Here is a 69,981-nt window from a genome sequence, read left to right on the forward strand (position 1 = left end):
TTACTTGTCAGATTTTAAGGTTGATACTTTGGAGGAGGGGCGGGGGTAGGGGGGCCTATCTGCTGGTGCTATTGCCGGTACTGTAGTAGCCGCATTTGTGTGTGTTGTATCATTGCTGGTAAGTAGCTCTCAGCCAAATCAAAGAAAGAGAACCGTGAATTTGTTGACGAGATAGGCATATGATACCAGCTTTGCAGCACCCAAACCTCGTGAGGCTTTTCGGTTGCTGTATTGAAGGAAACCAGTTGCTGCTTATATATGAATACATGAAAAAACACTCTTCTCTTTAGAAGGCCAAATTTTTTAATTAGTGAACATTACAAGCAAATATAAAAATAAAAAAAATAAGAAAACTAAAAGGTAAAAGAAAATAAGCAGTGAAACAGGTAACATTGGTATAATTAGCAGTAGAACATGATTCACATATTCACATGTGGTATTGTTTTCAGAGCTTGAGACTGAATATATACACTTGCATTTTGCACACTCCATGGGGCCTAAGCAATCAAAATTCGAGAACATTATTTAACTGAATCGAGAAGTAAGGTCGACCAACATTGGAAAGAGGAGTATCCACTCTTAATACGATCCCCGAGTCCCCGACATTTCCATTCCACTTGGATCTGCCAACCTGAATACACAAGACCATACAATAAAGAAGAAGATATTAAGAAACAAATGAGTACGAGAAAGTACGTGTTTGTATATTGTAAATTAACAACTTGTTGCAAGTACAACTTATAGTAAGAAAATAGGAGTAGGATTCTATTTTCTCCTAATCTTTCTTCCCTTCGCTCCCTCCTCTTTGAATGGTTACGATTGTAAATAAATAAAGCTGAAAGGCTTACACCTCGCCTAGCGAGGCATAAACGCCTCAACTTACGCCTTCACCACTGGAAACATTGCTTTATACAACAATGAAGCAAACAGCTTTCCAATGAATATGGTCTTTAGTAACTCTTGTATTTTACTTGGAAATCATGAAAAAACCAGAGTAATAAAATTTTCTTGAGATGTTTACATGAAATTAAAGGCTTAAGAATTTAAAAGGTGACAAAGCTTGCTCTACGTTGTGAGAATAAGTGAGATCCCAGAGAACTAAAGGATAAAAATGATAAAATATGCACTGGTGTCAGCAATAACATACCGATACTGAAGCAAAAGCAGAAGGATGTGCTGTGAATGCACAACCACATATCAGATTCAGCTGCTCCTTCACTGAGTGAATGAGCTCTGCCCGCAAACCAGGATTGCTTCCGCCAAAAGTGGGACATAAACTGACCATTTTAAAATTCCGTGGAACATCTCAATACCAACTATCATGAATGTTAAAATTGCACATGAAAATGAAAGATGACTATGCATGTGTTACTTGACCCGGTTAAAAAAATGTCAATATTAATGATATACACACGCTTCACAGGGATGTAAGAAAGTAGTTTAAAACATGCTCAGTACCAATTTTCCCTCGGCAAAAGAAATCTGATGTGAGTTAACCCTCTAATGATCAATATCACATCTTAGGTCACATAAACATTGCAAGTCAAAGATAACAAAGTTTCCAACCATTTTGTAAAGCTACATGCAGACACGCATCATATGCATGTATCACCTCGTGTAACTCTATGAAATATCACAACAAAATTACTCTTATTAAGCTCCAATTCAACTTGAGAACACACCTTTCGCCCAACCCAACCAACAGAATCATAAATAGCAGGGAAAGAATTAAGATTGCAATGGGAAAGTCCTGCTGGAACCATCAGTGACCTCAAAGACGTCTTTCGGACCTAGCCCTTTTAGGGTAAAAATATTATAATGTTATTCTTCGTATTTTGGTGCAATTTTTTGTCCACAAGAAAACATGTGCAGAGGCCAGAAGGGAACGGTAATAGCACTTAAACATCATATTATCATGTGATCCAGAACAGCATAAGTAACATTCATTTGAGTATTTGACTGGGTTATTAATTATTAACTTATCATAGAAACCAGTATCAACAACCAATATACCTCTTTTCCTGTAAACCCTCAACATAGCACACGAATGCAAGAGAAGAACTTTTATTATGGAAAGACAATAATGCACAGCTAAAATATACAGAGACGTCATAACCTAACCTGAACTGTATTGTAGGCCTCACCATGAGACCAGATCGCTGCCAAGCCAAGGCTTGTGAAAGACCTAGTGTAAGAGACTTGTCTGGCCATTGTATCACAGGTGTGATGCGTGTTCCCCACTTATTCTGAAACAAAATAGATTTAAATAAACTTAACTCAAATAAAACAACAGGACTAAGTGTAAAATAGTCTTTATAGGTACAAATTGAGAACAAAACTACTACGCTTATTTGTTAAAAGCATTTTCCTAGTTTGCAATCTAACCTTGCGAGAGAAACTGAATCTCATTTCTCCAGGATATTGACCTTGAGCTTGTAGAAGGCCACCACAAAGAGGTAAGAAAGCACTTGTACTAAGTCCTTCACCAGATATATATGTAAATTGCCCGTTTGGAAACTGTAAATCAACAAATGACTGGGCACAGAGAGAACATGAGATCAGTGAATCAACCCCAGAAACCTAATAATAGTGTTGACACTGAAAAACAAATATATGAAGGCACAAAAATATGTATGCTAAAGTAAGTAGTCAACTTACACAGGCTAAAGGTTTCAGGCAGACCATTGACATTAAGAGCCACCTTCTGTGTTTTGACCACACGGCCGGACAAAGAGAATGCATCCCATTCTGATAATTGAAACAAAAGGGTATATGAGAACATGGCAAGGAAACTGGAAGATGTGAAGAAGCATCAAGCTGCTATACATGATATAGTCCCTCAATAGTTCACCCAATTCGTTTTACTTTCTTGCACACCTATTGGTGCATTTGATACTCTCCTCTGGTGACTTCTAACGAGACTTTCACTTATTATAAAACAGTCACACACAAGGTTTTTCCTTTCTTATGCTACTAGTGATGCACTGACAAGATTTTCAAACAATTAAGAATAATGCTAGGTAGAAAAGCTATTTCAAATAGTCAATTTTGGATGTCGAGGGAAAAGAGATAAGTAGAGCACAACTCGAACAGAAATCAAACTTGAGTTCCAATTATCCTTACATCTCTAGATAGATAGTACCCCTATTCAAATTTATGGTTAGCTTTGATGAATAATTAGTTTTACACTTGCACATAACAAATTGGTCAAAAGAATTTGATCATACCTTCTTATCATAGCCATACCAAAGTAGGTGTTGCTTTGACAAATGCACAGGAAGAAGAAGAGTTGCATCACGAACAAAGAGTACCGGCCCAAGCTGGACAAGGAAAAGTGATGAATTGTCATTTCTAGATGTGGAACTGCCACTAGAAGCCTCTACTCTCCATAAGTCTCCCCTTGCAAGGAAAGAACTTTCCAGCTTACGGGTTCTAGTATCATAACTTGTGGTGGTATTTACAGTCCCCTGCGATCCAGCACCCCACCAAAAAAAAAAAAAAAAAAAAAAAAAATCAAAATGCAGTCGGTAATTGCAGTACCAAGACCAAACATATAAAATTCCACACGATTGCAACTAATGGTTTGGGCGATAATTAATAACAATAAAGTAATGACAATGATAGCAACAAATTGATAGTGCTGACAGGATATCGGTAATGATCACCACTAGTTCAACTGACCAGTAAAATATAGATGTCAGTCCAAATACATTTCATGAGTAAATTTCCCATATCAATCAAACTTCTATATATCATAAACACAAACATATATTAGAAATTCCATTTCATGAGATTATTAGACACCCTGTAGATTATAGGCAATTGGTTATAGTTTACTATACCACTTATCATAACACTACAAAACTACCCATAAGAAAATAAAAATAGCATCCATTCAACAATTCTCCTCATCAGGATTTCTGGTTTGGCATACAACCTATCCTCAGAACAAAAAAATCATACAACCTATCCTAAACTTACTGCACTGTGCATAAGAAAAAAGACTATAGCATCCTCTCACGAATTCTACCATCACATGAATTATTAAGCACCTTGCTAATTACATCAAATTGGTAAACTTTAATCTAGGACCTATCACATGACATATTTCCCATACCAAAAACATATAGAGCAAACTTTCACTGCTATCAGCACTAAGTGATTACCTATGAAACACAATCATGCTCTACCATAATTCATAAGTAATTGTAATTCCTTGACTAGTGGTTCTGGTTCCTTAACAAGTTACAAATGTAGTTTGGCATCTCCAATTAGAAATGAAAGGTGCAACTAGTTCATACAAAAAAAACATAAGTTACATACTATACTAGTTGGTTGAAAAAACTTACCAGCGGTCTACCCAGAACACCAGCGGACCTTAGATTCAAGCCACCAAGTTCTTCATCCACCACACCATCAGAGCCACCATCACTCTCCACAGCCCTGAAATCCTTCGACCGTTCCTTCAGTGGCCCCAAATCTTCCGTACCACTCAAAATCATATCGGCTCTCTGCTTAACCTTATCCGAATCCATCCGAATTACTGCCAAATCAACATTCTCATCATGCCTGAACGGTACAGGTAAGGTCCTAAAGAACTGCTGAACCATCCCATTCAAGCACGCACCAAAATCCGCCCCTGCTTGCCCAATCCTGTTACCGATATCCAGAATCGCCGAAACCCCATTAATGCCCGGGTTCTCAGCCACCAACCCAACAAAATCCCTCTTACCAAAACTCTGGTTCGGGAATTCAAGGTCGAAGAGTTTCGATGTGTTAGGGCTTGGCCAATGAAACGACGGCGGAGTGATATGAGACTGAATCAAACCCGTGAATCCCTGCGTGAGGCGATCCGCCAAGTCCTGCCCATGGCGCTGCACCTCCTCCCAAGCTTCGAAGGACCTCTCGACCGACATTTCGACGAAATTTGAAAGCTTTTCCTGCTATTCCTCTGAAACAATCACAGCTTCTTCATAGCACAAACCAACGGGACGAATTCTCGAAACAAAAACAGTGAAATTTGGGATATTTAGCCACTGATTAGGTCAAACAAATCTAAAACAGTGAAATTACAATCCCAAGCTTGAAATTTTGAGCTCTCGGGATCAGGGTGTTCAGTTCAAATTTGAAAAGGAAAAAACCCAGATAAGTGAAAAGAAAACTCGGAGCTTGGAAATGGAAGCTGTCGAGCTTCTAGGGTTTTTCAGTCAAAATTCGCAAACAAAAAATCCCAAGCTTGAAAGGAGAAAGCGAAAATTGAGAAGGAGAAGTTAAAACTTGAATCTTCTGTGAGCTCCAAAGAAGCAACTGAAGACGAAAAGAAAGGGCATGGCCATTAATTAGCGTTTTTTATTTGGGAATTGCAATGGAGAGGAGGGGATTGGCTGGACGGAAATTGCGTAGGGTGCGTAGTGCGCACATAGTTTCCGTTACCGCTACGCTGGAGGGGAAAGGATAGTGTCATTTGTGGGGATGTGTGTCGAGTTAAGGATAGGGGTGAATGTTAGGCTCCACAATTTGGTGGATGTAGAGCCCGTCACAGACCAATTACAAATTTTATTTAGATTTTTAACAAATTTAAAATATTTTTTTTGGGCTGATTTTAGTTACGCCCCTTGTACTTCAAATTATTATTTTTTGTTGGTTCAACTGCGCAAAATAGACATGCGTAAATAATTAGGATTTAGGAATTTTCTAAAAAAAGAAAATTACTTAAACAAATTAAATGTCGTCGACCAACAAAAAATACATTAGTTTGTATCTAGATTTTATGAACTGGAAGAGAATTTTAAAATTTCCAATTGTTGATACGACCACGCTGATCAAATATTGATGCCATAATCTACAAGAGCCTGGCATGGGATCTTCATTAATACTAATTGGTGGTGTCACAGTTGCTTTATATAGAAGGTAAATCTGGCCGGAGTTTTGTACAAGAAGTTATTTCACTCTAGTAGAGTGCCGAATTTGCTTACGTCACCACCATTTTAAGAACTAAATTACAATTGTCACTTATATTACAGTTCAATGACATTCCTCTTTAGTTGTAAGTAAGAAGCTGAGGTTTGAATCTTAGAAATGATGAGTTCACAACTGTTCCTCTTTACTTGTAAGTGAAAAATCTTGTGTTTTCCGGCTTTTCTTTTAGTCAAAGATAGTAAAAATATGAAGATTCAGAGCGACGAGGTTTGCTAACCTGCACACATTACTCTGCATCAAGTGCGCATACCCCAAAGGAAATTAAATCCCAGACTTTCATTTTTATAGCTTAAAAATTGAGCGTCTGTGAGGAGTTGATATGGACAATGCGCATCCCATGCGCAGAGAAGAAAAGCTGTCAAAGCAACATACCGTCTGTGAGCGTTTGTGGTCCACACCAGATGAAAGGAATACCTCTTTTCTTTGTATAACAACAAACTCTACAAGAACATAAATTTGTCGGGCAAATATCAATCACCGCAAAAGTCCTTAGCCTTCGTACATGTAAGGAGTTATTCGTCCTTTCAGCTGGCAATGAGATATTTTGTACGTGTTGTAATGAGAAAATGTTTGTTACATGTCAGGAGCCAAGCAATGTTTTTGAAATAATATAGACACGGCCAAGAAACTGGATAATTATGCCAAACACACAAGTATATTGTCAAAGAATATACAAAAGCCAATGGAAGAGAACACTATAAATCTATTCACTCTTGGAGAAGGTTTGACAATTGAGCTATAGCCTAAATCCCCTTTGGTCATTGAACAGTAATTTCAATGGCATAACACACAACACAGGCGGCAGCAGCAGCCAATTCATACATGTACATGGATTCCTTCCAATCAAACTTAGGTTCTAATAAACAATGACCCAAAGGATTGTATAACCACCCCCCGTACCTCGAAATAACTAACTAAATATGACTCGGGAGAAAATAAAAACTAGGAAAGAAGAACTGATAAAATAAATGGAAAAGAGAGATCGATTGTGCTCACCCTGATTCCTTTTTCTCTTCCCTTTTATCTGGAAAAGGACGGGCAAGGAATCAAAGTTTTTCCTCTAACAAGTGATCTTTCAGTTTGTGCAATCTTTTTTCTGTGACGTAACATGATTCAAGTTCACTTCTTTGTGCAGTCTTTTACCTGTAAATAACATGGTTTAAGTGAGCAAACGAACAATTCAGAACAAATCACTTGATGTTGCAAATCAAATGTTTATGGTAGCACACCTTGTTCTTGAGCTCCCAAGAGTGAGCTCCAGATCATCTGATCCAGAGTCTTCGTGAATCTTCTCTCCTTCCCATGCCTTAACCAGTCCTGCTGTATTGCATCCAAATGCAAACTCATCAGAAATCACCTCAGACATTGGGATGTCTGCAGCATGATCGGAGCCAGCTGCAATGGCAGGAGAACAAGTCCCACTTTGCCCTGGAGTCCACATGCGGGATCCACCACCGGTTGAAACCTCGTCCTTAAACCCAAATGGGTTTGAAGAGACAAGGCTGAATGTTGGAGAAGTTGGTCCATGGGGAATCGGAATCCCAGCAAACCATTCTGGATCAGGAACAATCTGCCGTCCAGGGCTTGGTGGAGTAGAAGATGGCAGGAAGGGGTATTTCTGCTCAGCCCAACCTGGGCGAGCAGACTGGTCATCCCAGTCAGTTCTCATTCTCGGCGTCCTGGCAGTTGGGGAGCTTAATGGAGGGGTAACAGGAGCACTGATAGAGCCGCTGTGGATGTAGAGGTTGGGTAGTTTGGAAGAGGAGGCTGAAGAGGATGCAGATGAGAGGTTTCTGAGCCATGGGATAAGGGATCTGCTATCAGCATTTTGATTAGCAGCATAGGAAGATGATGTTGGGCTTGGGAAGGAGGAAGAGCCTGGGCTGGGATTGTACGAAGCACAATTACTTGGGTGGAAAGACGAGCTTGGGCTAGCTACTGTGGATCCACCCATCACGTCCATGCGTTCAACCGGCTTGCAACCCTGCATATAATTGAAGATGATTAGTGGCACATAATAAAAAAGCTAAATAGTTAATAAATTTCAGGTATAACCACAAATCTGAATGGAACTTGAAGTGAGCTATGGTCAAAGTTTCATTAAGAGAAAATTAGGCTGAAAATAAAACAAATTTGGAAGAACCCTCATCTGTTATGACCTTAAATCTAAGTCCATATCTTAAATGCACGTGTGTGTGCGCGCGCGTTATTTTGTTAAATTCTAAGGGCCATATGTATTGAGGTGCCAGGTTGGGTAGTAGCAAGTAAAGTCCTATAATTTAATCATTTATCATGCCCTAAAAGCAGGCAATGGTGTGATATTATGGTGATAGAATGATTGCAAGAGAGCTAGCTAGCATAGCTGTTTGAATCCAAGTAACTCCTCTTTCAGAGGGGGGGAATACTGAGAGCAATGCACACCCATGGAAAATGTTGGCCCGAATTTTCAGGTATAACGGTCAACTATACCATGAGCAGGGAAATGTAGCTTCCAACCATGTTTACCTTACTTTCCAAGCAATGCAAAATTCAACCGTGATCCCTTTCAGAAACACTTAATCAGCTATGGTGCACACAAAAGGCAGGTGTGGAAGCATCAACGTAAACTCAATGAATCATCTCTTTTACTAATCTCGTATAAAAACACCACTACCAGCTGATTTGAAGTCTTGAACCAAAACCATATTGGGGAAGACTTCAACACCACTACATTGTCTCTCAGGGGACATCTTCAGTTAACCATTAACCAATATTCTCGATGCACGGGAAGTAACTTAACTCAATTACACTTGTAAGGCGTGATTCTAAATACTCGGCAAATTACTCTACATAGGCTTTTCAATCCTAAATAATCAGCGAGTTCCATAGCACCAAAGTGGCTAAAAAAGGTACCTTGCATAACAAGCAATTTAATTGAAGGATATTATCATATTATGGTAATAAAAAGTTTTATAATATGTAGAGGAATCAAGCTGGCATACAAAGTAAAAGATCAAAAATTCAGAAAAGGCTCTGCCTTTGTTTCCCATAACAAGGTAAAAGATCAAAAATTCAGAAAATGGCATACAAAGCAAGTGGGCATTTTGGGCAGTAAAGTTTGAAAATAATTTGTAAAGCGCATCTTCATCGCCTCGAGATCTACGTAGCTCCCCTGGGATTTCAGACAGCAGAGTCTCCCTCCACACAAAAGCATGGAGAAAGAGAAAGGGAATCTAGTGCTCCCACGCGAAAAAGCGATCTCGCAGAAAAGAAAAAGTGAAAAAGAACAGGGCTGACTATATCTAACGTACGCCACCCCGCACAGTGAATTCTGTTACCCCGGCTAACGTGCGCCGGTAGCAATTTCCCGGCCAACACGGGCCGGTGAACCCGGCACTAGTTAGCAACTTCTGCTAGAATGCGCCACTAAAACATAGCTCCTTCAGAGCAGAGCGATCGTACTTCCTCACAGATCATCTGCATGATGATCATTGATCAACATTCCGAACCAACCCCCGCTCCGTCGCGCGCACGTTAGTACATCCCGCTAATATGCGCGGTCGGCGGAGTTTAAAAGCTTAACGGCAACTACCGTTCGAGTTAGCAATTTTTCTCGAGCTTAGCGACAACTGCCGTTCAAATTTACCAATTTTTATTGAGTTTTTCTACAGAAATTAGTATTAATCAATCAATCAAGGTAGAAATTTAATGGATACTGGTAATTAACAATTGAACAGCGGTTAAAAAGAAAGGAATTTTGGTTTTTTTTACCTTGCGGTAAGTGGTACCGTCCAATTCGACGGTCCAACCGGCCTCGTCGCAGAGAGCCTTGAGGACCTCATTGTTGTCGCAGTGCTTGGGGAGCTTGTAGTTTCCATACATCCTCAGGCCTGCAAATATCTTCGCCGCTATGGCCCTCCGCCTCCTCTCTCTCCTCTTGTTGTTCTCTCTCTCCTTCGACGTCGGCAATCGCGTCCCCGACGTCATCTCCGATCAAGCACCCCCTCGCTCGCTGGTCCTGAAACGACGCCGGCAGCTGTTAAGATTGAGCTGATAACTGAGGAGTAGTGTCAGAATCGAATCTTCGGAAGCTGAGGGAAGAAGCTCCGGCGAGACGACGGAGTTTGACGGAAGAATTTGGAGTGGGATTGGAGTCGACCGGGGACTTGAACTTGTGGAGGATCGGTGAATTGGATCGGATCTGTGGGGCGGGTGTTAATCGGGTCGGGTTAAGGGGCTGAGGGGAGAGCGCTGTCGAAATTGGACGGGAAAATGCGAAGTGAAAGCAGAGCAGGAATGTCTGGGATTTGTAACGAGAGAGATTGTGGGAGAGGACTTGTATTTGCTTTTATTTTATTTTTAATCCATGCAAATAAAGTTGACCCCAAAACGATGACGTTTGCCCCTAGCGGAGCATCCAGACCAAAAGACAAAAAAGCTGATTGAGCGTTTATGGAGGTGAAACCTAATTTCACAACCGTCTCTGTCGATTTTCGACACGTGTCCCCATCTCTGCGCTTCGTCCGCAACTGTCTCTGTCCAAAACGATTCGTCGTTTTTTCATCAATTATTTTTCGTTTTCGATTGATGAGGAAAATAACCACGCACTTGTGAAAGTCCGGCGCACGTGCCGGAGTGTTGGGGGTGTTTGCTCGATCGCGATGCATGCGTCACGCATGGCAGAACTTTCACGTGACCGCACGCCAACAGCACCACCCTGCGGGTCCGACATTGGTTTCTGTTGGATCCACTGCTCTCGCCAACGCGGAAGAAATTGACTTAGATAAGACTTCGTTGTATTGAAGACATTTTGACGGAAGAAATGAATGACAACTACCTTATTTTGTTCAACAAGTTGAAGTTGAAGGTTACTCATTAAGAAAAATTGTCCTTTTAATCCTACCATTTTTAAAGGAATTAGTACACATATATTTTCTTTATGACTAACCTTCAATTTAGACAAAATAAAGACAAAATAAAGAGTTGTCATCCATTTCTTCCTTCACAATATTTTCAATATAAGGAATAGCTTTATCCAAGTCAATCATTTCTATTAAAACATGCCTTAAATCACACATCTGAACAATAACCATTAGGTTAAATAATCTAACTCTTATCAAATGTGCAATTTTTTTTCTTTAAACTATATTCAGATGTAAAACTTAAACGTGCATGTTTAATATAAACAAGAGAAAAAAATCACTCAGTATTACGGTCTAGTAGTATTCCTCTTTACTTAGAAGTGAGAGGTCTTAGATTTGAATCTCGTGGATAGCGAATTCGATACCAAATTAAGCTGCCCATTGTGTGGCTTAGTCGAACTCCTCCTCTTCTTAGTGTAAAAAATATCGGTGTACTAAAAAATCTCTTCTTAGTGTAAAAAATATCGGTGTACTAAAAAAAAAAACTATATATATATATATAAACAAGAGAAAGTCCGGTCACAACCGCCATCAACCTTGCGCAGTTATGCTTATAAAATCCCTCAAAAAGTACAAATCCATTCAAAAGATTATGCTGCCGACTTCACTAGTTCTCGTAATTAAAAAAAAGCATTTTGACGTACAAAATCACAGATATTCAGACAATCAAATACTTAGTTCTTGATCTTGTGCTCAATTTGTCGGGCAGAATAAATTAAATTAAAATGCACATGTCCGCTATTGCACCAGGTCTCGAGATCGATTCCTTATTTATAATACTGCTGGTATCAAGGGAACTGGGTTTTTTTTTCTATGTTATTCTATGATTCTGTTTACATATATGCAATTTGTTTTGCCTGCCTACAACTCAACTGCTGTTTCTGAACAGGAATAAATGGTCGGTCGGATTCGAGATATCAGCACATGCTGATGACCAAATGAAGCAAGCAAGAAGATGTTTGGATGCCCCGGATAGAAACAAGACAATCATGGTTTCCAGTCCATCACTGATGGAACTTGGATGAACAAAATCAAAAAACCAGCAAAAATGAAAAGAATGTAACTCTTTATACGCGGAATAGGTTAACGGAGTTAAGAATGAATTAAGCATTTACGGTACATCTAAAACAGTTTCAAATTCATACAGGGAAGCTAAATTACGCTTTCAACAGAATGTTGCACCTGAATCCTCGCTACATAAAAAGAAAAGGGTTCAGAACAAAAGTAATCGAAATGGCACCAGAAGGAAGCAATTACCAAAGACAATGAGTCTCAGATTACCTGGAACATGTTCTGCAGATCTGAAATTAGCCTCACAAAGTAGCTTCACTTAGCTTCAAAACCTCCTTTAGCAGTCGACTAACAGAAGACTTTACTTCGTCAGGGACAACTAGCTCTGGAGGCACTGCATCCAGACCATATAATGTGATAGTATTCATTACATCTCTAAGATCCAGATTCTTGGCGCCTCCGTTCCACACATTCTGATTTGCAAACTTGCACGACTGTTTCAAGACACATTTACTGCAAACCTGAATGTGACCAAAACACAAAAGCACAATTAATTGAGCTGAAATACACCAGAAGAGGGAAAGAATAATAGGACAATTGGCTAACCTTGTCTTCTGGAATTTCAAAAAATTTACGCATTCTTTTAGCCCCAAAAACGCTCTTTCTTGCAAGGGAAGGGCAACCGATGAGGGCCACCTTTTTCAAGTCTGAGCCAGACAACCATCTGGAAAACCAAATTTCAAGGGCATAAGCATGGAGACTACTGATTAGAAGACTATCAAACTAACAGAAATTACCAGCAACAAATGGAAATATTACACATTAGAAAGTTGCAGCAACTTGATAACATCATGAAGTCATAAACACAAATTCCTAAAACTCTCACACATATCTTGGTGTATAAAGCCGGAAATCAGACTGCCCTATATTGTTTCCGTACTTCTAAGGGCTGCTGGAATGGTGCATGGATGCAATGAAAATATTGTTATGGAATTTGAAATCATCTCCAATCTTCTTTATTCCTACATCTCCACCGTATGACTTCTCAACTCTTGTCAAGCAGCATGATAAAAGTCTCACTAAAGGTCTGACCCTGTCTGGTGAAAATTAGATATGGTCTGTACACTGTCGTGAAACCACAGAGAATTTATGATTTCTCCCAGCTTGTATTACTAAGACTTTAGCTCCACAGGGATCCCAACATACTTTCAGCATCAAGAACATTTAAAAGCTATAGAAAATTAGAAAATTGAATGCCAAACATGACCTCATCAAGACTACCGATTAGAAGATCAAATTTTAAGAGCATAAGAATGGAGACTACTAATTAGAAGACTATCAAACTAACAGAAATGTCAAAATTACGCATTAAAAAGTTTGAGCAACTAGATGAAATCACCAATTCGTAAACTTGAATCCTAAAACTCTAGTATATAGCTTGGTGTTTAAACCTGGAAATCAAACATCCGTAAATTGTTGCAATACTTCTTAGTCAAGCAAATGCAATTAAAAGATTGTCTTAAGATCATTTTTAATCTTCTTTCTTCCCAAGTCTTTAGCCAAGCAGCATGAAATTAGTCTAACTAAAGAACTGTCTGATATCGTGTGGTGAAAATTAGACATGCTCTGTACACTGTACTGATAATTATGTAGCAAAACCACATAGAATTTATGGTTTCTCCCGGCCAATCTTTTAAAATGACTTTAGCTCCACAATGAATCCAACATACTTTCAGCATGGCACACTTTCATACCTACTAGCCATGCAAAATTTAGAAATTGACTGCCAATCATGAACTGGTGAACTTCTAAACAGTTACCATAGATTGTTTGGGAAAAAAGTAGCTGAATTCATGATAAATTGACAAAAGCCTTGACGCTGGTATGCACATTGAAACAATGAATGGTATTTGTGTCTGGTCAACATTCCATTCACGAAACTATCCCTCAAAGAAAAAAAGCTCCTCTGCTACTGAAGCAGTGCCCACCTCAATAACCCCAGCATTGAACATCCAATAAATGACAGTATATCAGCTACATACCGTGTGGAAAATTAAAAATTCCAGTGCAATGATGAGAATGTTGAAACCCCCCATAGGCCCCGATCCTAGGAAGCTTAAATCTCAACCAAAGGCATTCAACAAAACTTCATCGCATCTTCTCAATTACATCTCTTCTTCCGTGAAAGTTACTTTGAGTTTTAAGAACATAGCCACTCCACTACCCGTAACCAAGAAACATAATTAACCTAAGCCTCTCATCAGCCTCTCTGTGTATATCCTACACTAAGAGCAAAACATAAATAAATACTATGCCGTTCTATACAGATACATCAACACTGACATATCACATACCAATTTCTCAGTCAAATCCAAATGACCATTTCCCGTTTGGGGGTTGTAGCTTACACATTAACAGATTGAGAAACTACAATTAAAGCAGAGACATAGGGCAGGAACTATAAACACAAACTCAAATCATGAACTCATATACAAAATTTTGAAAATTTGAATGACAATCATGACGTCGCGAACTTCTAAAGAATTAGCATATCTTGTTTGGGAAAAGTATCAGAATTCTAATGAATTAACATAAACCTTTGCAAACTTATGAACAATGGGACAGTAAATGATATTTGTGTCAGGTCAACATTTCATTGATGAAACTTTACCCTCAAAGAATAAACAGCTCCTCTGCTAGTCGAGCACTGCCCACCTCATAAGCCCCAGCAATTCTCATCCTACTAATGACATTGTATAAGCTACTTACCATGTGGGAAATTAAAAAAAAATTTCAAGTGTGAAATGAGAATGATGAAAAACCTTACAACCCCAGGGTACCTTGGCAGCTGAAATCTTGATGAACGGCCTTCAACAAAACTTCATCACATTCTATCCCGAATACATCTCTTCTTCTGTGCAAGTTATTTCAAGTTCTAAGAACATAGCCACCCGACCACCAGTAACTTAGAAACATAATCAACCTAATTCTCTCATCAGCCTCTAAATATACATCTCATACTAAGACCAACATGAAATATAAATACTGCATCGTTCTATACTGATACATCAACACTGACATTTCACATATCGGTTTCTCAGTCAAATCCAAATAACCTTTTACCGTTGGCCGGTTATAGTTTACACGCTACAGATTAAGAAACAACTTAGACAACTAAAGCAGAGACTAGAAACCCCAGTTACCAAGAAATCGAAAAACACATTGGACAGGAACTATAAGATGTAAACCTCCAAAATCACTTTTTCTTCCTCAATTTTTTCAGAAACTGATGCGAATCATAAGAAAAAAAATCCATGTAAACAAACATACAGAAGCAAATAGAGCTAACAAAAACAAATATGAAAAAAAAAAAAAAAAAAAAAAAAAAAGAAGGTAAAAATGCTTACTTTGCAATCGGTTGGTTGTCTCTGGCAAAACTTTCGACTGCAAACCTTAGGAAACTACGGCCATAACTATTGTTAAAGCAGCTAAAATCCAACCTATCACCATTTACAAACAAGAAATTGGCATCTTTAAAGTACCCTTCTTTGTACAAATGGCTCACCACCACTTCCATATCCTGCGACAAATCTTTCAACATATTCGACCTCTCTTTTGTCAACTCTTTCCGCTTCCTACCGCTGCCGTCCGCCGCAGCCGCCGTCTTATTCGTGAACACCGAGTATAAACTGGCCTTACCCTCAGAATTGGGTTCTCTCTTCTTTGCTTTAGTTTCACCATTCGAATTGGCTTTCAAGCTCCTGACCTCCTTCTCCAAATCCCTCAAGCTCTTCTTCAATGGGTTGTCTGCGGCTTCGCTGTCAGAGTTTTCGGGTTTTGGGGAGAGTTCGACGGCCTCTTTGAAGAGTAGGTCCAGAGGCTTTCTGGGTTTGGTTTGGTTCTCAGTTTGGTGTGAGGAGGTGAAGAATCTGCGGGCGATGGAGAAGAGTGAGAGGGGTTTGTGGGTTGTTTGGGAAATGAAAAGAGGGTTTTGGGGTTTAAGGAGGAGGGTTCTGAAGGGAGACATTGGGGATGGGTTTAAGGGGTTGAAGAAGTCCTTTGGGGTTTTGTTGGGAATTTAAAGCATCTCGAAACCGGATGTCAAAATTCTAGGTGGAATTATATTGTGCATGTTTGACATTAAAATTCTTTTCAACCAAAGTATTGTTGATTAGATTTGAAGTTTTGTGATTTAGAATCAAATTTGATATTAATGTCAAATTTATTTTTAATTCATTTTAATGGTGGGTTCCTTATTCCACTAACATTTCAATCAATAAAAATTTTGTTTCAACATTTTTTTAATAATTACAACCATTTAAAACTCCAATTAAATAATAAAATAACATTTAACAATTTGATTAGGGAAGTACAAAATTTGACATAAGATTTTAAATTACCACATTAGTCATCATTTGTAATTTGACTCTCATAATTTGACATCTCATTTAAAAAAGGTCTTAGAGCATCTGGTATTGGTAAAGAAAGGTCCTTGTAATCGGGGTCCTGCAATCGATTTGTACCATAAACTTTGGGTTAAAAGAAAATTGAAACATGTGTGATAGGAAGCTAAATGATGACGTGATTATTACTGTAAAAAGGTTGGTAGTTATATTGTGGACGTTTTATTACATTGTCAAGATAGATTTTTGTATTTCAACGTGATTGAATTACAAAATTAACATTTATTATTATACCAATGACATACTATGACACTATAGATAGATGTATCATGGATGTTATCATTATGAAACTTTACGAGCTTACACAATATCGTAACCGTGATTCGTGTCACAACATAACCTCGTTTGAGACTGTAATCGTTCAAATTTACACTCTAAAGTTATATAATTATGTTAATGTTATATTAGTTATACCAAATGACATCTATATTACTATACCAAAGTAACTCTTTACAAAGTGGATAAAAGAAGCTAAACAAAGTGGACAAGAAATGTATACATTCCAAAACAAACATCTGCAAATCAATCCATCTTAAGATTGACAAAGGTGCTTGTGTGATTTACAACTTTGATGACAGAATCCGCCGTAAGAGCTTAAAATTGCATTTTACACAAGTTCAACCAACAAGTCCTAGAACCCCTCTCAAACATTAGTTCTTTGTATAACTCATCGTTATAGACAGTCATCTTAGTCAAAACTTCACCGTTGTTTAACAAATACTTGGCCACTTTCTTCTCATGCGGGTATCCCTCGAATCCCCTTACAGTGATAGTTTTGAGGTGTGATATCAGACAAATAGGTACAGACTCCGGTGTACTCCATCGATGCTCCGAGTACAAGACATCTTTCGAATAACTTTCAGTCTCGTCATAATTCTGAACACATTCCTCGTCCTGAGAAAGAACAAATGATTGAGAACAATAAATAGCTGCAGGTTGGTATGACTTTGCATGAGTGGAAATACATCTTACTTTTTTATGTTCGATGACAAGAGATTCCAAATTAGGTGATTTCTTGAGCAACTCTGTTAGCAGATCCCAGCGATAGCAATCATAAAGAACCAACTTCAATTCGGTCAAATGATCGAAAGCAGGCAGACAATCCTCCTTCACGAAATATAAAGAATTGATCAAACGCCAACTCATCATACATAAACTAGACGCTCTTTCAATTCCCACAAATTATCAAATGCAGGCAGCCAGTTACCCTTTGTGAAAGGTAAAACATTGATCAAACATATGAATTAAACATTTACCGATGCATAACATACTATTTAACATCTTCAATCGCCAAAACATAATACAGGTTTGAAATAAAAACACTACTTTGGTAGGAAGTAAGAACTATAAATAGGATAAAAAAGAATGGAAAAAGATGGCATGCCAGGGATGTGCTTTTGCCTCATCTAGTTTTTGATAGTGTAAGGATATGTGCAGACGAACTTAATGTAAAAAAGGAAATGAGTTACGGCATATACTTACCTCCACAAAATGAGCTGAAATAGACAGACATTTAACATTGGAAAATGCCTCCAGAAGCACAGTTGCTCTTTCCGAAACCTCATCATCCCAGAATTGCCCATAATGGCAATAGAGATCAACACTGCCTTTGACGAGGGAGTTTAAATTCTCAAACAAATAAACAGACAAACTATCCTGCTTGATGTCAAGGTTTTCAAGCTTTGGGGCGTTAATAGAAATATCGTACATAAAATCTTTACCAACAATCATATCACTGAAGAAGGCCATTCTTAATCTCTTCAGTTCAGGCGCAGAGACCTTGAAACTCAAAATTAATGCATCTCTAATAGTTGCATCTATGGACAAATCTTCAAGTACAGGGCAGCATGCGAAAACCTCCCCAACTGAGTCGTCTTCAGGATAGTCAACTTTGACATCAAGGAACTTGAGGCTTGGGAAACAGCCTGACATAGGAGGAGCATAGGTAATACAATTTGACTTCACCTTGAGAACCACCAGTGTTTTGGACATGAAAACGCATTGAGGCAACTCGAAAGTCGGACAAACTATGTTATCACTATAAACATAAAGATCAAGTTCAACTACATTATGCCTGATGGCAGTGCAAATCCAACCTACAATACGAGAGAAATCTGTTGAATAAGTGGCCAAGTGGCCATACTTTAGATTAAACAAAAGAAGGTGGAAACACCTTTCCTTGTTTTGGGGAGAAAAAAAGGGAAAAGCAACAACACCTTTCATTATTGTGTTTTGTCCTCTTAAACACCCGTGGGTGTTGGTTCAAAGGTGTGAGCTCATTCATTTCGGTTTTGGAAGAAAAACAAGAGAGAAGAGAGCTTCCTTTTTTGCAGAGAACAAGGGAGAGTTGCAGAGAAGAGAGAAGAGAGGAGAGAGCATTTGGCTGTCCCATTTGAAACAGTGCTGCTCCTTCCCATTTGTTTGTAATCCCCTTTTGTTAGTGATCACTCAATCAAAGATATTTGTGCTACATTTTGTGGCTTTTGGGAGAGAAGGAATTTGGTATATGTTTCCATCTTCTCCATTTGTTCTTTGTGAGAGTGAGAGCTATTGGGTGTATGTGGGCTATTGGGTTGAGAGTTAAAACTCTATTTGTAATCTCCTTTTGACATTAGCGGAATTTCCTCGCCGTCTCGGAACTGGATGTAGGCTTACACCGAACCAGTATAAATCCTTGTGTTTATTTTGGATTATTTGTCTTGTCATATTTTGCCGTATTAGCTTTGGTTTCATATTTGAAGCTTCCGCACAACAAAATCTTCAACACGACAGTAACAATGAAGTCGAAACTTTTGAATATCCAACGAGTCACGAAGTGAAAGTATCCAATCGACAAACATCAAAAAACCAACATAGTTCGACATATATTCTTCCTTCCACGTAGTAGACATTTGTTCAAATTCGAAGTCTAGATTGGGGACAGAACCACATATACTCTTCCATCTTGTGGACAGAATGCTGGTCCTCACGGAATATTTTGTTGGAATGAAGGAGAGTATGTGACAAAGAACTGCATCCGGCAATTCACTTATCCTATCTTTACCCGTTGCTTGAGAATTCGACTTTGAACACATTTTTATGTCCCTGAATATTTAAGTAAAAAGAAAAAAGGAAAAAAAAAAAAAAAAACAAGTACAATCAATTAATTTACCTTGGCAGCTATCTTCCCATGAAATTCTACTATGTAGAAAGAAAATAATAAAATAATGATAATAATAATGTTGACAAACAGACTCGAGAAGAAAAATAATCGAAGGCAACATTTTCATTAAAACTCTATTTATTCTAGAATTATCAACAGAAAACAAAGGGTAGATTTTGTTCACAGGGCAAGAATTGAACTTTCTATTAACCGTTAATAATAATAATAATGTTAACAAACAGACTCGATAAGAAAAATAATCGAAGGCAACATTTTCATTAAAACTCTATTCATTCTAGAATTATCAACAGAAAACAAAGATTAGATTTTGTTCACAGGGCAAGAATTTTGAACTAGATTTTGTTCACAGGGCAAGAATTTTGAACTTTCTATTAATCATTAATCAGTTTTCTTGGTAACCAAACAGATGGTAAGGAAGTCATATGGATGAAGCAAGGTACCTGAAACGTTCTGAGCTTAATGTCCCAGTAAAAGATAGCAGGAGCAGCAAAGAGGAAACTGTGATTGGTTGCTGGGAAACGACGGGAGAAGTGTATATATATATATATATATATATAAGAAAATGAGAAGCGTATCAAGAACGATTGGGTTTCGACCATGTCAGCTGCTTGACTTTGAACCTTTCCAGCCTTCCCACCCACGCTTTGAAAACACTCACTTAGAAAAAGAAAAATAAATAAAGAAATGAGACTCTCTATTTGGGCCCCTATTTAATATCGTGCTTTCGAGACCAACTGAAATTTAGTAAGCTAAGTTCAAATGTCACTCGCATTATAGTATAGTAGTATCTCTTTATGTAAAATTATAGTGTATGATAGTCATGAGTCAATATTAGGAAAAAAGGGAATGTAAATAGTAGGAGTCCTTTATTAAGTAGGTTGTTTATAAGCTTTATTTAGTTTCCTAGTTGAACACTGATTGTATATATATATATATATATATTTCCAAAGAAGCAATACAATTAAAAAAAAATTCCCGTAAAAGTTCTATTTGGTATCAAGAGCCAGAGTTGCCGAAACCTTAGTTTTTTCGTTGTGCTTGGTTGACTGTTTTTTCTGCAAATCTTCTGCAGAAAACAGTGGTGCCGTGTGTGTGTGTAATCTTGCTGCGTGTGCAGCAGTGTGGGTGGTGCGGTTTTTTTGCAAATCTTCTGCAACAAACAGTGTTGCTGTGTGTGTGTAGTCTTGCTGTGTTTTATGCAGTGTGTTTTCTGCAGTGTTGCCGTGTATGTGTGGTAGTGCTGTGTTTTTCTGCAGTGTGCAGAGTGTTGCCGTGTATGTGTGGCAGTGTGGTGAATCATCATTATCAGTCTTGCTTTATTTTTTTTTGTGAGTAAAGTCGAATGGCATCAGAAGGAGGTAGTGGCATGTTGAAGTTTGAGGGCAGTAACTCAACCAATAATCTAGTATTGAATCCGGTTGTTATTCAGAGTGATGCGTCTGCTGTACCAAATACCGTGAAATTAAATGGATCAAATTATCCTCTTTGGTCCAAAGTTTTGGAGATGCACATTGCTGGATGCGGTAGGAAGGGCTTTGTGACTAGGAGTACCAAGGAGCCTGCTGAGAATAGTGCTGAGTATGAGACGTGGGAGACAGGGAATGCAATAGTAAAAGGGTGGTTGATCAATTCCATGGAACCTGCTATCAAGACACTTTGAGAAGAACGTCAGATTGATCGTGTGTATGCTTTTTTGGCGGGTTTGGATGATGTGTTTGATAAAGTGCGTAGTGATATTTTACGTACTCAGCCCCTACCATCTGTTGAGGAGGTGTTTTCTGTTGTTCGGCATGAAGCTCAACGACATGCTACTATGATGGGTGGAAAACATAATCACGGAGGGTTGCCGTCCATGGCCATGATCTCTCGGCCAGTTGGTGCTTCTCGTCCTAGTAATTCTTCTACTCAATCTTTAAATTCTCGTCCATTCAACCGAGAAAATAAAGATGATTTGAAGTGTACTTTCTGTGGACAAACCCGTCATACTGAAGATACATGCTTTACTAAGCATGGGGTGCCTGATTGGTTTCCAGAATTAAAGAAAAAATTGCGTGCCAAGGAGCGTGGAGCAGCCGGGTCCAGTGGAGGCCGTGCCTCCCTTGCTACGGCTACACCAACAGTCTAGGAAGCTGTGCCTAGCCCAAGTGACTCTAGTCACAATTTGTTGACTCGTACTCGAGGTGACTCGTCTTCCGACACAGGTACCGTGGGACGTGTTCTCTTAGCCTCCGAAATTCAGCACCATACAGGTTGGATTCTGGACTCTGGGGCAACTGATCATATGACATATGATAAAAATATGTTTCAATACATGACTACATCTCACAGAAAAAATATATCAACTGCCAATGGTACTTTGGCACCCGTGTGTGGTGCCGGCACTGTGCATCTCACCCCGTCACTTCCCTTACATCATTACTTGCTTGTTCCTTCTTTATCCCATCATTTGTTGTCCATACCACAGGTTACTGAACAATTGGATTGTGTTGTTCTAATGTATCCGTCCTTTTGTCTACTTCAGGATATTCAGACCAAAGAGATAATTGGGCGTGGCACTAAGAGAGAGGGGTTGTTCTATGTGGACGACGTTGTTTCTGGCAGAGCTAATGCAGTTCGAGCGTCCCGGTCTAGTAATTTACAAGAAGTGTGGTTGTTGCATCGTCGGTTAAGGCATGCATCTTTTGGGTATTTACGGCATATGTTACCTAGTCTATTTAGTGGAATAAATGAATCAGACTTACATTGTGAAGTATGTATTCTTGCTAAAAGCCATCGTGCTTCGTTTCCTCCTAGTATGAATAAAAGAGCTTTACCATTTGAACTTGTGCACTCGGATGTTTGGGGACCCTCCCCTGTTGTTACTTTTTCTGGGATTAAGTGGTTTGTTACGTTTGTGGATGATTGCACTCGTATGACGTGGCTGTATGTGTTAAAAAATAAAAGTGATGTTGGTATGGTATTTCGATTTTTTTTCAGATGATTCGGACACAATACTTGTCTGTGATTAAAGTTCTCCGTTCTGATAATGGGGGTGAGTATATTAATTGTGAGTTGTCAGAGTTTCTGTGTGATCAAGGCATTCTCCATGAAACAACTTGTCCTTATACTCCACAGTAAAATGGGGTGGCTAAACGGAAAAATCGCCATATCTTACAAACGGCACGTGCTCTCCTTCTGGGCGCATCGGTTCCTAAGAGTTTTTGGCCTGAAGCAGTTACTTATGCCGTCTACGTGATTAATCGTATGCCATCTCGGGTGGTTGATTTTCGTACTCCTCTTCAAGCCTTCACTCACTATGTTCCAGTGGTGTCTACTCATACTCTCACCCCCGGGTATTTGGGTGTGTGGCTTATGTGCATATTCAGAAAATTCATCGCACTAAGTTGGATCTATGTGCCCTCCGATGTGTGTTTGTTGGTTTCTCATCTCACCAAAAAGGATATAAATGTTATCACCCTGAGACTCGGCATATGTATGTTACCATGGATGTGACCTTTTCTGAATCGGAGTATTTTTATGCTCCCGTATCTTCATCTTCAGATCACCAGGGGGAGAGCTGTAGTGGTGATCTGGAATGGTTGGACTTGGGAGGGAACACTGTAACTGATGCCGTGCATAATGAGGCAGTGATCGTAGATGCCGTGCGTGATAATGGGGCTGGAATGCCACGGCAGATTGTTGCCGAGAGCGGCATGCAGTCAGGAGTGATTGCAGCCGAGAGTGATCTGCAGTCAGGGCAGATTGTTGACAAGTCTGCGGACGTAACCCCCTCTCTCTCTAGCTCCACAGTGTTGCCCAATGAATCTTCTCTGGATATACCTGAGGTAAGTATTATGGATGATTATGTAACTAACGCGAGTAATGATGTAAATGCATATAAGTTGCCACCGAGACAAAATCGGGGTGTGCCACCTGACAGGTTTTCTCTGGAAGGCAAAGTGAAGTATCCAATAGCCAACTATGTCTCCTGCAATGGTCTTGCACCAGAATGCAAGACCTTGGTGGACAATATGGAGGCTATTCGAGTACCAACCCATGTGGAGGAGGCTCTAAAGGATCCAAAGTGGGCAAAAGCAATGGATGAAGAAATGTTGGCATTACAGAAGAATAATACCTGGGAGGTGATGTCATTACCAGAAGGGAAAAAAACAGTTGGATGTCGGTGGATGTTTACTGTCAAATACAAAGCCGATGGATCATTAGACAGGTACAAAGCAAGGTTGGTAGCTAAGGGATACACCCAAACATATGGTGTAGATTATCAAGAAACGTTCTCTCCAGTTGCCAAGATGAATACGGTACGTGTTCTGATATCTTTAGCTGCTAATATGGACTGGCCATTAAAACAGTTTGATGTGAAAAATGCTTTCCTCCGTGGGAACTTGGAGGAAGAAGTATATATGGATTTTCCTCCTGGATACAGTGCTGGCAGAAATACCGGAGTATGTCGGTTGTGTAAGTCTCTTTATGGGCTTAAGCAATCGCCTCGTGCATGGTTTGATAGGTTTACTCGAGTTATGAAAAAGATTGGGTATTATCAGAGTCATTCTGATCATACATTGTTTGTTAAACAGAGGCATGAGAAAGTGACAGCTTTAATCATCTATGTAGATGACATGATTATTACTGGAGATGATTTTGATGAGATTTCAAGGTTGGAGAAAAATCTTGCGGCTGAGTTTGAAATGAAGAACCTAGGGGGCTGAGTTTGAAATGAAGAACCTAGGGGATTTGAATTATTTTCTTGGAGTCGAAGTTGCTCGATCTTCGAAAGGTATTTTCTTGTCACAACGTAAGTATGTTTTGGATTTGTTAAAAGAAACTGGTATGCTGGGATGTAAGCCAGTAGATACTCCTATTGTTGAAAAACACCATCTATGTTTAGATCTGAATCAGAAATCTGTTGATAAGGGAAGATATCGGAGACTTGTAGGGAGACTAATTTATTTGGCTCATACACGTCCTGATATTGCTTATGCAGTGAGTGTAGTAAGTCAATTTATGCATTCACTGAGTGTAGATCATATGGCTGCTGTTATGCGCATCTTAGCATATTTGAAGTCTGCACCTGGGAAAGGAGTTTTATATCAGAAGCATGGACATTTGAGGGTTGAAGGGTTCACAGATGCTGATTGGGCAGGAAGTGTGGGTGACCGACGGTCTACTTCGGGATATTTTACTTTTGTAGGAGGAAATTTGGTTACATGGAGAAGTAAAAAACAGAAGGTAGTATCAAGATCCTCAGCTGAGGCTGAGTATCGAGGGATGGCTCACGGCATTTGTGAGATTCTCTGGCTTCGAAAACTCCTTGAGGGGCTTGGGTTCAAACCAAAGGAGACCATGAGACTATGCTGTGATAATAAGTCAGCGAGAGATATAGCTGATAATCCGGTACAGCATGATAGGACAAAACATATGGAAGTTGATCGAGATTTTATTAAAGAGAAACTTGAAAGGAAGATTGTGTCAATACCTTTTGTGAATTCGGAGGAGCAACTTACAGATGTTCTAACTCATGCAGTATTTAGTCGAAAGTTTGATGACTCATTTGTCAAGTTGGGCATGTGTGATATCTATGTACCAACTTGAGGGGGATTGTTAGTCATGAGTCAATATTAGGAAAAAAGGGAATGTAAATAGTAGGAGTCCTTTATTAAGTAGGTTGTTTATAAGCTTTATTTAGTTTCCTAGTTGAACACTGATTGTATATATATATATATTTCCAAAGAAGCAATACAATTAAAAATAAAATTCCCGTAAAAGTTCTATTGTGTAGTAGTATCTTTTTTAGATTCAACTCTAAGTAATGACGAGTTTGATGTAAAATATTACATAAATTATCTTCTCATATAAAAAAACATGTGTAACATTACATCAATTACCCAAAGACCAAATTGAATATTCATTGCCTTTTATATGTATTGAGAATGCTGATATTTCATTGATTGAATAATGATAAGTTACATGAGGGTATTTATACTTACACTTAAGAAAAGTAAAAGAGGTAAAAGTAAAAACTACACAATTTACTGCAGTAACTTCCTCTTCAATATCGCATAGCAAATTGTGATAATAAAATGTAATTAACCAAGCCATCCAAGGATTGGTATGAACTATGAAGAATCACCTTGTTTGGTGCAAATATTTTCCTTTTCCATTAGCTTTAGGATTCTATCTCTAATCCCCTCCCCTTCTTTCTTCGTCATTATTTTTTTAATTGTTCTTTCAATCTCCCCTCTATCCATCCCATGCTCCAACTGTCACATATTCCAAGCTCGACTCCGTCGTCTGCAACTCGAATCTCACAGGTTTTCTGGAAAAATTTCAAACTTGCATAACTTCTTCATTTCAAGTCATTTTCCGATCACCTCCGTCCACTCTTTGGACTGTAGTGTCCCACATCACCCAAGAGAGAGGATCCTCTATGCCTTCTATGTACATGCTCACCTCCCATTGCAAGAAGCGTTTTGGGAACTCACTGGCTCTGGATCCCATAAGAACTCTGAAGTTTGCAAGTTTGGGCAAGAGCAGTCCTAGGATGGGTGACCCTCTAGGAAGTTCTTGTACCGAAACCCAAGAACAAATCCGTGAAAGCGTGGCCCAAAATGGACAATATCTTGCTTTGAGGACTACAATGTGACACCAACTGCAACCCAACTTTCCACAAATGACTCACATATCCTGCATTTGCCATTTAATCACTTAGACATGGCATGCAAATCATAGGAACCCCCTCACAAATACTCTCCAATGTAGAGTTCCAACCATTATGAGTCCAAAACACTCCAATGGCTTGATGTGCCAGCACTTCTTTTTGTGGAGCCCATTTCATGATGTGGCCTTTTTAATTTAGGATCTGGAAAAATGCATTAGGCAACTGTTTGACCCATTTTGACCCATGAACTAACCCGAACCACCCACAAAAATGGTCGGTTGCTATTGGATAGACCCCATGCTATCTCCAAAAATAGGGTTGCATTAATTGCAGCAATGCTCCCAAAGCTCACATAGATGACAGATTGTGGTGCTTGAGTGTTCAGCCATGGAATGCAACTTTGGCCTTGTGATAATAAGTTGCTGCTTGAAGAAGTGCTTGCAGTAAAGCACTTGTGAAATGGGCCTACGGAAAAATTGGAGTGTCGAATTCTTGGCGGATTGTGGCTAGTGAATTTCCTTCAAGGTCTTCAAAAGTATTGAAAATGATACCACGGGAGGCTTCGACTCCCTTCTTCAGGCGAAAAACTGATTCATAGAATTTTTGTGGCTCCTTTGTTTTGAGCACAGGAAGGTCTTTGACTTTGAAAAGTGGAAGCTATAATATTGGCTCTTCAGTCGAGAATCTGTTGATCTCAACATAGAAAGATATGCATGCAGATATAAGTATGTAATTGTGGTAACCCTAAAAATACAAGTATATATTAACATATAATTATCTGGATTGTACCTAACAAGACCATAATTTTGACTCGGTATCATGTTTTCTTCTCTTTTTAATACAATGATATTTTACTTATGGGGGAAGAGTGTTTCTTGGTCACACTAATGAATAAGTCATAACTAAATATCAAATTTAAAACAAATCACAAATTATTTACTATGTGAATTGAACTTGATATGGATACATTTCTTGACCTTTCGGCTAGATCAACTGATCTAGTACTATTGACTGGCCACCCTTCACTTATTAATTAGCTAGAAACCAAAGGATTTTCCCAACTTATTTAAATTGGTTTATTACGTAAATCACATACACATTACAATTCTTCGATTTCTAATAAACGGCATATATAGATCGAAGAATTACTAATAGATTGATGTCAAGTTTGATAGAATAGAGCAACCAACCCCAAATAATTAAACAATAACAGTAGATGGACTCAAGATCTTAATTATTTTATATACCGTGATGTAACACTTGATGATAAATAAATGATTTTTTCCCACATCTTTTCTTACTTTACATGCCTCTACTTATTTTTTTCTTTCTTTAATTGTTTTTGGATGTAATAAACTTTCTAAAAATCAGAAATAATAAGACTGTGCATAGGTAAAAATTGGATGTGAAATTTACACTCTCAACAAAAATAAGAAGGGGATGTATACGTACCTGGATTGGAAAGGAAATTTTGAAAAGAAACTCATAAAAACCACATGCACAGTTACCTTGTATGGGGAGGTAACCCTTTTCAGCAGAAGTGGAAAAGCAGCATAAGCAAGAAAGGAAGACTCAGCCGAAGTCCTCAACAAAACCCTTGGGAGCTTAAGGTTCTCAGCAACATGTTGAGTGAAACTAAATAGAAGATCAGATATCAAACAAGCAACAGGCTCCTGATCATCAACTGATAGCAACCTAGCCAAATATTCACCGAAGGGTTCAAACTTCAAAGCAATTGACGTTTAGAAGCGAAATGAACGCCATAACATCGCTCGTGGAAGCCTCGGTGTAGGGTTGAGAGAGTTGAATGGATTATGGTTAATGAGAAGCCTTTGTGGTGTAGAATGTTGTCCAGTTCTAGCATAGGGTTTAGATGTCCTTGAAGAGGCATTGGGAACAAAATCAACCTCAAACCATTCATTTCCTCCATATTAGTACTCAGTGGGAGTAGCCTCTGTAATTTTCTCATCGACTGATAAATTCCTCCGTAGTAGAACTTAGTGGAAGTATATTTTAGATAAATAATTGTAGTGAACAAATGGATTGGTTGATTTCATCGAGGATCCATATTCCTTATAGGCGGCAGATGCAGAATCATACAAGAGAATTACTTTAGTCTAAAGAAGGAGGCGAAATTGAACTGTAGAAATGAACAGTGTTTTGGACGACATTTCAGTTTATTCACAAGATTGCCACTCAGGTGCTTTTAGCCAACTTTCTGGCTTCGTTTCCACTTTCTCAAACCCTAGCAGCCACAACACCATCTCTGGAATAGCATCGGCACCTGCTTCCTAAAACCAAAACCACACAAACTCGGCTTCATTTCTGTAACTCGACAGCTTCGATGAGATGAAGGAGAAGAGCAGGGAGATGGGCTCGAGTCGGCGGGCGGAAGAGATCTTCAGGGATTACAGTGGTCGGAGAACCAATGCCGTCCATGCTTTAACTAACGGTACTCCGATCTCTCTCTCTCTCTCTCTCTCCCCTCCGTTTCTCTCTCTTAATTTCCTTTTGGTTTTGGAAATCTCTGACCTTTTGGGTGATGTTGTTTTCTCATGTGGACAGAGAGAGAGAGGTCGAGCAAGGTTTCGTCGATTTCAGTCAACTTGGGCTACCCCCATTGTCCGGTAAGGTATCAATCTCTTCCTATCCTCACGTTTCTCTGGTTTTCGCTTTGATTTTTTTATGCAAGGTTTGAGATTTCTTTAATCATACAATCAGCTTGCCTTAATTATTCTTTCACTATATTTGACTGTTGTAGTCCTCTCTTAGCTACTTAAATTACACAATAAAAATCCCAAGAAAAATTTTCTCACTCTGTAATTTCCCTCAGATCCCTTCTCTCGCCTATGTCGTCTTACTCCACCGTTCGCATTAGGAAGGCCCGTGCGTGGTTTTTTTTTTGGGGGGGGGGGATTTCAGATTTCAAGGGGGAGAGAGGCTGTGCTTCGTTACGATCGGGCCGAGCTTCTATCTGCAAATCGAGGCCCTGGTCAAGCATAAGCATTGCAGGCCTGCGGTGAGTTCTAGGTCACCTCCTCCTTCTCCTATAAGCTTTCCTATATACATCAATATTAAAAGAACAATTTACAATATTTAATTTCACCATTTTCTCACACTTCCCGTTGATTGTCCGTTGAATTTGCAGCGAAAGAAGAAGGAAGGAAATGTCGCTAGGTACGTCACCAGGTCACAAGTTGTCAAGCAGCTTCAAGTCAGTCTTCCCCTCTTCAGGTCTGTCTCTAGTATTCAAGTTGTAATTTCTGTATTTTCACATGATTTATGTAATTTATGTTAATCTAGGGTTTAGGGTTTGTGCATTATTCGGATTTGGCGTTAGTTGCTGTTATCCAGATTTTGTATCTTTATGTGGAAATGAGTCGTAGCTGGTAAATGAGAAGCAAAGTAAGCAAATTACGGAGATACCTCGAGAAAAGTATAAAATGCCCCTGGTATGGATTGACTTGGAAATGGTTGGTGAGGGTAAAATAATGTATGTTCCTTTTACCCTTTTGTTATTTGTGGATAAAATAATGTATGTTCCTATCATGGTTTCTTTTTATTCTCCAAAAATAGATTTTTAATACGCTGTTTACTGAAATTTCAGTCCTTGGAGTGAAGCTCCTTATAAGGACGCTGCAGGGAGAACGACATCTGGGAATTTACCTCTTAATGCATTTTTGTCTGAGGTATCTTTGTTTTCATTGCTACCCTGTTTAAATTAGCTTACATATGCTCTTCATGAATTTTTTTTTCCATTTATTTTGGATGATATACATGTTTCCCTTTTTTCTTTGTGTAAAGAATCTCCTTAGCCAATTGTAAATTGTAATTATATCTTTGTTTTTTTGTGATTCCAGTGGGCCCTCATGACACTGTTAAATCCAAACCGAAGTTTGGCGAATTTGATATATGTCGGATACAATGGCAGTCCTGCTTCAGCTATCCATGTTACTAGAAGAAGATCAGTAGATCGTAAAACGCAAAAAACAGAAAGAAATGTTAGCTTCTTCGTTTTTGGTCCTAAAAATGCAAGAAAATCCCCTCTTTGAAATTCATTCATAGGAAGGTATGGCTTTCCCCCTTCACTATACTCAACATAGTTAATTAGTTCTGTATATTATAAATGTGAAGAGAAAGGGTACTACCATACCTAATCCCATTTTCTGAATCTTTGGTATAACAAAATTTATTGGGTGATAACTTCCTAGCTCTCAGATGTTGTTATAGTTCTACACAAATGAATTATTTTGCTCCTGAAACTACCCAATTTTCTTTTCTTTTTTCTTTTCAAACTGAGACAAAGCTCACCGTGTCTGCTATCCCTTTCCTGTTTGACTCTGGTCTATCGTCCATTTTAGAAAATATTTGTGGTGACTGTAGATTTATTCTTTCATTTGGCTTTGTTAATTTGTTGTTGCCAATTTTGACCTCAGGCATTTCTCAAAGAGCGAGACTATACCTACTGGTGAGCGTTATGCAGTGAATGTCATTAACCAGATTGGGGTGAGTACTATCATATATGACACTTTTTGCTTTGAGAAAGGTAACGGGTAAGGGAGGTATGGGTATGGGTTTTTAGGGAGGTGGTCTGGTGTCAGTGCCTTCACGGGGTGCGGGTGTGATATGGGGGAGAGTGGGGGTGTGATTTGGGGGAGATAAGAGAGGGGGTTGGTTGCAGAGAGAAGGTGACGATGGGTGCACAATTAGGGGGACAGAAACAGAGTTGATTGGGTACAAGATTTGAGGGTAGGGTTGAGGGAATGAGTGTGTTAGCTGCAGAGAGATGGTGGGGTTGAGTTAGTATCTCTCCCTTTTTGTAGCTTCTCTCTTCCTCCATCTATGACATCTTTGTTTTGGGGTCAAAATATGTTCACTTTTACATAGAAATTTGAGTGTTTTATTCATTTATTTGGGTTTTTGTAGCTGATGCATATTAGGTTTTGTGTTTCTGGGTTTTATCACTAATTGTCAATTGGATTTTCTGGTTTCAAAAATAGGTGGAGGCATCAACTAATCAGCTGGCTGATCAGCAGATGCCAGTGTATAATCTTGCATCGAAGATTCTTTGTCGGGTTATCAATGTATCATTGAAGGTAGTATGGTGGCAGCTCTTATAAAGAAAACTAAGAATTCTGGATTTAATTGTTTCCCTGCTTCTTTTGTACTCAAGTTATTGGGCTTTGCGAGGGAATAATATGTTTCTTTCGGCTGAATTATAGGCTGAACCAGACACTGATGAAGTATTTTCACAAGTCACTTTACTTCCCGAATCAAATGTAAGTTGTTGGCTTGAGGATTCTGATTTATTGTGGGCGGGTAAAACTGATTATGGGTTGCGATTCTGATGGTTTTGATGTTATAAATTTTAGCAAGATGAGAATGCAGTGGAGAAGGAAATAACATAGGGCGCGCGTCCTTAAACAGGAAAAGACTTTGGATAGGCAAAGCCAAATTAAGGAAGAGAATAGGTAGAGGCTAAAACATAATCAAGTGGAAATTTTAGGTACAAAATGGGCAGTGAGTCAAGAAATTATACAATGGTGTCCAGCCACTTTCCACCACGGCCACTTTAAAAGGCTTAGTTCTTTTTCCAAGTGAAGAAATAAAATGGCACTTGAATCGTAGAAATATTAACATCTAGATTCAAATGAAAAGAACTGCATATTTGAAGGGAAAAAAACACACCAGCACACACTTGGAAATAGCTGGAAATATTGGCAAACCTCACAATGTATATGCATGCTTTAGTGATATTTATAATGAGGATATTTATATTAGCAAACCTCACTTATGCCCTGTACACATTCTACTATTTAATTAAGAGGTATTCATCAATTTCCCCCCTGAACTTGTGACCATTGGCCAATTTCCCCCCTGAACTTTAATTTTGGCCAATTTCCCCCCTCAACTCTCATAATTAGTCAATTTCCCCCCTCAACTTTAATTTGGCCAATTTCCCCCCTCAACTCTCAAAATTAGTCAATTTGCACCCTACTGTTAATTTTTTTTTTTTTTTTTTTTTAATTTTTCATCTATTCTTTTCTTAATTTTCAATTTTTCTAATAACTTCCAACAAAGTACTAAAATGAACATAAACTCACCTGCATAATATAGGGTAAAATGTACAAAAACATAATACAGTTAGTATGTGATATGGGTTGATTATAAGAAAAAGTTATGAATCGGGTTTAAAGCATGTAGAAGAAGAAATAATAATCCTAAACTCATGGATCAGACCTATTTCAATAAAATGGGTTATTCTTAATAAGGAGTCGAAAATTATGAATAGACTAGCCATTTTTTCACTAAAGCTCGATTCTCCGCAATTTACTTGAACTTAGCTTTCACTTTTATAAAGAAAATTGTATTCACATACAAAAATTTACACATCAATCCTTTTTGTTATCAATTTTGTATAGTCAAAAATCAAATAAAATTACTCCATACTGATTTATTATGACTAATAATACTATCTATGATAAATTGTAAAATTCTAAATTTTAATCTATTTGTAATAGGATAAAGATATAGGAACATGATTAACATACATCTTATTTAGTTTCTTACACACACTTGTTTAATTATGATCAAATTAAAAAATTAATAGTAGGGTGCAAATTGACTAATTATAAGAGTTGAGGGGGGAAATTGGCTAAATTAAAGTTGAGGGGGGAAATTGACTAATCATGAGAGTTGAGGGGGGAAATTGGCCAAAATTGAAGTTGAGGGGGGAAATTGGCTAATGGTCACAAGTTCAGGGGGGAAATTGATGAATACCTCTTTAATTAATGAAGAAAACGATTCTCAATGTCTAGCTATTCATTTATTATCTTCAGTGATTTGGAAACCTACTACTATAGTTTTCAGAATGGTTATGTCACACCCTGCGATTCTTCCTGTCAAAATGGGGAAGGTTTGCATGGTTGTCACTCTTCGAACAGGTTAGTGGGTTTCTCTGGATTTTCATTTTTCTCTATTGGGTTTCGATTAGTTCTCAAGTTTTTGCGTTTCTTGATTTGCTTTTCGCATTTGAACGTAAAGTTTTTATTTCCTCATGAATCTGATCTGCCCTGTTCAAAGATTTCTCTGGTTAGAACTTCAATCTACAAGCTTTGTGGCTGATCAGAAGCTACCGTATTTGGATTTTGCTGGTAAGCATAAAATTATATATATATATATATATATATATATGTGTGTGTGTGTGTGTGTGTGTGTGTGTGTGTGTGTGTTCATTAAGTTTGTATAATTACGTGGGTGTTCTTTGAGTGCTATGTACATATTTCCTAAAAGAAACTCATTTCTCACGCTATTTTCTTATTCTGCACCTTTGTTGAATTTTTGGCCTTTTATTTATTTTTTTATTCAATTCAAATGACCAAAATAAACACGAGTGTATAAGGAGAATAATGAGTATGCGGAAATCAGTATCATTTGCTAAAATGTTTATCTTTATAGCTCATGGTATATATGAGTTTTGTTGTTGTTGCTTTTCTTGCCTTTGCACGTTCTGTTCTGAAATTTATAAATACATAGAATATTGTAATTGAAAGAAAAATAACTTTGGACCAAATTCTACATACTCAATTTGACAGGAAGAGGGTTTCGAATCGGACTATTGGAAGACAAAAGGGTTATAATTGTTATGACTGGATTGAGCATGGTATGTTTAATTATGCAGATGACCATCTGTTTTACTTTGATTAATTTCGTTGGTCAGTGCATATCATCGATAATGTATTTAATAAATGATGAAGAAACGGTGTCTGGCTTCAATACTACAAGTGTATCATCCGTTAGATTCGACAATTATTAATCTTTTAGTGTAAATCTTAACCATTTATTTCCCGTATCATTCAATATTATTGAAGTACTTTCTGTAGAAACCTGCTGGAAAAAAAATTGATGTAGAAACCTGTGAAAAGCTCAATGCAGGCATCTCAACTCAATTACTACAAACCCTATTCAAGGTGAAAGCTGTTGTACACTATGGAATTGCAGGAAATGCAGATCCCCAACTTCAAATTGGAGATGATACCATCCCTTAATTTTGGGCTCATACAGGCCTTTGGAATTGGCAGGTATAAAACACTAATTTTCTTTAGAAAATTGGCTTTTGTTTGGTAATCTTTTTTTAATCCCAGTTAATTGAATATCCAATTAATAGAAAATTGTATTTGTACCAAATGCCATTTCAATTGAATGGTTGGTGTATTTGTTCCAAACGACATTCGAATTGGATGATTGGTTTATTTGTTCCAAACCCCAATATAATAGTATTTGTATTTCTGCCCATTTATGGATGATTGCTGTAGCTGCTATGATTGTCAGATTGTGTATGTTGGCTATTGCTTAACTGAGCAAATAAAGTTAGCAAAAAAGTAGATGCTATGTTAGTGTATGTCAATGGGGAGTGTAGCTATGAAATATATGATTACATTGATCAAGGATGATGAGTATAACAGAGTCCTAACTGAGCAATGTATGTTAGTGACTCAGTGTAGATGCTATCCTTTGAATTTAGTGAGTTCTTTTGGGCAAGGGTTATCAAGTTTTTTTGTTGTTGAATTTCTCTGGCTTCATTTAATTTTTTTAGAAGTACAAGAGTAGAAGCCTTTCGTGCAGAAGCTTTACATCCTCCCTCAACAATTTGTGTCTTTCTGTCAAAATTATTCATTTCTTCCTGTATTACAGTTTCAAAAAGGATTTCCATATTGTCCCCAGTCAATCTGAGGATTCTATTTGATTTCTAAGAATTGTGGCAAAGAACAGGCAAATGCATCTAGACGGGTGGTTTGGTGGTTAGGAGACTTGGAGGGCCAATGGAGGCAGTCTATTCTTCCCATATTTTCTTTTTTAGGTTAGTAAATGCAGCTTTAAAGAAATGACGTTATATCATCGCAATCTCATTGCTCGATTTTATTCAGCATTGGTTTTGATATGATAGTATCCTGTTAACTATCCTATGGAACAAATTCACAATTTCTCATATTTAGACTCAAATGCTAATAGATTCTGATTGGTTTTTAATCCTTTGATGATCTGGCATCCAGTTTGTAGATTTCTCTTATGCCGGGTTTTATCTTTCTTATGTTGTTTTTTTTTTTAAATTAAATTTTTTGGAATTTTCAGAATTTTGGGTCGTTGGAGGCAGAAGTTGGTTGCTTTGCTTGACATGATGAGGTATATAATTATACACCCAATTGACTTTGATCTTTATGTTTTTAATAATTGAGAAAGAGTAGTGTTAATAATTGAGAAATCTGTGTTAGACATGTTTACATGACAACTTCATCTTTGAGATTTGTTTGGTTTTGAAATTCCATCAAAAGCAAGGGTTTTTGTGCGATTGATTTTGTGAGGGAGATAAGGCATGACCTTCTAATTTGGTTTTTTCTCCCTCATTGTTCAAATTCCTTCAGAATCTTGCAATTTGCCTTTCTAAATTAGCTTAAGAAATATTTCGTTAATTTGATCATTGAGATTGGTTCTGAAATTCCAATTTGTTTGAGCAATGACAAATTGGGATGGTTTTTAAATTCCCCATTGAAAAATACATAGCAATTTTAGCTACTGTTTGTTAAGCAAATACATAGCTAATAATTAATGTCTGTTTACTCTCAAAAAACCTTTCCCAAATCCTCAAATGCATAGCTAATTCAATTAAATGCACATTTGATTGCTGCAATCAATGTCAGATATTCCTTGGGAGTAAGCATTGTTCAATTTTAATTGTAAATGGCAGTTGAAATTGTCTTATTTATTACCACTATTGATTTGGATCTGTAATACACAATGTTTAGATCATTTGATCGGTACTTACTTAAGTTTAATATTGGCAATTTGGATGTGATCTAATTGATCCAGTCTCGAATAGTGTGGCATATGAGATGATAACAGACTAATAGAGGAAAAGATTTACAAATTTTGGCAAGTCCTGGCCATTTTTTTGGTTTCCCTGGTGATATATATCTATCTTCATAACCAAATAGCGATAACTTCGAGTTTCTAAATGTTTTAATGTGTTTTGAGTCCTGCATTTTTGTAACGTCTGTGCAAGTTGTCACTAAAATCTTTTGGTTTCTGGGTACTTTAGTTTTTCAGCATTGTATTGTAGTTTTTAATTTATCTTTGTTGGATAGAGGGCATGTGCTGTGGGTTTTGGTGTTTAGCGAATATTCTGAGCTTCATTACTATTTTAATGTTTCCTGCTGCCCTACAATGAAATGAACATTACAATAACCAATATAACAATAAAATCAGTCACAGATTCCAAGCATAATGCATCAAAAGTGCGCTGAAACATAATTCTAAATAATACGCAGTTAAGCAAAAACAGGGTAGATAAGCATATTGTGAGATGATCGATTCCAGAATGCATATTAACAGCTTTATCCGGATGGTAATTGAGAACATTATCAAGTATAAATGACTGGTCATCGGCTGGCAGTGCATCCCCATCATTGTACCTGGATAGAATAATTTAAAACCCCATAGTGGGTTAGAGCATTGCCAAGCACCAAGCAAAGATGTCTCAATATGATTCGTTAGTTAGTTTTCATGACACAATTTCAATTTCTTTGCTTTCTTTGGAAATTTGTGCGTTTATCTTTGTTTTTTTGGGTTTGCTGATTTTCATGTGCTTTGTATTCATGATTGTTTATTTTGTAAAGGAAATGCGGGATATGATAGAGATGCAAGCAAATTTCTAATCTTTGTCCATCCGGTTTTCACTTTGTTTAATTTGATCTGATTTAGCCTCCTTTTCGTTGCTTTTGAGGAAACCAAATTAAATCTGCCTTTAGATCTTTGTATGTCATGCTTATGTTCTCCTTTATCGGGAGACTGATTTACTGTTTAAAATTGGTTGCGTTCTCTTATAGTTGCCCTTTTTGTTGGTTCTGAAAAAACAAAGTGACGTGGATTTCTGTCTTTCGATATCATGCTTATGTTGAAATGTTATACCTGCCAAAACCATATGTTGAAATGTTGGATAGGTAAACGTTTTTTGTTCTATTTTTAGGACTTCATTAACCGTTTAGAAGCGCAGCCAACGATTCAAGAGCAGAAGGGGAGCAAGCATGTGAGGTAATTTATTATGTTGAATTAAGTGGTTCTGAATTCAGTCGAACATTTGTGTGCAAGTTTGGTTTCTATATCTACCACGATTCATGTTTGCAATGATAGTATTGTAACATCAAATCCTAAAATGTATTGTGTCAAGAACCAATAAAAGGAATGTAATGTGTAAGTGCGTTTGATTATTCAAATGCAAAATTTTTAATTTTTAGAACGAGAGTTGCAATTAAAATTAACGTAGTGCTGAGCAGAAGTTTAATTAATTCAGTGTTGATAAATGATTGAAGGTTGCTCTATGATTCTATTGCTGTTTTGATAAGTATAAGTTTAGATAACGAAAGGGATAGAATGAAAATGAAAGCTTAGAATCTGGTGAATAATATGTTGGCATGTGTGTGTGTTCTCTTCAGGAGAATCGGTTGATATTTTTAATTGTATAATTTATTTTCCTTGGTCAAAATGTACGTCTGATTGCTTGCCTTCCCATAGATGGGTTAAGTTGGACATCCAGAAGAATTTGTTTGCATAAGAACTTTTTTTCTTTTTCTTTTCGTTGTGATCTGTTTTGTTAAAGGTGATGATAAAGATTTATCAATATTGTTTGTTCGGAGTTAGGTGGAAATTGGGAGGGAGTAAATTGTGATTCTAAACAGGACCATCGTGAGATATTCTTTTAAACTATGATTTATTTTTGTTGCTATAGTGCGGAAGACTTGGCTGCTTGAACAAGAACGACTACTGCAGGGCGTTCTACATGTTTTTGGCTTTCAACATTTTTGCTTCAAGACTTAGCTGCTTGAACAAGAACGAAACACCATCTTAACTGCAAGGCAAAATATGTGTGGACTGCATGTTACTTTTGTTTCTTACGGAAACAGGCGTCCTGCATGTGTTTTTGCTTTGCACGTTTGTGCTTGAAAACTTAGATGTTAGAATAAGAACGAAACTGTTTTTATGTTGCTTAACCTACAGGATATATATTTTGCCACATTGACTACAACGGCAAGATTTATGTGAACTGTATGTTACTTCTGTTTATTAGGGAACCAAAACGTTCAATTTCATCCTGTTCATTGTACAATGTCTTTTCATGTCAGCTCAGTTGAATGTATATAAAAATGAAGCTGCATATCTTACGGATCTCATTCACTCATCTATCCCTTTCTTCATTTATGATTGTGTTGAATTTATTCAGGTAAAATGTTTCTTATTCATTCAGTTCAAGGTGATGCATTCAAGTTCCGCAGCAACGCGTGGGCATATTTTCTAGTAAATACTATTTCTGCCTAGTGCTAATAACTTATGGTTTTATAGATAAAAAAAAATTAAATTAAATTAAGAAAAAAATACTATTCTTTTTGGGCCGCAGGTTTGCTATCCTGAATTATGGTCTCATATGTGTCTCTTTTTTAGTTTTGTGACACGTGTCCTTCACTTAACTTTAAAAACTTAATACTTGTTACTTTGCATAAAATTTAATTAAAAATTAAAAAACTCAAAAAAAAAAAAAAAAAAAAAATCCCCAATGTTGAAACTCATCATTGACACGGCCCAATCCCAATATTCCCCAAATACCATGGTAGGTACGTGTTGACCGACACCCAAAGGTAAAGCAAGCCATTTAGAATGCATGAGAACAAGAATAAATAAAACTTATAAATTTACATGTAATTAATATGCAAATGAGGAATGTATTTAGAGTATACAACCAATCCTAAACACTAAAAAGAATTAATATAAAATTGAATGTATGAAAAAATGGGTCCTACACCAAGAGGACTCGAAGATGCCAATGCGGAAGTGCCTTGACACAGGGATTGTATGTCTCGAATCTAAATCCTGAGGGGGCGCAAAACAAACATGAGTGGACCAAGTTTATATATATATATATATATATATATATATATATATAATAAAACAATTATCAACATATTAACCCCAAAAGTTTTATGAAAATATCAATAGCATAATATGTAGTAGGTTTTCCGAAAACCCTAGAATGTCATAAAACCTTTCATGAAACATATAGCATGCCATAAAACCTTTCATGAAACATATATCGTATAAAGTGTGCTAACTAGTGGTATCATAATCCCTGAAGGCAGAACATAGAACTCTTCCTTCACAACACTTCCTTCACAAGTATCAATCATCCACATGCCCCTACAACACCCACCTGAAATCATATATAGTATCAATCGCTCGAAAGCTCCTACAGCACCCACCCGAAGACATATATATAGTGACCATTAGATACACACAAAACTGTTGAACATAGTTTTTCCAAACATAGTATATATATCTCAAAAGCATCTTCATAGTATAAAGTCATCCATCATCTATACTATAAAGAAGCGTGTGAAAACATGTTCTAAATAGTATATCGTCATCCATTATATATCCTACAAAGAACATAGGTTCAATAGAAAATATGACAATTCAAAGTATTCTAAATAAGCATAATATCTCATAAAACGTAATCATTAATCATACTTTTCATGTATGCAATTCTACTATTAAAACATTCATTTTATGATTACGTTTTATGAGATATTATGCTTACTTAGAATATTTTGGAATACCTTATTTTCTTTCGAACCCATGTTTTTGTAGGGTATCTAATGGATGACGATATACTATTTAGAACATGTTTCATACACTTCTTTATAGTATGGATGATAGATGACTTTATACTATGAAGATGCTTTTGAGATATATGTACATATGTTTGGAAATACTATGTTCAATGGTTTTGTGTGTATCTAGTGGTCACTATATATATGCCTTCGGGTGGGTACTGTAGGAGCCTTCGGGCGATTGATACTATATACGCCTTCGAGTGGGTGCTGTAGGAGCCTGCGGACGATTGATACTTGTGAAAGAAGTGTTCTAAAGGAAGAGTTCTATGTTCTGCCTTTGAGCAATTATGATACCACTAGTTAGTACACTATATACGAGATACGTTTTATGAAAGGTTTTATGGCATGCTAAGGTTTTCGGAAAACCTACTAGATATTATGCTATTGATGTTTTCATAAAACTTTGGGGGTTAGTATGTTGATAACTGTTTCAGTATTATATATATATATATATATATATATATATCAACTTGTTTGTTTTGCGCCCCCTCAGGACTTAGAATTAAGGCGAACAATCCCAGCGTCAAGGCACTTCCGCATTGGCATCTTTGAATCCTCTCGATGTAGGACCCATTCCTTTATTAATTCAATTTTATATTATTTCCTTTTATTGTTCTAGTTTAGTTGTATGCTCTGAACACATTCCTCATTTGCACATTAATCATATTTAAATTTATAAGACCTATTTATTTATTGTTCTCATGCATCCTAATGGCTTGCGTCAGTTTCAAGTGTCGGCCAACACGTACCTACCTTGATGTTCGGGCAACATCGGGATCGGGGCATGTCAGATTGGTATCCGCGGTTGAAAAGCCACGCAAACTAGCGAAGACGGAAGAAGAAAGCCGAAGCCTTTGGGCTCAACAAGTTATGGGGTTGGGCTGCTCAACAGGGCTGGATTCCATGGCCGTGAGTCAACCGATCTTGCCGAAGAAAAAAGCCGGAGTCTCCAAGTTCTGGTCAATCCACAACTCAACTAAAATCATCAACCTATTTACCAAAATGAAGCTACGGGAGAGGGGAAGAATTATATACATATCACGAGGCCATACGTGGCTGAAAAACGACTGGAAAACAGCTTGCAAACTTCGGTTTGGCAAGAAAATTGGGGAATGTCCTTCCCCGAAGGTTCTTTGTCACAAACATCCCTAAACATACAGATTTCTTTAAAACAACTAAGACAAAGGAAAAAGGTAAGATTCAAAGGGAAATCGAGCCTTACCTAGTCGAAAAATGGGATGTCTTCGACGAATGGGTGTGTGGGGGTGCATCGAAGAGGAACGGAGAGAGTTGTCGAGAGGGAGAGATAAGGGAGAGTGAGGGAAAAGAGAGAACTATGAGAGAGGCAAGAGGTGAGAGACCGGGGAACACAAAAACAAGGTGGGCCCTACCTGGCTCACCAACCAATCCCAAAAACAAAATTTAAAATCGAGGGTAGGGTTTCACAATCATCCCTAATCTCCTTGCAATCCTTCCCCCAATCTCCTGCAATCCTTCAAAAGAAGCTCTTAAACCCCGTGGAAACTCATCATCCTTATCGTCCTAATCAACCCCATCAATCGAATCACTTATCACAGTCCTCAATCTCCCAACCCGTAGAAGAACCCATAATCCTAAGGCGTCCCCCTAAATCATCTCTTTCTATGCCGCTAATTCAACCAAAAAAAAACCCCAAACTCAAAACCCATAATCTTCTCTTCCACCAATTCAATACAAACAAACCCAGAAGTAGTATGGTAAGGAGGATGAGGTTAACGACAAAGAAGACGACCTAGAACCGGTGGGCTGTGGGAGCCTAAACTGGGTTTTTGATTTGACCCAAAAAAAGAAGATGACGATGATGGGTTGGTGAATAAAAAGACCGGCGATTGGGAGCGAATAGAGTCGGCGATGGGGGCCGAAACGGTCGGGGCAAGGGGTGGCTATTGGGGTGATGAGTTCTTGTGGGTTTATTTGTTTTCTTTAATTTTTTAATTTTTATTAATTTTATAGAAAAAAGTTAATAGTGTTTCTATAAGGTTAAATTGAGTGACACGTGTTACAAAATTACACAAGAAGACACAAATGAGACATGAAACAAGTGACAGCAGACCCACAACCTTCTTTTTGTTTGTCGTTGACGTGAAATTCTAGGATGTATTCAATACGCCACGTCAGCCGTGTATCCAAGCAATAGAAATTTGACATGTCTTATATTGGATAAAGTGTCGATTTAGTCCATGAACTATCACCTCAATGAAAATTAGGTCATTGAATTATTATTTTTCGTAAAATAAGTCGCTAAATTCATTACAAATTGCTAATTTCATCCCTACTATTATATTTAAAGTTATTTTATCCAATTTTTCATCAACTTAAGTCACTTGACACACTTCAAAGTCTAACACCGTCATTTTCTCACCTAGGAGCCCTTCACATTTCATATAGGTTGCAAATCTAATGTCTAATTTACCTTCTAAAGTTAACTCCATATACTATTTCTTTATGAAAAATTATCAATCTACCCTCCAATATGTACACATGTAAGTAAAGTAACTTAAATTGACATAAAATTGAATAGAGTAGATTCGAATATAATATTAGGGATGTAATTGGCAAATTTTTATAATTCAATGATTAATTTTTCTGAAAAAAATAGTTTAGGGACCTAATTTTAAATCAGGTGATAATTCATTGACTAAATTGGCAGTTCACCCTACTATATATGCTAAAACAAGTGGAAATGGTATTCTATTTTTATCCTTTCAAATAAAGTAAAATAAAGTAAGCATGTGGCGGTCTACCACAGTGAGGGGAGATGAGTGTTGCCCTTGCATCATGATGTGGGTTCAAACCCCGTCGGTTCTCTAATCTAACAAATTTGTCATTTGACCCAAAAAAAAAAAAAAAATTAAAGACTTAAAAAAAGAAATAGAAGTATATCCAGCCTATCCAGGTCCAGCAACCCCATCTTGGCTCTTGCCTAGCCATCGCCCCCACCACCTCATTGTCTACCACAGCCACCATACCTCTCTTTTGTCCATGAATGTTGATATTTGAATCTATGATACAAAATTAGGTGCTGCACCATTTTGGGAGGAAACCCTAACAATTGGTTAATTCAAATATTGTATAATACTAAACCTCCTTGACTACTATTCTAATTTTGATTTCCAGATCTTGGTCCTCATCTATTCCAAACTCAACACTTTTCTAATTTGTTTTCATTTTTGTTTTTTTGTTTTAAATTTATTTCGAAGGGTAATATTATTGGAGTGATGAATTCAGTTGTTATTATAGGGTAATGCTTGGAACATCAAATTTTAAACCAAATTTTATAAACCAAGTTATATGTTTGTTGATGATTGGATTATTACCTAAATGTTGATTAATTTGCTTATTACCTATTGGTGACATCATTCTGTTTGCAAATTTTGTTTAAAAATTTGGTCTCCCTAGCATTATTTGTTATATATTTAAAGTTTTCATAATTAAAAAGACACATGTCAATTTCTAGTGCTTGTATACACATTTAAGAAATCGGATACACCTAAAAATTTCTCTTGTTAACCAAAAAAAAAAAAAAAAATCAATGTCAAAACCTAATTGAAGGATCACATGTAATATGTACCTACTATATATTTTTCAAAGGTTGGTTCGGATCGGGATTCCGTACCAAAATTCATAACCTGAATCTCTAACCAGTCTATTTAGGGATGGGATCTCAAGAACCAGAACCAAAACCAAAACCAAAACCAAACCAAAATTTTGGAATTCCCGAATTTTGGGATTCCCGAATAATTTTTGAGATTTTTGAGATTTCGGTATAGTTCATGACAATTGCAAAAATCAAATCCAAGTTGCAAAAATCCTAATTGCAGAAACCCCAATTTTAGAAATCAAATCCTAGAACAAACCCTAATTGCAGAAACCAAATCCAAATCCTAGAACCCAATTTTCAAACACCCTAGAAATCTAATCTTAATTCGGAAACAAAATTGCATCGACCAGAGAAAATTAGTGTGAACCAATCCAGTGTTGTTTCTAATTCTGATACTAGTGAGTTTGTGCTTAGGGCCATTTATTTCCTCCTCCTTCCTGTTCATTGGATTTGATGAACCTGATTAGCTTATTGTTTAAAGCAAGCAACCTCTGGTGGTTTGGGACTGTTGGGTTTGTAATTCTTGTTTTCGTCCTAGAAATCCTCTCTTTCTATGGAAATTCATGCACGGGAAAATTGTTACAGATTCTTTATTACAAGATAGAGGTTTTGCTCTTCCCTCCGTGTGTTCCTTTTGTTGCTCAAATGTGGAAACTTCGAGACATTTGTTTTTTGAATGTTCTTTCTCACGTCAGGTTTTGTCATCATGTTTAAATTGGTTTGGGTGATCTCTCATTTTGATGATATTATGACCTTCTTCACTTATCTATTCGCCAAGGCTATGGTCTCAGATTCAACTTCTATGGTGGGGTTTAATTGGAGCCTGTTTATATTGTCTATGGACAACGGCGTAATTGTTAACTACATTGCAATGTTTGGGAATTAAATGGAAAATCAAGAAGAAATAATGAACGGAAGGATAAATACAGAGATATTAGAAAGAAATAGGATTTGTATTAACTGACTAAGTGAAGATTACACACACTGTTTTTATAAGAGAAATCATAACTACTTTAACCAAATACTAACAACCTCTGTATTTCTAACTGTATTACACTTGTACCCTTAATTCTCCCCCTCAATCTTAATTGGGGTAACCCAGTTTGAGATTGGAAGAACATATATACAATTACTGCTACGAAACTAGAAAACAAAACACAAAGTTGAACAATCTGTAATTTTGCAATCACTTGAAAATTCAAAAGCTGCTTTTGATGGAATCACTTCTCAGCTAGGCATCAGACCCATCAACAAAAATCAACAGATCCACCACTTCTTTTCTTTCAACTATATATTCTTCCACAAACCATAAGTCCTTCAATCTCTACCGTACATTTAATGTCGCAATGCATCATCTGTTTTCCCTCCTGTATGTCCACAAACCATAAAACAGAACACAGTTGCAGCAATGTAAGTATAAAATAGATTGTTAAATCTTGCAATTTGAGACATCTGCTTGATCTTCATAGCTGCAATGATATGGAAAAGCTAGAACATAACATCTTGCCAAAAAACACAAAAGAGAAATCTGGAAGGAAGTTCAAAATAATTCCAATGGACCAAAAGACCTACAACCTGCCAATGACGTGACGTATAAATCTTCTGCTGGACTTGCACCAAAATTTGATGAATCTTGACCAAACTATGGATGACCTTATCGCTAATATTGTACAAAATACTTCTAATGGGCAGTAACAACTTGTAGAAACAGAGGACAGCAGCAGCAACAATATCTTCTCCCTTTTCTTTTTTGTGTCTTGATTCACCAACCCATAGTTTTCCTTCAAAATATCTTACTGCCTCTAACAACACAAAACCTTACTGCCTCTAACAGAAGCTTCAATCAAAGAACAACCTCTTATAAAGTTGTAACACACCCTCTTGCAGGTTTACCCTTCGTGGGATTTACCGTCAATAATCTCATTCAACTTGGCTTCAACCTTTAATATTTGCAAAACCAGAAAATTAACAAACTATAGTGTGGCATCGGCCTTAACTATAGCACCACGGGATCGTCCTTTGTGAATTTTACCAAAAACCAACTTCTTTGAACAATGGCATCGGCCTTCACAATTTCAATAATTGAAAATCAACATCTATGTAGGATTACCCTTTGTGGGATTTACCTATTCAAAACACGGGAATACCCTTCGTGGGATTTACCATTAACAACTTTTTCTACCTTTCGTGGGATTTACCTATTCACATCATGGAATTACCCTTCGTGGGATTTACCATTTACAACTTCTTCAAACTTCATCTTATAACCGGACTTACTGTAGATTCATGCTAACAACTGAGTTGGTTAGACTCTGAAATTATAGGCTGTGATAGGAAAACATATTGTCCTTGAAGAGACTTGACAAATTGCGTAGACGGCTGCTTAAATATCAAGATGATAAGAGAAACCGTTTGAATCTAGTAATGGACCACCAAAACATAATAAGCTTTCTCTGCTTGGTTCTCAGTATGGATTTTAAGCAAACAATTCATGAAATCCACCCCACTTTGATTGATTCTGAGGGAGCAAAGGACATGAGCAACAATACAATTGATAGCTTGGATAACTTGATACAAAGGTTGAGAAAGCTTAAGAATCAAAGGTGGCAGAGGTTCCAAGATCGTGCAAGTGATCTGTCTACGCAAACCATAATCCACAAAATTATACATGCTAGAATGCAAGAATTCACAACCATTTCTCCAAAATATATCAAGAGTTGCAGAAAGATCAAACCTAATAAAGAGACTTAGCAAAACCATCAAACAAATTCTTAGAGAAAACAACTTAATAGTTTCAACAACTTAACAAATTCAACAAATGCTATTCAACAAGATCACCAATCCAAGAACCATACCCAAATCTAGTGCAAGTGCAGTGAAACATTATGGAAGGAAGAAGCAGAAAACCATACCAAAATCTGCAGATCTTGACCAATAACTACCGATTTGCTTCTTTTCTTATCTCCCGAGTCACTGCCATCACCAAATTTTTGCTTAGTCAATTCTTCGAATTGATATAGCAGGAATGTGACACACCGGCCCTTGTCAAATGACGATGTGAAAATGACTTCGGTTGTAATGGTCGTGAAAGTAACATCTTGAGCTCCTGCTATAACTTCTCTAAACTCGCGAAGTTGGCTTTCTTTTGCTTATGACTTTTCACCTTTTCCTCCTCACTGCAATCATGGTCCACAACCAATTCAATCAATTCTGCATTTCTTTCGAACCAATTTTTTTTCTTCGATTTCTCCTGGGAATCTTTCCGCATAATCTTGTCTATTTGACATGCAAGAGATAACCGTTTCATGACCTCAAGCATGTATGTGCTATCCATGGGAAATTGCTGAAAACTTTCCTTAGAAAATGATTTGCACAAAGAAGCAAATTTAGAGGTCTTATTTGGTGCAATTAGTGCAATGTTGTACCCATCAGCAGAAGTTCTAGCAGTTCTACCACTTTTGTGAACATAAACTTCTGCTGAATGTGGAAGCTGGTAGTGACCAACAGTTCAAATACTAGGAATATCCAGGCCTCTTGCTGCAACATCAATTGCATATGTCAATGAACATAAGATCTTCCAGGAAGCTGCCCATGAGAGAAATCTTGATAGAGCACCTACACCATCGCGTTCTCTCTCTTCACATAAAAATTCTGAGCTGGGCATTTCGTCAAACACTTGGACTTCACATAGGTTTAAACTTTCTGCCATACTCTGTTCTTAGTCACATCTTGTCTTCCTCTTAAAGCATCGACCTTTCACAAGAATTAGTCCTGCAGAAACCTTATTTGCCAGAAATCCAAACAACCCACTTCCATTCTTCAAGATTTCATCTTTGTTGTCTCCAATGACGACTTCTTCGTCTTCTTCCTCCAACCAAGATAACCAACAAATGTGAAATACTCAGAAAACAACAAGCTGATTGCATACACCTTTAGACACTGACTTCTTTCTGTGTCAAACACCGACTTTAGTTATGTATTCCTTATTCTTAGACACCGACACTGACTGCCCAGTACTCGTTGGACTCCGCCGCGTACGAACCATGGCCAATGCTGGTCCTAGAACCAACAGATCTCAGTTCTTTATCTGCACTGCCAAGACCAAGTGGCTCGACGACAAGGCTACTACGCAACTCCCCAAAGAACGATAAGCCCAACAAGAACAATCGCAACAATCGCGATCCCAACAATTGCAGAAAAATCAACTCAAGAACAATCGCGGAAGCACTGAAAATCTAATGGAAATTGAAGAGAAACTAAACTAGGAGGAAAAAAAAATGTAAACTACTACGAAAAGAAACCACCATAATCCATGGCGTAAATCTGGTGGCTCTGATACCATGTTAACTACATGGCAATGCTTGGGAATTGAAGGGAAAATCAAGAAGAAATGATAAACAGAAGGATAAACACAGAGATATTAGAGAGAAATAGGATTTGTATTAACTGACTAAGTGAAGATTACACACACTATTTTTATAAGAGAAATCCTAACTACTTTAACCAAATACTAACAACCTTACTAACTGTATTTATAAATGTATTACACTTGTACCCTTAATAGCAATAAGCTTCATTTTGACAATATTCGACCTTCCATTACTGATATTGTTCGCTCCATTAATTGTCAGCTCCTTGAATTTGATTCACTAACCGAGGTAAACATAAAAAATTATGTGGAAGAACTTTGTATTCTTCGCGCCATTGGTTTGTCTGGTCATCCTGCCAAGTCACCTCCTGTTATTGAAGTTTTATGGAAACCAACTTCTCCACAATGGGTCAAGGTGAATACCGATGGTGAAACTCATGGATCACCATGATTAGCTGGTACTGACGGTATCTTTCGTGATCATTTTGGTTCATGCATAGGGTGTTTTGCTACTTCTTTAGGGGTGGCTACCTCTTTTGAAGCTGAATTGCATGATGCAATTCATGCGGTAAACTTAGCTTAAGAGAAGAGTTAGCGTTCCCTTTGAATTGAGTGTGATTCATCCTTGGCTGTTCTTTTCATTTCTACTTCTCATAATCGCGTTTCCTGGCGTTTGAGGGTTCATTAATTGAATTGTCGAGCGTTGCTTTCTTCTATGTGCATATGAGTCACATATTTTTCGTGAAGGGAATCAGGTGGATGACTGTTTGGCAAATTTTGGAGTGGACCATCCTGGAGTTTATTGGTGGGACTCTTGTCCTCCTTGTGCTATTGCTACGTATCATCATAATCTTTCTCTTCGTCCCAATTTTCGATTTTGTTAGGATGGGTTTTAAATTTTTGTTTTTTTTTGGGTAACTGGGTTTTTGTGTTTCAAGCAGTTTTCTACTTCTTGTTAGGGTTAGCTTCTAAAGTTTTTTTTGCGGGTATTGGCCTAGTTCCCCCGCTTGTATTACTTTTCTTTTTTTTCTTCTTCATATTATTAATAAAATCTAGTAGAGAGGGGACGGATGCGCGCGAGGGAGGGGGGTGGTGTTTCTACGTGCAACCGTCCTTTCTCCTAGCACATGATTGTTGATAAAGAGCTAATCTCGTCTAATTCATCTCTACAAATTATATAAAAAAATGGTGACTAGAGCGAGATTAAAGGATATAGTGTGGTGGCCGGAGTCAAGACTCGAAGAAGGTGGTGGTGGCTAGGTTCGAGATCCACCGACAAAGTGATGGTAGTGGCTATGTTCAAGATCGATCGACGGAGGGGTGGTGGTGGCTAGGTTCAAGATTGACTGATGGAGAATTAGAGACAAGGACTGGCAGAGGTGGAACATAAGGGAGAAGGAGAGCTCAACAGACGAAGAATTAGGGAGGACGGAGGAGGAGTCGAGAGAACAGAGGAGGAGTCGAGAGAAGAGAGAGAGCAGTCGACAGAGAGAGATAGAGAGTGAGGTCAAGAGAGGTTAGGGTTAATTATAAATAAACGGTTGAGATTAATCTCAAAAAAATTCAACGGCCTATAATAATCAAAACTATATATTTAATTATATATAAAAATTGTCCAGTTTGGTTCGGGATTCTTGAATGAAGGCAGGTTGAATACCAAAACGTGTACCGAAAGTTTCCGTCTCGGTTCAATATGGATTACCGAACTGTTCGGGATTCGTTGGTTCGGGATTTTTTGGTCGAATTCGGGTAATTCGGGATCTTTTTCCAGCCTTACTTTTTTCCTTGCACTTGAATGGCCAAGGTTCCCCTTTCTTTTTTTGAGCGCGTGCGAAATCACCATCACTATTCATGATGATTGCATTTTTATCACTTGTTTGCTAAAGAGATCCTTTGATACCTGGTCCTGATCTCATCTCTTTGTTCTCTTTCATGGTTGATTGAGTCAAGCCACAGATCCACACTGAACAGGTAAGTTATATATATCACAATTAGCAGGGTATATAATAGTTATTGCCAATATTACAACCACAATAATATATAGTAATGCATAATGTTGGAGTCGCTAAATATGCTCATAAGTTTGTTGACCAAACACATTGGAGTTATTATTTGTCAATAAAACTAAATGAAGTTCAAAATAGTTCCACACTTAGAAGCTACAAGGGGAGACTTGAACATGATGACAACCCAATTAATAAATCAAAATTGTCTCAAATATTTATTATCACTGAACAAAACTTGATAAATACAGCAGTAATTAGTAGTCATGCATTGTACTATTGAACGAATAACAGTAATAGATTTTCCTTCTGTGTTTGTAGAAGATGCACAAATTTATGCATTTTACATGCATAAAAATATTTAAGTTAGACGATCCAGCTAGTAAGGTATGAAATCCAAATATTTCCTCTTAGTTGAACTTTTTAAGTTCCACACTACCAAAAAATAATGGTTGCCCAACAAATCTTTACGTGACGGGACAAATTTCATCGTAAAGACCTTTACCTCGAAAACAATCAACATTTAAGGTTTACTCAAAACCTTTAAATGACAAATGAGTGTCGTAGGGCAAGTATTATGCCGTTGGGCAAAATTTTGGCACCAAGAAACTAAAAAATGGTGTGCCACAGCAGAGAGTTTTCCCGACAAACTTGATATTGGTCGGCTAGGAATCATTTGCCTGACAACAATGTCCGTCGGCTAAGAGTATTGTCTGTGGTCAAAAGTCCAACAATGACATGTGATAAATACCCACTAACACAACCTTTGCTTGACATTTAGCTATTACTTGCCCGACGGAGCATTTAGTCGGCCAAACCTAGATTCATCAATGTATAAGTCTGTGCTTTACTCTTCCTTTTTCTCCTCCATACCTTCAGTTTCCTCTTTCTGCTCTGTGCTTTCCTGTTTATCTTTCTCCCTTCTCCCCTTCTTCTTTACTTCAATACCCTTATTCCCACTACCAAACCCTATGAAATAGTTTTTAGGATCTAACCGTCAAATATGTTTGCATACTTCAAGATCTCCTAAGCAAAAAATCACCCAAAAAACGTTCGGAGGATGGGACAAAACAATGTGACGTTAAAAACAAACATTCACACTTTAACGATCGTTTTAGTTCCGATTTTATTCATTTTTTGCGAATACTATCCTCAACTCTACAAGAATAAGATGAACGAACCTGATCATGCATGAAAATAGTTAAAAAAAAAATAATGGATATAACAAAAAGTTACATTGTACTTAACGGAAGTATAGAAAAAACACTAATGGAATCGACACTTTCTAGGAAACTAGTTTTCACGATCCAACCACCAAATATGTTGGCACATACTTCGAGATCTCCTACACACAAAAAATCATAAAAAAAAAAGTTTGTAGATTAGGTAACCGGACGATATCATTTGACGTATAAAAACTAAAATTCACGATTTAAAGGTCATTTTAGCTCCAATTTTGTTCATTTTTTGCAAATACAATCCTCAACTTTATAAGAATAAATGAACCCGACCATGCATTAAATGTTTAAAATAGTGGATACAACAAAAAGTTACATTGTACTTCATGGAATTATAGGAAAAACGCTAACTGTTTTGGGATCGATGCTTTAGAAGAGGACACGTATTCTGTGAAACTAGTTTCTATGATCCAACCCTCAAACAGGTCTGCATATACTTCGAGATCTCCTATGAAAAAAAATCACCGAAAAAAAGGTTCAAAATGAAAAGTATCAGGTGATCAAATTTTATTTATATTTTAATTTAATTTTAATGGATAGGAAAAATCGGTGCCAAATAAAGAAAACCGGGACAAGAAGTTGTACCATCACCACTCCAGTTCTCAACCCTTTTTTTACAGAGTTAAGGAATGGCAGCTGGGAAGCTAGGGAGAAGTTCCTGGAGGTGGTGGTTTGGGGGGAGACGCATACCAATTATGGCAACGAGGTCACATACGAAATTTATGTAAGTATTTATTTATATTTTTAATTGTAAATTTCATAACAATAATTAAGGTTTAAATTATAATCGACAACCTTACCTTGTATCCCTTTTTTTTTTTTTTTTTTGGTAGGCTTTTGTGATGCAAAAGAAAGACGTGTACCTTGCCAACCTCTAAGTACTGATGGAACGAGTTGGGCAAAGGAAGGGTAAGGAAGTCTGCAGCCCATAGAAGGGTCAAGTTTGAGAAGTGGGGTTTTCTTCTTCATCCAGCTCTACTCCATTGATCAAGACTGATTCCAGACTTTAGCAGGTAGAGATGGAGTTGGCGCACCAAAGAGAATTATTGCGCTTCTACTTCATTATCGTATCCCAATCCTTATCAGCTTCTGGCATTAGGATTCTCAAGCCGCCGACCGAGCTTTGTAGCAATTCCAAGAGCCTTTGAATAGTCGTTTGAGGAGCTGCTCCAGCAATCACAAGACCCCCATCACAATAGTTTACATTTTTTTTTCTTTTTACTTTTTTTGTAAAATAATTGTACAAACATTTTTTTTTTTTGGGTTGTAAATTATTATTCTCCATTTTTACAATATTTATTGTTTTTAAAATGTTCGAATTTAATATTTTTTATTGTAATAATTATTGTTTTTTAAATTGTAAAATTAAATAAATTCTTTAATAGTTTTTTTTTAATTTTTTAATTTTTATAAATTTAATAATTATTTGCCCGGTGGAGCTGTTGTCCCGCACAAGCTTTATTTTACCCGACGATCATGCCGGCGGTTTAAGCTCACCCGCATTATTTAGTTATGTCTTAGCCAACGAGGTTTGTTCCGTCAATTAAGATGTCTTCGATTGGAGCAATTGGTCAACGCACTCTTGCCTGACAACATATTTTGTCGGGTAAACTATACTTTACCCGATGAACATGTTTATCCGTTTGACCAATTATTTTTTACCGAGTTTTAGGTGATAAATCCTCCTTTTACCCGATAGAGATTTTCCGTCTGACAAAGTGTGTGTGTGTGTTTTTGTTTTTTGGTAGTGTCATAACTTTTGTAGCTAATTCGATCTTAATTAAATTATTTCATAGAAAATAAAACAATCATCATCATCTTCATCAAACATGAAATACCAATCAAATCGAATCATGCGTACAAATTCATTCCAAAAAGAAGAAAAGGGCAAAGGAAGGAGACAGTAATACACACACACACACATACATATATATATATATATATATATGTATATATTATTATTATTATTATTATTCATGAATTACAAACGATCATTTACTTGGGAATTTCGTCTTCTGTCAAAGCAAGGAGAACCATGCATAATTGACGTTAACCTTCATCGTTTGTAAAAGGTTGATCATCAGCAGCAGTAGAACTGTTGTTATTCGTGTTATAATCTTTATTTTCTACTTGTTCTGGTAGAGTTGATAAAACTTCATCATTTGAACTGCTGGATCCATTCTGCTCCTCATCCGTCAAGGCATATTTTTCGGGTGATTCATTGATTTGCCCACCACTGCCTGTACTAAGACCTGGCCTTGTGTCTCCAGAAGCACATCTTCTAAACAAACGAAAAACAATGAAGATTAAAGTAAAAACAAAAGTAACGTTACAAATTAATATTTTCTATGATAATCAACTTAAAGTTCCTTAATTTTGTGATACAAGTAAATCATTCATTTTTTTCCAACTTATTTAATAAGGATATATAACACTTCCCTCATTTTTTGCCCATCATCTAGTCATCTATATGAATCAAAGAAATTAATGGTTTATCATGAAGTTATGCTTGTAACAATAATCATCAATTTGTTCCCTACACACACACACACGCGGTCTCCAGATTGGATTTTTTTTTTTTTTTTTTTTTTTTTTTAAGTTAATGATTTAAAGAGTTGCAATTGATCTCATTGTATAGAACTACAAAAATTCATGTGTACATTTATTCTTGAGAAGTCACAATAGTAGACCAACATATAATTAATTGGGTGAATGAAAATGCCAGTCTATCTCAAGTCGTATTTTATTGTAAATAACTAAAGGTAACTTATGTGCTTTTAAAGATATGTTGCGCCTTTTTAGTCAAAATGATATGTGAGATTGACATAATATCTCACTTTGTCTTTGAGATTAAAATTCGATAGAAGTGGTCCCTGAGTTTGTCCACTGTCAATCATTTAGATCATTTTGTGAAAAATCTTAGTTAGATTGAGGTTATTTTTGTCTAATCCACCCCTTCACTTGCTTTTTCATTTATTGGAGATTTTTTGCGGAATGACCAAAATGATTAACGGTGGACAAACTTAGGGACTACTGTTATCGATTTTCAATGTTAAGGATCAAAGTAAGGAGTTATGCTAATCTCAATAATCATTTTGGATAAAGAGCCAAGATATTCATGGCGCTTACTCTAAAATAACAAGATATATTGGGGAATCAAAATAAAAAAATGTCACTCTTATCACACTTTTCATATCATATTTGTACCATTTTTCTAAGAATGGTGTGACCCATCTGTATTGATGAGTCTTACCTCTATTTGATAGGTGGTACAAATGTGGTATAAAAAATATGATGAAGTCTAGCATTACTCCGAAAGAAAAGATAGGGAGAATTAGTATACAGAAAGACCAATCAACTTACACGGTAATAATTTTCCATTGCATGGCCTTCAATATGGGTATTTGGAGCATGGTCTTTGAAATGAAGCCTCTAATAACAGCCATATATTTAGCAACTACAGATGGTTCGTACGCACTTCTATTACTTTGCTCAAAAACTCAAAGTTTGCTGTTTTTTTTTGTTTTTTTTTTTTTTTTTTGTTTTTTTGGTTTTTGTTTGTGTCATCTCTTCTTTAAGCCCACGGGAAGTTTTATAGCAGAGACGACTAATATGACAACCATTATAAAAAGAATAAAAACGTAGCAGTACCATATACAAAGATAAATGAATAGTTAAAAAACGATCCACCGATCATATTCTTATGTAAAAATGGAGTTGGTAAGTAAAAATAATAATTTATAAATGATAATTAAATGTAGCAATACCTAAACCCTTAGTAAGTTGTCATGTAGACTGTGGTCCTGACTTTGTTTTCTCATTGATGACCAAGGCTTTATCTAAAACAAATGGAGTTGGTAGCTAATTATGTGCTCATTTGGAAGTGTTTTCAAAATAATTGAAAACGTTTTTAGAGGAAATATTTTTGGAATCCAAAAGCAATTCAAGTATTTTTTCAGGATTCACTGTCATTTTACTAAAAATTGGTTTAAAAAATATTATAATAAAAAACACTTTCAACTATTTTAAAAGTATTTTCAAATGTAACCTTTAACAAGAATTCAATCTCCAGATAGCAAAGTTCACTTAATTGGTTTATTTTTATATATTTACGATTATGTCATGCATACATGAATTGGCCATGGTGACTTAACTTTTTATTTAGTTATCTGCGTGTGTGAATTCATGATTACATGCGTGTGTGACTTTGATTAGCCCTTCCCAAGTTTTTTAAGTCCCACAACAGTGACTTCTTGTTGAAAAGTATCAGAATATTGCATGAATGATTCAGTCAATGGAAAAAAAAAAAAAAGTATCACAATTAAGATGCCTAAGCTTTTATATTTTCTATAGCTGGAGATGATAATTTATAGCTACTACGAACTGCAATAATATAATTTGAGTTGCTAAATCTGTTCACCAGATAATTTTTCAAAAGGTTAACATCTGGACATGTATCCGCTTCTGTTTTGCATTGACCAAGGTTTAATTACGCTAAGAACGTCTAGGACTTTGAAACTAACTAGCTAATAGGTTGTTTAGTATCAATCTGCAGATTATGTCATCGTAATTCTGAATTTATTGATCACTTATCTCTTAGTTGTGAGTTTGCACAATGTACTTGATTTTAGCTTGCTACTCAATTTGGCATTGTTCTTCCTTTTATTGTTAGTGTTTTCTCGAAGGGAATTGTTATTAGTATTCCAAAAATCTCATTCTACACTCCAAACTTTCTGTATTATAAAAGAAAAATACACTTATAAGGAGTGTAGAATGAGATTTTTGAAATACTAATAACGCTTCCTTTCTTGAATTTCTAACTTGCTTTTGTGTTGCAGAGGTTTTTTCCACAACTTCACAATGTTTAGCCGACTGTGGGAGTTTTCTTATTGTTGGATATTTAAAAATACGTACGTAATAAATTGAAGTTTGAAAATAGGTCTCTTTCTTTTCCACACCTTTTATGTTCAACCCAAATTAAAAAATAGTCTCTTAAATCTGAATTGATGTGTGTAAAGCTTCTTCTATTGCTCTAGTTCTTTCACATCCTTCTTCGTATCCTTGGGGCTTGCTAAGGCTGACCCATGTCCTGCAACTTGTGGCTGGGTTTTTCGATACTGGACGAGTTATTTTTTTAGTGGTTTCTTCCATAGTTTGCATCGTTTCGTCCCTCAATATATAAGATTCTGCTATTATATTTCTGAAGCCAAAAATAATCATAAGGCGACACGTAAATTTTTGGATAGAAAATGACAAAAATACCTTTGAGCCATACCGAGATTCCTACGCGCGAGCAGGGGGAAATTATCCCTCAAGCAAGTCAAAAGTGTCCAAAATTCAAAATTATTTCATCTACCCTCATCCTATATTCTCCGCAAAGTAATTACTTCATAACCCCCAAAACATTTCTTTTAAATTATGTTAATTAGTCAATTAATGGATTTATTACCTAATTAATCTATTAATGACTAATTAACTACAAATTACACCCAAAAAATACCACAAATGGCCGGTCCCTATTCTCCTAATAGGGTTGACTATATCCCTATAAATAGCTCTCCATTCTCTCAAAAAACTACTTCCAAATCTCTTGCAAAACTCTACAAAATTCTCCAAATACTCTTCCCTCAAAATTCTAACTTTGGCATCGGAGATTCTTCGGCCAAAGCCCCCCCCCCCAAAAAAAAAAATCATCATGGGCACGTGAGGCTTTTTGGCCTTGACCAAAGGTGTGATTTGTTTTGTACGTGCAATTTTTTCCAAGAAGGATAAGGCGGAAATTTGCATCCACAAATTGATGCTTTCATTGAGAGTTGAGTCCCACACTCATAGAAGACTCTCGCATCCAAGGTTTTCTATTTTCTTGTCCATTTGTAGATTTTTCGTATGTTCTTATTATTAGAATTTTTAATTGTAAAAATTCTTTGATAAAACGTAAAAGAGAAGTACAATGACTAGAAATTTAGAAAATTCAACAAATGAAAATTTCAACATTCAAGAGATAGGACCACGGCGATCCACAAGGCTAAATGTGACAATAGGTGGAGTGGCACCACCACCACGAGTTTCCACCACGGGAACCACCGCAGTGGCTACCTGCGGCGAGGTCCATAGTGTCACCACCACGGCCCGAGCCGTGACATCCAAGGAAGCTCATGGCACTAAGGCCACGGCCCAAGCCATGCCACTCTATGCCCAACGCGTTGCCAAGCCGAGCCCAAGCCTTACACCCACGTGCATTACACGCCGAGTAGCCCACTCTCGTGGCCTAGCCTGCTTTCGCCGAGCAACCTACTCTCATGGCCCAGCCTGCTCCCGTCAAGCAGCCCACTCTCGTGGCCCAGCCTGCTCTAGCGACCTAGCCCACTCCCATGGCCCAGCCTGTTCTCGTGGCCTAGCCCACTCCCGTGGCCCAGCCTGCTCCTACCGAGCAGCCCACTCTCGTGGTGCAACTTGCTCTCACGCCTAGCCTACTCCCATAACCCAACCTACTCTCACGGCATTCTAAGCAGCCTAAATCGGCCCAAGACTATCTCAACCATCTGGACCAACCATCGAGCCGGGGGTATTTTCACCACGTTTCTCCGCAAATTTGACATTTCCCAATTCAAATCTCGTGCCTGAAGCCTACCACACTTCCACTGCTCAAGGAGGCATATTCCTTCCAAGCTCTTCTAATCCAAATGGCGAACAACATTTGTCTCGACAAGTCATAAAGTTGATGAGCACCCTTACACAATAGACAACCTTGGTGAATCAACTCTTGCAACGCACCGAGATCCAATGTGCCCCGGATGAAGTGTCCCGAAGAAGGACAAGGGTAGACGAACCTCTCCACCAGCGTCCCGGCAAGCAACCACTTAACCAGTCGCGAACCGAGTGTTCTAACGGAGTACACCCCTGACTGGACCCCTGAGATAGCGTATACTCCCGTCTTAGCGCGTGGAGGAGCGTGCACTCTTAGTTAGGCCCACAGACAAACATACACTCACGGTTGGGGTCATACTCCGATAATCAACGTGAGCAACCTTCCAAGTGAAGTGTTCATTTGCGATAAGACTCGCAAGGAGCATCATCCACCTCACATCGAAGTAGGCAATACAGAGGATGGAGAGAAGCGGTCACTCAATCCGGCTCAAGTTCAACTAGCAGCCGATGAGTTACCTACTCGCCTGCTAGGAACATACCACGCCCACCACAGCAATGGCATAAACGAGCCGAACACATAGAAGAGCAGCCTAAACCAGCATGTCACATGCCAGTTGAGAGCTTTGCCACCCCTAACAAAGGCAAATTCAAGAAGAAGTAGAAAAACTCATGACCGAGCGATTGTGTAATTTCCCGCGCAACGAAGCTATTGACAAAGCGCTCCGATGAGACATAACCAACATAAGCGAGTCATCTTTCAATGACAAGATCGAGCAGACGGGACAACCCCATATAGATTGCTGGATATAAAAACTACTTATGTTCCGACAAATGTAGCAACTCAGCCTAATGGCATGCCAGGGGCAGACGAGTACCAGAATGACACACCAGCCCAACTACCAAGAATCGGGGGTAGGCTAAGGATTATTTCGATTATCCCAACCATCTAGCTTTCCTCAGCTACACTCATGACAATGATTTCCATACTCTCCAGTGCGAGAGGATAAACTAATTGCTCTCTAATGCGAGAGGGTAAACCAATTCCCCGACACCCAAAAGGGTCTGCTCTCCAGTGCGAGAAGATAAACTAATTGCTCTCCAGTGCGAGAAGGTAAACGAATTCCCCGACACCCAGAAGGATTTGCTTTCCAGTGCAAATGGATAATCTAATTGTTCTCCAGTGCGAGAGAGTAAACCAATTCCCCGACACTCATATGGGTTTGCTCTCTAGTGCGAAAGGATAAACTAATTGCTCTCCAGTGCGAGAGTGTAAACCAATTTCCTGACACCCATATAGGTCTGCTCTCCAGCGCGAGAGTTTGCTCTCTAGTGCGATAGGGTAAACCAATTCCCCGACACCCATATGGGTCTGCTCTCCAGTGCGAAAGGGTAAACTAAATCCCCGACATCAATCTGGGTAAGCTCTCCAATGCGAGAAGGCCACATAGCTCAAAAGATCGAATGCTTGAAGATCAACTAGGCAACAAATGGTTAGGGGGGCAGCAACCACCTTTACACTTAACAGTTTGCTCATCCGACACTTCATCTTCAACAACTTCGATCTTGGCAGCTCCATCCTTGACTGCTCCATCTACAGCAGCTGAGAAATCAAACTCAAGCAGTTTCCTCATTTTTAGCAAGCAGCCTAAACCATTGCCTGTGCAACGCCACTTCCTCAGCCCGTACCGAGCCAGTCCTTGGCTTCAATCAAGCCAAGCAGCACAAGCAATGTCCCCTGCTAAACCACCTCATTGGCCCATGCCAAGTCGACTCCTGGCCCCTAACAACCGACGTGTCGCACCACCCTGACGGCTGCCCCGCAATAGCACTATCTATGAAGAAGACAAGAAAAATGAAATTTTTCTTACATCAGTGTGGAACAGAGAAAACGAAGAAAGCAACGAAAGACGATCCTTTGCACGGGCAAGATGTAGAAGATTGCTAGATGAGAGGGAACAAATATCCTATAAGCTCTCTCTCTTTTGTAGGGTAGAATAAATCGCTCTTCAAAGTTGATTTAATAACCCACTTAAGGTGAGCTTAAATAGGCTTTGAGAGAAATTTGTTTACCTTTCCTAGAAGGATCTAATTTCCTATTAAAGAGAGAATCTACATCAAAATAGGAAGCAGTCCAAAGTTTCCTAAAGCAAGAAAATCTCTACACCTGTTGCCTTTTTCTGCGAGCAACCCAACAAGTGTGGGGGCATTTGTGGAGCCAAAATCAACCACGAGGTGACACATGGATTTTTGGATAAAAGAGGACAAAAATACCCTTAAGGCATACCGGGATTCCTATGCGGGAGCAGCGGGCAATCATCCTTCAACCAAGTCAAAAGTGTCCAAAATAGGTAATAAATTCAAAACTATTTCATCCACCCTCATCCTATATTCTCCACAAGGTAATTATTCCATAACCCCCAAAACATTTCTTTTAAATTATGTTAATTAGTCAATTAATGGATTTATTACCTGATTAATCTATTCATAGCTAATTAACTACAAATTACACCCAAAAAATACCACAAATGGTTGGTGCCTATTCTCCTAATAGGGCCCGCCATATCCCTATAAATAGCTCTCCATTCTCTCAGAAAACTACTTCCAAGTCTCTTGCAAAACTCTACAAAGTTCTCCAAACATTCTTCTCTCAAAATTCTAACTTTGGCATTGGATCATGGGCGCGTAAGGCTTTTTGGCCTTGACCAAAGATGTGATTTGTTTTGTAAGTGCAATTTTGTGCAAGAATAAGAAGGCAGAAATTTGCATCCACAATATTGAATTGAAAGGAAAAAATCTTAATATATATTTGTGAGACGCTAATTATGAAATACTTTTGGCTCCGCCATTGCATAAAGCACTTAACAATATTGATTATTTATTATACATGTCTGGAAATAAAGCAGTTACAGTAACGAAATCACACTCACGAACACAAACACAAATATCTAAGAAAGAGGGAGAGAAGACTTATTCCATCATATAGAATCCACATCACACAGCTTATCTCTTAATTAAAAAGCGTAAATTTATAATTAGTCAACCGGTAGAGCCAGTCTTTTCTGTTGTAGCTTTTGTATCTCCGTTACTTTGCTTGCCATCGTTCTGATCAGTCTTTGAGCTGCTGATTTCATCAGAAACATCCTGCTGTTTCAACGTATTCGTCCCATTGATTTTCCCACCGCCCCCTTTGCTGATGGGCTTGCTATCTTCACATCTATGATAAAAAATAAAAAATAAAAGTATTTAATCAAAATCCTAGAAACAAATACGAGTGAAATGAGTGTGGTGAATCACTTTCCTTATCACAAAACCAAATGTTGATTTTAAAGGGTCCAAGTAAACTTTCATTACCAAGGAAATATCAAATTAAATAGATATATGTATATAAATGTTGTCCAATATACAAAAATGTAATACTAATCTCATGCATGCAATTATAATGAAACCACCATACATTCTTGAGCGACTAATATTCCTCCTGCTGGCGTGCATACGGTTGTGATGCGTGATCTGCAGTCTGCACATATAGACTCCAATACAATCATATAATTGGCAACACAATCAACAAATTAACTAATGATTTCTATTTTTTTTTTCAGATATATAAAAACAATTAAACAAAAAAATTTAAGTGCTTTAATTCTGAGAAGTTAATTCGATCACTTACATATTCCCGGGTCGATGCCGGTAGGTCTCGCAACTGGGAATTTGGACGATGTTGGTTTTTAGCATGACGATGAAACCACGCACAATTCGAGCCATGATCTTTGTAATTTAGAGTGATCAGTTTACTAACTGCGCGTGGGTTTCTGAGTGGAGACAAAGTATGAGGTTTATATAGAGTGAGTATGCATGGCAACTTGTACTTTAATTAGAGCTTTTATTCTTCTTTATTTTCCTCCTTTTTGTCTTTTTTTCCCTATAGGCTATAGTGACGTAGGAGATAAAGATAAAGGCTTAGGCTTGTAAAGTGTTTGTCCATGATTGAGTTCCTTTTTTTGGTTTTTTTTTTTTTTTTTTTTTTTTTTTTTTTAACAATTCAGCTGGTTATTTTGTCACGACAATTTATTATTATGAGAGTTGGAAAAATTTATAAAAGCATTTTAGCTTATTTCTGATCACCATCTTGTAATTCATCCATGCCAAGAATTAAACTCAAGACGTGTCATTAGGAATACAGATATGAAACCGTCCACAACTACCGAGTTACCCGTAGTGGTGGTCCATGATTGAGTTGGGTTATACGCATTCCTCCGTCAACGGTTTGTATAGCCATTCTTTATTTGTATTAGCTCTTCCTAAGTTCTTATTCGTCAAAGTCCTTGCACACGTATTTTGAAATTGATCGGATATCAGTCGAATCACTGAATTTTGTTTTGAAGGAAATGCTTTGTATTCACAATCTAATGAAGAAACCATCTTATCTTATGGTTAATGGCAGATGATGAAGATGATATGCTAGAACACTATTTGGCTGAGAAGTCGAACTTATCAACCCACTATTCGAAGAGAGTCACCAACTAGATCTAAAAACGACTGAATGAGAGCACCGTCTAATGAACAGATGGGTTACTGGAAGATTTGCTCAAGGCGTCAGCGAAGATGCTAGGGAGGGGAACGAATAGGATGACGAAGACCAAACTTAGGCGTGAGTGAAGATTTAGAACCATGGGGACTCGTAGGAACCGACCCGTTGAATGGGCCGGGTTAGGCCCGGATCCTAAAAATTCAAAACTTGCCCCGCCCCGTCTTGTTTTATTTGCAAACGGGTCCAATCCGATTCCTTCAATTTTGGGTCTGACCCAGCCCGTGCCCACCCTTAATAAAGATGTTGATTTCCTATGAGTATCATTGCCCTTACAGCCTAATACCAATTCGGCACACTTGCTGAACCTGATGCATAAGATCCTGAACTTCACCTTGAATTAAGTAACTTTTTTTTTAGGTTCTAGAACCCTAGCCCGAGAGGCATTACTTCCTTGGTCATAGTTAAGTGCAGGAATCATCAGCACGTTCAACACCACCACCACATCCACTCTACTCATCTGACCAACGTTGGTTGTTAGTTGGCACACTCGCATTCACAAAAAGGACTTAGTTAGCTCAATAATTACTTGATCTGCACGACACATAGGTTTTGTAATTTTTAGAATGAACACATACAAAAATAAATGATAATTTAAAAAAACGATCCTTTGGGACATTTTCATATTCTTAAGAAAAATAGATGGACTGTGCATGAATTGGCCATAAACTATTGGAAGACTTGACTTTTTATTTCTTTTTCTGCGTGTGTGAATTCGTGATCACATGCGTGTGTGAATTCGTGATCACATGTGTGTGTGACGTGACTTTGATTAGTCTTTCCCAAGTTTTTTAAATCGACCCTCAATATTGACTTCCCACAGTAATGACAGTATTGCATTAACGACTCGGTCAAGCCACAAGTTCACAATGGAAAAACAAGTTTACAATTAAACTGCACAATCGTTTATATTTTCTTTAGATAGAGATGATAATTGATAGCTATTACAAACTGCCATACAATAAAACTTGAATTGCTAAATTTGTTACCAAATAATTTTTCAAAAGTTAACATTTAAATACTTATCACTTAATATTACGGTTTAGTGATATTCCTTTTCATTCAAAGTGAGAAATCTTAAGTTAGAATATCGTGAATAATGAATTCGATATTAATGTACTAAAAAAAAAAGGATTTGGACATGTATTTATCCTCTTCTGTTTTGAATTGACCAATGTTTAATAACGGTAAGAACATTTAGGACTTTAAAACTAACTAGCTAATAGGTTGTTTAGTATTAATCTGCAAATTATGTTTTCGTAATTAGGAATTTATTGATCACTTACATTAGTTGTGAGTTTGTGCAACACACTAATTTTGGCTTGCTACTCAATTTGGTGTTGTTCTTTTGATTTTGATTTGCTACTCAATTTGGCATTGTTCTTTTGCTTATTATTTAATTAAATCTAATTAAATATTTAACCATAATTAAATGCTAGTTATATAAACTCTAATTAGATTGCAAATATTTGACTTGAAACTCAATTAACAATATAAGAAATCATTCAACTTTTTATAAATTTATGTAATATATTAACTTTTTGATGTGAAACATTATTCACATCCTCACAATAACGTCATTTCTAGACATGAGCACAACACGAGGATTTGCCACTTAGTATTACAGTCTAGTCGTATTCATTTTTATTTGTAAGTGAGAGGTCTTAAGTTCAATTCTCACCAAAGTCGAATTTGGACCACATTATTACTCGCTCATTGTGAGGCCAAACTCATTCCTCTTAGTGTAGATAATATCTTCTGTTAAAAAAATAAAAAAGTACGTCACGAAAAATGAACAAGCACCAATATGATGACTAGCTTCGATACCATACTGAAAAGCACCACACAAAAACTTATTTTATCAAATACTATTCAGTGTGATGGAGATATTTTATTCTGTTAATTGAGTTGATAGTTAGCGAATCATTGTTCTTGGCTTCGTCTAATATCTTGATCTTTCTTTCCAGTTTCTGTAAACAAAAGCGTACTAATTTGTGAAGGAAATTTTGTAAGAGGAAGGCAGAAATGGTGCTTGACGTGCATGGGTGGCCACCAAATATTCCCTCTGTCTGCCACTCTCTCTTGTTTGAGTTAAAAATAATTTTTAAGTTAAATAAATGTACAGAACGCATGTGCTTACCATCATTCAATCAATTTCAACATACATGTGCAAAGACTTTGACGGATGTCTAACACAAACAAAGAACGACTTTGACCATTCATCTAATCTTAATTTTCTAGGGTAGTCTACCTTTTTGTTAACAAAGTAGCACCTATTAAGTATACAAGTTAGCAATACAGTTAGTAAGTTGGTTAGAGTAGTTAGGCTCTCCCTTATAAAAACAGTTGTGTAACCTTCATTCCACCAATCAATACAAAAGCATATTTCTCTCTCTAAATCTATCTCTCTGTAAAACTCTCTGTGTTGATCTTTCTTCTCTTCTGCTTTCTTCTTGATTTTCTTTCAATTTCCAAACATTACAATGTAGCTAATATGGTATCAGAGCCATCAAGGCTCACGCTATGGATCTTGGTGGTCGATTCCTCTTCTATCTTTCTTCATTACTTTCTTTCGTTTCCGCGTATTTCCTTATTCGTAATACAAGAGCTCTTTCTTCCTTTCTTTCTATGTAAACTTCTCTGAGATTTCGCATAGGTTTTCTTTGATTTCATCTGGGTTTCACTGCAACATTCTCGGCGATCATTGCTCCTTCACCACCGCCGAGCGCCGTCTCTGGGTGGTCATGTCGTTCATGACCTTCGGCTCTCTGCAATCCGTAATAATTGCCCCCTCTGCTTTCCCGGGAGGATTACCAGAGCCCTGCATTGCAGTCGTCCTGAAAGAGACGCTAAATGCCATGTCATATCTCCATTGCCACGGACGCTTCCACGGGGACATCAAGCCCTGATGGGTCCGTTAAGCTCGCAGATTTTGGGGTCTCTGCTTCTTTCTACGACGCCGATTTTTCAACTGGGGCAAACGACACTTCTACAAGGCCGTATTGGGTGGCGCCTGGTGGAGGTGGATGCAAGGCGGATATCTGGGCATTTGGGGTCACGACGCTGGAATTGGCTCTGGGCGGCCCTCCCCTGTCTGGCTTGCCGCTGTTATTAGAGACTCAAATTCTGAGAACAAGATGTTGAGGGTGTTTCGAAATCCGCAATTTGTCACCAGATACAAATCGGACAGAGTCTTGGTGTGCTTGTTGTCCAACGAAACCCGGAATAGTCTTAGCAAGTGCTGCTCTTACATCCTCGAAATCAAAATTCTTTTCCCCTGCGGTTTCTCCTACACTGGAAGCCGGTGTATTTGCAGGAGTTGGTGGTACCGGCTCGCTGGATTCGGTGTTTTCCTCAAAATCTTCTGCTGCTTCGCTAGGATCTGAGCTTTCAGAATTTGGTGCTGCTTCCCCAGAATCTTGTGCTTCTTCTCCACTGGAATCTGGCAATTGCGCAGAACTTGGTGCTGTTTGTTCATCGGAATCGGAAACTTGCCCAGACATTGTTGCCTCTTGTTCACCGGAATCTGACTTCTCTCCGTCTTTCACCACCATCTTCGCGTATTTCTTCGTATTTTCGGGTTCCAGAACGATAGAGATTTCTGGTTTTCTCTCTCAATTCTTGATCTTTCTTCTCTCTCTCTCTCTCTCTCTCTCTTAATTTCTTGAAAGATTTGATGGGTGAATGGGGATGCAGAGCTCAGGGACCTCTCGCCATCCATGGTTCATATATAAAATTTCAATTTTGATATGTGCTCTGTTCTCTGGTATGGAAGAATGTTTAGACCTATGTGCAGCCCAAGTGTTTGACGAAATGCCAAGCTCAGAATTTTCGAGAAGTTCTTTCTCTGCTTCACTGATAGTCTGCAAGGTTATTGGGTTTGATCTTTCTGCAACTATTGATATATTTGGAAAAATGCGTGTGAATTCTTGCATCCTGGTATGTGCAATTTTGTGGTTGTTCCGATTATGGTTTGTGTCAAAATTCCGAAATGTAATGTCTAAGAAGATTTTTCAGCAGCTAACTGAGGAGTGGTGCAGTATTTTCCTTATTACGGCCTATAATGTCGAGTCTAACCAACTCAATTGTTAGCATGAATCTACAGTAAGTCCGGTTATACGATGAAGTTTGATGAAGTTGTAAACGGTAAATCCCACGAAGGCTAATTCCGTGATGTAAGTAGGTAAATCCCACGAAGGGTAATCCTACATAGATGTTGATTTTCTGTTGTTGAAATTGTGAAGGCCGATGCCACTGTTAAGAGTAGTTGTATTTTGGTAAAATCCACAAAGGGCGATCCCGTGGTGCTATAGTTAAGGCCGATGCCACACTATAGTTTGTTATTTTTCTGTTTAAAGGCCGAAACCAATGTTAAATGAAGTTGTTGACGGTAAATCCCACGAAGGGTAATCCCGCAAGAAGTTGTTATAACCGGCCTGAGGGTGTGTTACAATTTTATAAGAGGCTGTTCTGTTCATCCACGAGTTTGTTGGCACTGTCATAAACAAGAGGTTTTGGTGGTTGGGTTTGGAAAGCGTGTACTAAGAATTGATACTACTAAAGTTGTGAAGGGTGAACCCCCTTCTGCTGATGAGCCTCTCAAATGTCCTGTTGAAAAGTTGATTGATGGAGTCCAGTTTGTCGGTGAACATGATGGAGAAGTGATTTTTCGATAAAGAATTTGGTGTGTCAAAAGAGTTGCTCATGAGACTTTGGTGTGGGATTGCAAGATTGCAGATGGTTCAACATTGTGTTCCGTGATTGTAGATGTTTTTCCAATCTCAAACTGGGTTTCCCCAGTTGAGATTGAGGGGGAGTATTAAGTATACAAGTTAGCAATACAGTTAGTAAGTTGGTTAGAGTAGTTAGGCTCTCCCTTATAAAAACAGTTGTGTAACCTTCATTCCACCAATCAATACAAAAGCATATTTCTCTCTCTAAATCTATCTCTCTGTAAAACTCTCTGTGTTGATCTTTCTTCTCTTCAGCTTTCTTCTTGATTTTCTTTCAATTTCCAAACATTACAATGTAGCTAATAGCACCAACTAGGGGGCTTCCGCATTATTTCAGGTTTTTCTAACTCAATCATTGTGATGAAGATGAACCCCATTTGCTCTAAAATATGTAGAAAAAATAAGGATCTAATTACTATATTAAAAAATAATCGTGGAGCACAATACTAAGTGAACATGATAATCAGGATAAAAACATTAAAAATTGGTCGAGTAAAAAAGAATTCTCTGATAAAGTATTCTAAATCATAAGACTCTAATGAACTAAGGTGTGTTGAACTTTCTCACACTATAAACTTAATGTAAAAACTCACATGTAAATAGTGAGAGTAAATGACTGAAGATAAAACTCTCTTCTTTTAACAATTAGGCAAGATGACTCTCTATCCATAAAAGTTGAGATGCCTTTTTTGAAAAGCATTGATCACCATTAAAAAGAAAAGCAAAATTAGCAATAATAAACATATTTTGACATTTAATTTGTATAAATGATCAATTTTTTGTAACGACGACATATTGATCATATATCGACAACACACGACATAACGATCATACAATAATAATACAGTAACGACATGATACACTAATCATTTTAGCTGCCAAAATATGTTTATTGTAGCTAATTGCCCAAAATCAAAAGTTTCACCTATTCATTCGAAATACATGCTTGGTTGCACACATCTTTTCGTCAACAAATACTCTTTCTAATTTTATCCAATTATAAATTTAATATCAAAATATTATTAAATTTCCATCAAAATCTAGAGAGTTAATTTTCTCACTTACTATTTGATTTCAATTTCAGAAATCGCATTTAATGACACATTCCGATCCGGAATGTCCACTAGAACTCCGAATCGAGCTGTGTTGGCCGACATCTAGAAGGTGAAGTAGCCATAGAATGTGATAATGTGAATAAATTTAAAACTAAAAGTTCCGTATCGACGAGGACTTGTGGCACTCCCAGTTCAGGTGGCTCCTTATGATGGTATAATTATTATCTTACCTCACTGCACTTTTCTTATGCTCTGGTATCACATGTGAAATGAGTCCATACCCGCTCACCGCTCATTTGTGTGGGCCCCCACCACATCCTGGGCTCGACTCTATCATAGCACAATATTGTCCGCTTTGGGCCCCACCATGCCCCCACGGCAGACAATATCGTGTTACGGTGGAGTCAAGGCCAGGATGTGGTGGGGGCCCGGACCGGAATGTGACATCTAAGGCTCTTGATTAGGTTGAAAGCACTATAAGTCTCTCTTTTGGGTTTTTTTTTTTTAATTAAAAAAAAAATCAACTGATGGCTTCGGTAATTTACCTTTTTAAAAATCGAAAGAACTCAAATAAGCATTTTAACAAAGAAATCCATGATTCACGTGGGATGTTACATAATTCATGCAGCTTCCTCTGTTTCACAGGCAAAGAACATATAGGCGTTCATGATTAACTACTTAATAAGCCAAAAGAAATTCAAGAATTATTTTATGTTTGCACTAGTTAGTGGGAATAATAAAATATGGAGGGGAGTGTACTGATTATGACATGAATGTTGCTCGTTATTTATTCTTTATTCGTAAGGCCATCTCCAACCGATGGCTGGCCAGAGGACTAAATCGTTATTTATTCTTTATTCGTAAGGCCATCTCCAACCGATGGCTGGCCAGATGGCTCGTTTTAGTCATCTGGCCCTCCAAGATTCTCCAAGCTATTAATATTTTAATGAATAGTACATGGCCATATTTGCCTCCGTCACCAACCAAGGGCCTGTTTTAGCCCTGTCACAAAAAACCGTCTCCAACCGAGGGCCAAACATAATTTATTATTTAAAAACTACAACTTAAATGTTGTTTAAGTTTCATGTTGTTAAATTTTTTTTTTATGTTGTATAATTTTTATCTTGGTTAATGTTATTAATATTGTTTAATGTTGTTTCATGTTACTTAATTTAATTTAATGTTGTATAATGGCTTAGGAGGTTATAGAAAAAAAAATAGAATTAAAAAAAATATGAAATAAATTTTGTGAAATAGAAGTTATAGAAAAAAATGAAATTTAAAAAAAAATATGAAACAAATTTGTAAAATAAAAGTTATAGAAAAAAAGAGAATTAAAAAAAAAAATATATGAAAAATAGAAGTTATAGGAAAAATTTTGTAAATAAAAAAACATAATAAAACTGTTTAAAGAAAATATTCAAAGAATTCTTGTCGGTCATAACCGACAGGAAATCCAACATAAGCAAAAAAAAAATGGCCAGCCCCGGGCTGGCTGGCTGGCTGCGTGCAGCCAGCCCTCCAGCCCTCTAGCCCTCTCCGATTCCTTGGGGCCCTCTCAGATTCCAAAACCCTCTGGCCTAACCCACGATTTTTGGACTATTTTCGACCCTCTGGCCCTCTGGACCCTTCGGTTGGAGATGACCTAAACTACTAGATGGAATATTATATTAGATTGAATAGGACAATCTTTACAAAGTATGTAATGAATATCGTATTTTTTTGGCCCTAAATTGAATCTGCTTAATCTCAAATGGTTATGAGATTACGAGCATTTGTCCATGCACTCGTAAAGATATTTTGGTTGAGTTTTTCTCTCC

General features: G+C 37.5%; 6 protein-coding genes and 2 pseudogenes across 37 annotated transcripts; 1 reads left to right on the top strand and 7 right to left on the bottom strand.

Annotated features, from left to right (window-relative positions):
- Positions 1–371: 371 nt before the first annotated feature.
- On the bottom strand, positions 372–5,474 carry LOC137715044 (uncharacterized). Its single transcript, XM_068454259.2, has 7 exons — positions 4,350–5,474; positions 3,228–3,467; positions 2,659–2,748; positions 2,386–2,535; positions 2,122–2,246; positions 1,148–1,277; positions 372–631 (listed from the first exon to the last, which is right to left on the bottom strand). The coding sequence occupies exons 1-7, from the start codon at positions 4,914–4,916 to the stop codon at positions 506–508; spliced, it is 1,428 nt and encodes a 475-aa protein (XP_068310360.2). The 5' UTR covers positions 4,917–5,474; the 3' UTR covers positions 372–505.
- Positions 5,475–6,576: 1,102 nt separating this feature from the next.
- On the bottom strand, positions 6,577–10,382 carry LOC137715045 (BES1/BZR1 homolog protein 4). Of its 2 annotated transcripts, XM_068454261.2 has the most exons (3): positions 9,730–10,382; positions 7,209–7,963; positions 6,577–7,122 (listed from the first exon to the last, which is right to left on the bottom strand). In XM_068454261.2, exons 1-3 carry the CDS (start codon positions 9,943–9,945, stop codon positions 7,119–7,121), a joined length of 975 nt encoding a protein of 324 aa, XP_068310362.2. In that variant the 5' UTR covers positions 9,946–10,382; the 3' UTR covers positions 6,577–7,118. The 2 variants fall into 2 exon arrangements, with proteins under 2 accessions (XP_068310362.2, XP_088546772.1); XM_088690646.1 differs by lacking the exon at positions 6,577–7,122 and having other exon boundaries at positions 7,187–7,963; positions 9,730–10,086.
- Positions 10,383–11,929: 1,547 nt separating this feature from the next.
- On the bottom strand, positions 11,930–15,979 carry LOC137716521 (uncharacterized). The gene is made up of 4 exons (XM_088690647.1): positions 15,299–15,979; positions 12,498–12,615; positions 12,162–12,412; positions 11,930–12,073 (listed from the first exon to the last, which is right to left on the bottom strand). The coding sequence occupies exons 1-3, from the start codon at positions 15,916–15,918 to the stop codon at positions 12,194–12,196; spliced, it is 957 nt and encodes a 318-aa protein (XP_088546773.1). The 5' UTR covers positions 15,919–15,979; the 3' UTR covers positions 11,930–12,073; positions 12,162–12,193.
- An 808-nt stretch (positions 15,980–16,787) lies between these two features.
- LOC137716467 (F-box/FBD/LRR-repeat protein At5g22660-like) lies at positions 16,788–20,055 on the bottom strand. 2 transcript variants are annotated; one of them, XM_088690650.1, is made up of 4 exons: positions 19,958–20,055; positions 17,837–18,450; positions 17,327–17,461; positions 16,788–17,248 (listed from the first exon to the last, which is right to left on the bottom strand). In XM_088690650.1, the coding sequence occupies exons 2-4, from the start codon at positions 18,344–18,346 to the stop codon at positions 16,949–16,951; spliced, it is 945 nt and encodes a 314-aa protein (XP_088546776.1). In that variant the 5' UTR covers positions 18,347–18,450; positions 19,958–20,055; the 3' UTR covers positions 16,788–16,948. The 2 variants fall into 2 exon arrangements, with proteins under 2 accessions (XP_088546776.1, XP_088546774.1); XM_088690648.1 differs by lacking the exon at positions 19,958–20,055 and having other exon boundaries at positions 17,837–18,592.
- Positions 20,056–25,578: 5,523 nt separating this feature from the next.
- Positions 25,579–28,229, bottom strand: LOC137714195 (UDP-glycosyltransferase 76F1-like; annotated as a pseudogene).
- A 126-nt stretch (positions 28,230–28,355) lies between these two features.
- Positions 28,356–38,396, top strand: LOC148697758 (uncharacterized). Of its 30 annotated transcripts, none has more exons than XM_088690659.1 (18): positions 28,356–28,624; positions 28,738–28,804; positions 29,006–29,191; positions 29,321–29,406; positions 29,483–29,665; positions 29,780–29,861; positions 30,033–30,241; positions 30,609–30,678; positions 31,173–31,268; positions 31,395–31,643; positions 33,036–33,116; positions 33,256–33,326; positions 33,768–33,835; positions 34,098–34,253; positions 34,945–35,032; positions 35,305–35,355; positions 37,196–37,260; positions 37,955–38,396. In XM_088690659.1, exons 1-5 carry the CDS (start codon positions 28,522–28,524, stop codon positions 29,563–29,565), a joined length of 525 nt encoding a protein of 174 aa, XP_088546785.1. In that variant the 5' UTR covers positions 28,356–28,521; the 3' UTR covers positions 29,566–29,665; positions 29,780–29,861; positions 30,033–30,241; positions 30,609–30,678; positions 31,173–31,268; positions 31,395–31,643; positions 33,036–33,116; positions 33,256–33,326; positions 33,768–33,835; positions 34,098–34,253; positions 34,945–35,032; positions 35,305–35,355; positions 37,196–37,260; positions 37,955–38,396. The 30 variants fall into 30 exon arrangements, 29 of the variants coding, with proteins under 29 accessions (XP_088546785.1, XP_088546790.1, XP_088546789.1 ...); XM_088690664.1 differs by having other exon boundaries at positions 29,527–29,665; XM_088690663.1 differs by having other exon boundaries at positions 28,357–28,624; positions 29,513–29,665.
- A 7,995-nt stretch (positions 38,397–46,391) lies between these two features.
- On the bottom strand, positions 46,392–47,194 carry LOC148697759 (DEAD-box ATP-dependent RNA helicase 13 pseudogene; annotated as a pseudogene).
- Positions 47,195–60,608: 13,414 nt separating this feature from the next.
- On the bottom strand, positions 60,609–61,612 carry LOC137714119 (uncharacterized). The gene is made up of 3 exons (XM_068453403.2): positions 61,456–61,612; positions 61,243–61,305; positions 60,609–61,002 (listed from the first exon to the last, which is right to left on the bottom strand). Exons 1-3 carry the CDS (start codon positions 61,548–61,550, stop codon positions 60,825–60,827), a joined length of 336 nt encoding a protein of 111 aa, XP_068309504.2. The 5' UTR covers positions 61,551–61,612; the 3' UTR covers positions 60,609–60,824.
- Between the last annotated feature and the right edge of the window lie 8,369 nt (positions 61,613–69,981).

This window comes from Pyrus communis, chromosome 3, assembly GCF_041283825.1.
Source record: "Pyrus communis isolate YQ-2024b chromosome 3, ASM4128382v1, whole genome shotgun sequence".
In the NCBI taxonomy this organism is placed as follows: Eukaryota; Viridiplantae; Streptophyta; class Magnoliopsida; order Rosales; family Rosaceae; genus Pyrus; species Pyrus communis.

What these genes read in the sequence shown, in the direction of transcription:
- LOC137715044 (XM_068454259.2), bottom strand. Translation starts at nt 4,916, where the DNA reads ATGTCGGTCGAGAGGTCCTTCGAAGCTTGGGAGGAGGTGCAGCGCCAT. An exon ending in GTGTTCTGGGTAGACCGCTG is followed by an intron (nt 3,468 to 4,349) that starts GTAAGTTTTTTC and finishes GCTGGATCGCAG; the next exon opens with GGGACTGTAAATACCACCAC. An exon ending in GCCTGAAACCTTTAGCCTGT is followed by an intron (nt 2,536 to 2,658) that starts GTAAGTTGACTA and finishes CTCTGTGCCCAG; the next exon opens with TCATTTGTTGATTTACAGTT.
- LOC137716467 (XM_088690648.1), bottom strand. Translation starts at nt 18,577, where the DNA reads ATGAAAGGTGTTGTTGCTTTTCCCTTTTTTTCTCCCCAAAACAAGGAA. An exon ending in TTTCAGCTCATTTTGTGGAG is followed by an intron (nt 17,462 to 17,836) that starts GTAAGTATATGC and finishes TATTTCGTGAAG; the next exon opens with GAGGATTGTCTGCCTGCTTT. An exon ending in TTGTCATCGAACATAAAAAA is followed by an intron (nt 17,249 to 17,326) that starts GTAAGATGTATT and finishes GTTCTTTCTCAG; the next exon opens with GACGAGGAATGTGTTCAGAA.
- LOC148697758 (XM_088690652.1), top strand. Translation starts at nt 28,522, where the DNA reads ATGAAGGAGAAGAGCAGGGAGATGGGCTCGAGTCGGCGGGCGGAAGAG. An exon ending in CGTCCATGCTTTAACTAACG is followed by an intron (nt 28,625 to 28,737) that starts GTACTCCGATCT and finishes TCATGTGGACAG; the next exon opens with AGAGAGAGAGGTCGAGCAAG. An exon ending in GTCAGTCTTCCCCTCTTCAG is followed by an intron (nt 29,407 to 29,779) that starts GTCTGTCTCTAG and finishes CTGAAATTTCAG; the next exon opens with TCCTTGGAGTGAAGCTCCTT.
- LOC137715045 (XM_088690646.1), bottom strand. Translation starts at nt 9,945, where the DNA reads ATGACGTCGGGGACGCGATTGCCGACGTCGAAGGAGAGAGAGAACAAC. An exon ending in ACGGTACCACTTACCGCAAG is followed by an intron (nt 7,964 to 9,729) that starts GTAAAAAAAACC and finishes AATTATATGCAG; the next exon opens with GGTTGCAAGCCGGTTGAACG.
- LOC137716521 (XM_088690647.1), bottom strand. Translation starts at nt 15,918, where the DNA reads ATGTCTCCCTTCAGAACCCTCCTCCTTAAACCCCAAAACCCTCTTTTC. An exon ending in GACAACCAACCGATTGCAAA is followed by an intron (nt 12,616 to 15,298) that starts GTAAGCATTTTT and finishes TTGGTTTTCCAG; the next exon opens with ATGGTTGTCTGGCTCAGACT. An exon ending in TTGAAATTCCAGAAGACAAG is followed by an intron (nt 12,413 to 12,497) that starts GTTAGCCAATTG and finishes GGTCACATTCAG; the next exon opens with GTTTGCAGTAAATGTGTCTT.
- LOC137714119 (XM_068453403.2), bottom strand. Translation starts at nt 61,550, where the DNA reads ATGGCTCGAATTGTGCGTGGTTTCATCGTCATGCTAAAAACCAACATC. An exon ending in CGGCATCGACCCGGGAATAT is followed by an intron (nt 61,306 to 61,455) that starts GTAAGTGATCGA and finishes CTATATGTGCAG; the next exon opens with ACTGCAGATCACGCATCACA. An exon ending in AATATTAGTCGCTCAAGAAT is followed by an intron (nt 61,003 to 61,242) that starts GTATGGTGGTTT and finishes TTTTTATCATAG; the next exon opens with ATGTGAAGATAGCAAGCCCA.